This window comes from Coregonus clupeaformis, chromosome 31 (assembly GCF_020615455.1).
Source record: "Coregonus clupeaformis isolate EN_2021a chromosome 31, ASM2061545v1, whole genome shotgun sequence".
Taxonomy (NCBI): Eukaryota; Metazoa; Chordata; class Actinopteri; order Salmoniformes; family Salmonidae; genus Coregonus; species Coregonus clupeaformis.
The window spans coordinates 43245708-43317060 of record NC_059222.1 but is presented as its reverse complement, the minus strand read 5'-3'; the positions used below and the strand labels follow the sequence as shown (position 1 = coordinate 43317060).

General features: G+C 43.9%; 4 protein-coding genes across 6 annotated transcripts; 2 read left to right on the top strand and 2 right to left on the bottom strand.

Moving 5' to 3' along the window:
* Positions 1 to 2653: 2653 nt before the first annotated feature.
* LOC121547743 (dual specificity protein phosphatase 13) lies at positions 2654 to 6118 on the bottom strand. Its single transcript, XM_041859159.1, has 3 exons — positions 5142 to 6118; positions 4610 to 4827; positions 2654 to 3616 (listed from the first exon to the last, which is right to left on the bottom strand). The coding sequence occupies exons 1-3, from the start codon at positions 5276 to 5278 to the stop codon at positions 3396 to 3398; spliced, it is 576 nt and encodes a 191-aa protein (XP_041715093.1). The 5' UTR covers positions 5279 to 6118; the 3' UTR covers positions 2654 to 3395.
* Positions 6119 to 12678: 6560 nt separating this feature from the next.
* LOC121547745 (sphingomyelin synthase-related protein 1-like) lies at positions 12679 to 21009 on the top strand. Its single transcript, XM_041859160.2, has 6 exons — positions 12679 to 12917; positions 15010 to 15599; positions 17003 to 17098; positions 17468 to 17585; positions 19667 to 19817; positions 20101 to 21009. The coding sequence occupies exons 2-6, from the start codon at positions 15031 to 15033 to the stop codon at positions 20406 to 20408; spliced, it is 1242 nt and encodes a 413-aa protein (XP_041715094.1). The 5' UTR covers positions 12679 to 12917; positions 15010 to 15030; the 3' UTR covers positions 20409 to 21009.
* A 3644-nt stretch (positions 21010 to 24653) lies between these two features.
* On the top strand, positions 24654 to 28834 carry LOC121547746 (voltage-dependent anion-selective channel protein 2). The gene is made up of 9 exons (XM_041859161.2): positions 24654 to 24803; positions 25666 to 25737; positions 26138 to 26187; positions 26282 to 26434; positions 26512 to 26564; positions 26789 to 27016; positions 27247 to 27397; positions 27624 to 27681; positions 27777 to 28834. Exons 2-9 carry the CDS (start codon positions 25671 to 25673, stop codon positions 27866 to 27868), a joined length of 852 nt encoding a protein of 283 aa, XP_041715095.1. The 5' UTR covers positions 24654 to 24803; positions 25666 to 25670; the 3' UTR covers positions 27869 to 28834.
* Positions 28835 to 28906: 72 nt separating this feature from the next.
* On the bottom strand, positions 28907 to 33030 carry LOC121547747 (catechol O-methyltransferase domain-containing protein 1). 3 transcript variants are annotated; one of them, XR_005996548.2, is made up of 9 exons: positions 32929 to 33030; positions 32353 to 32420; positions 32028 to 32155; positions 31688 to 31793; positions 31353 to 31471; positions 30335 to 30389; positions 30119 to 30252; positions 29182 to 29894; positions 28907 to 29143 (listed from the first exon to the last, which is right to left on the bottom strand). XR_005996548.2 is itself a non-coding variant. In XM_041859162.2 (8 exons), the coding sequence occupies exons 1-8, from the start codon at positions 32982 to 32984 to the stop codon at positions 29742 to 29744; spliced, it is 819 nt and encodes a 272-aa protein (XP_041715096.1). In that variant the 5' UTR covers positions 32985 to 33030; the 3' UTR covers positions 28907 to 29741. The 3 variants fall into 3 exon arrangements, 2 of the variants coding, with proteins under 2 accessions (XP_041715096.1, XP_041715097.1); XM_041859162.2 differs by having other exon boundaries at positions 28907 to 29894; XM_041859163.2 differs by lacking the exon at positions 32353 to 32420 and having other exon boundaries at positions 28907 to 29894; positions 32929 to 33006.
* Positions 33031 to 71353: the final 38323 nt, after the last annotated feature.

Genomic DNA, 71353 nt, shown 5'->3' with positions numbered 1-71353 from the left:
TTAGTGTACAAAACATTATGAACACCTGCTCTTTCCATGACATACACTGATATATACTTAGTTTACAAAACATTATGAACACCTGCTCTTTCCATGACCTACACTGATATATACTTAGTTTACAAAACATTATGAACACCTGCTCTTTCCATGACCTACACTGATATATACTTAGTTTACAAAACATTATGAACACCTGCTCTTTCCATGACATACACTGATATATACTTAGTTTACAAAACATTATGAACACCTGCTCTTTCCATGACCTACACTGATATATACTTAGTTTACAAAACATTATGAACACCTGCTCTTTCCATGACATACACTGATATATACTTAGTTTACAAAACATTATGAACACCTGCTCTTTCCATGACATACACTGATATATACTTAGTTTACAAAAAATTATGAACACCTGCTCTTTCCATGACCTACACTGATATATACATAGTTTACAAAACATTATGAACACCTGCTCTTTCCATGACCTACACTGATATATACTTAATTTACAAAACATTATGAACACCTGCTCTTTCCATGACCTACACTGATATATACTTAATTTACAAAACATTATGAACACCTGCTCTTTCCATGACCTACACTGATATATACTTAGTTTACAAAACATTATGAACACCTGCTCTTTCCATGACCTACACTGATATATACTTAGTTTACAAAACATTATGAACACCTGCTCTTTCCATGACATACACTGATATATACTTAGTTTACAAAACATTATGAACACCTGCTCTTTCCATGACATACACTGATATATACTTAGTTTACAAAACATTATGAACACCTGCTCTTTCCATGACATACACTGATATATACTTAGTTTACAAAACATTATGAACACCTGCTCTTTCCATGACATACACTGATATATACTTAGTTTACAAAAATTATGAACACCTGCTCTTTCCATGACATACACTGATATATACTTAGTTTACAAAACATTATGAACACCTGCTCTTTCCATGACATACACTGATATATACTTAGTTTACAAAACATTATGAACACCTGCTCTTTCCATGACCTACACTGATATATACTTAGTTTACAAAACATTATGAACACCTGCTCTTTCCATGACCTACACTGATATATACTTAGTTTACAAAACATTATGAACACCTGCTCTTTCCATGACCTACACTGATATATACTTAGTTTACAAAACATTATGAACACCTGCTCTTTCCATGACATACACTGATATATACTTAGTTTACAAAACATTATGAACACCTGCTCTTTCCATGACCTACACTGATATATACTTAGTTTACAAAACATTATGAACACCTGCTCTTTCCATGACATACACTGATATATACTTAGTTTACAAAACATTATGAACACCTGCTCTTTCCATGACATACACTGATATATACTTAGTTTACAAAAAATTATGAACACCTGCTCTTTCCATGACCTACACTGATATATACATAGTTTACAAAACATTATGAACACCTGCTCTTTCCATGACCTACACTGATATATACTTAATTTACAAAACATTATGAACACCTGCTCTTTCCATGACCTACACTGATATATACTTAGTTTACAAAACATTATGAACACCTGCTCTTTCCATGACCTACACTGATATATACTTAGTTTACAAAACATTATGAACACCTGCTCTTTCCATGACCTACACTGATATATACTTAGTTTACAAAACATTATGAACACCTGCTCTTTCCATGACATACACTGATATATACTTAGTTTACAAAACTTTATGAACACCTGCTCTTTCCATGACATACACTGATATATATTTAGTGTACAAAACATTATGAACACCTGCTCTTTCCATGACATACACTGATATATACTTAGTTTACAAAACATTATGAACACCTGCTCTTTCCATGACATACACTGATATATACTTAGTTTACAAAACATTATGAACACCTGCTCTTTCCATGACATACACTGATATATATTTAGTGTACAAAACATTATGAACACCTGCTCTTTCCATGACATACACTGATATATATTTAGTGTACAAAACATTATGAACACCTGCTCTTTCCATGACATACACTGATATATATTTAGTGTACAAAACATTATGAACACCTGCTCTTTCCATGACATACACTGATATATATTTAGTGTACAAAACATTATGAACACCTGCTCTTTCCATGACATAGACTGACCAGGTAAAAGCTATGATCCCTTATTGATGTCACTTGTTAAATCTACTTCAATCAGTGTAGATGAAGGGGAAGAGACAGGTTAAATAATGATTTTTAAGCCTTGAGATGACTGAGACATGGATTGTGTATGTGTGCCATTCAGAGGGTGAATAGGCAAGACAAAATATTTAAATGCCTTTGAAAGGGGCATGGCAGTAGGTGCCAGGCACACCAGTTTGATTGTGTCAAGAACTGCAACGCTGCTGGGTTTTTCACGCTCAACAGTTTCCTGTGTGTATCAAGAAAGGTCCACCACCCAAAGGACATCCAGCCAAGTTGACATAACTGTGGGAAGCATTGGAGTCAACATGGGCCAGCATTCCTATGGAACGCTTTCGACACCTTGTAGAGTCCATGCCCCGGCGAATTAAGGCTGTTCTGAGGGCAAAATGGGGTGCAACTCAATATTAGGAAGGTGTTCCTAATGTTTTGTACACTCAGTGTATAGCCAAATTGATATTGTGCAGAGATGACTTATTCTTCTAACAGACTGCTCATAAAACATATTATAATCTCATTAAACAGGAGCTCTTGTACATGTTTTTTAGCAGCACAATTGGCTGTAGGTACTCGTAGTGTCATCTGCCTTATCTCTTTCGTTCTATTTTAACATCTGAACGATCTCAGCTCAAAATAATTCTGGCATCTCTTCTGCATACCCACAAGGTTATGTGAGCTACCAGTAGGTATGGAGAGTGGGAAAGGACACACTGTTTGGGTTTTGTCGGCAGCGACAAAATAACTTTAGAGATACTGCTCGTGCTTTCTACGAAGGATGTTCCTTCACTGTGTGGACACAGCCGTTGTCTGAGCTCTGTTTACCAATGACCTCATTTGATGACACCGCTGAAAACTTTTAAAACATCCATCCATACGTGTATAATGCCAATAACAATCAGCTCTTTAGCAATCAAATGAAATATAAATCAAAAACATTTTGCAACATATTTTATTCAACATACCGTATGTAGGTGAGGTATACTTGTTTGTTTTTAGGTAGTTTGGGCACAAGAAAGGGATTTTACATAAATTAATTCCCACTTGATTTGAAAATCAACTTCATCTTTTTAAGCTCCTTCATTGTGCACTGATAAAAATATGAACTTGTGGCATTTGGTCCGTTTTGCTGTGTTCTCATCTCTACAGAATCAGACAGGTTCTCCATGTTGTCCTTGTTCTCTTCAACTGAAGATCTAGGTCCAGCAGCAGTGCCAGGAAGTTCCTGTTAGGGTAAATGGCTCTCTTCTGGATTACTTTCTGGAGGGCACAATGGAGGGGGATGTGACAATACAACATGAGGTACGCCAACACCAAGGTAGACGATCTGCTCATACCCATAATGCAATGGACGAGAATCTTCCCTGAAGAGGAGAAAGGAGAATATTTTATTTATTTATTGAACCTTTATTTATCCAGGCGAGTCAATTAAGAACTAATTCTTATTTAGAATGACGGCCTGAGAGATGAGAGCCGAGAAGAGAGAAGAAAGTGATGGGATTAGTGAGAGGCCACCATCTTATTAATATCATACATGACTGCCCGCCTCATACTGTGGCCTTTCTATTCCCCTCAGAGATCTCAAAATAGTTTCCATAATTCATTGCCTTTGATCATTTAAGTTGCCTTTGTAGAGAGAGAGAGGCCTAGGCTGCTTGGCTGTCACATAAATCCCATTCTGCCTGTCCTCTGGTGGTGAGGCTCTCTGAGAGGATCCATGGTTAGACTTTATAAAGGACCATTCTGCAAGGTAAGATTTCTTATTCTTCTTTTTTTCTGTGTGGATTGGAAATAGTTACTGTATAACTAACTATTTAATGTGCGTTACAAGGACAGGCTTGGGTACTGTGGGAATGGGTTGAGGTCGGTGCTTTTGCATAGACCAGATTGTAAAAGCCTAGCAGACGAAATGTGGCAACTTGAAATTATATTTTTTAGTGTTCATAACTCTGCCTGTAAAGATATCCAATGTAAAATGAAAGGGGAAATCAGAAGTTGCTACATCCATTTTTGGACTTATAAATTAAAGATCTGTACCATTGATTCTTGAAGAATATAACTTATAAATGCTTAGTTCAACAACGGTCGTTCCCCATCAGAACCTAAAATATAAGCTTCTTTTACTCCAATGTTTGTAAACATTGTAAATGTAAACAAACACTGTATAGCCTCAAAACATGGTTAAAACTATAATTTTTGATATCATGAATGGTCAGTCCTTGCATCCATAGCTCTGTCTATATATTAGAGAGTGATTCAATTTCTCCAGCTTTTCTACCGAAACAGAGCCAGGCAAAACACTTTGTTACAGTTTCAACTGCTGATTGGCCCTACTTGACTTAGAATAGGAGTCTTACCATCTGGTTGTTTCAACGCTTTGTGAATGAAATCAGCTGCGGGCTTGAAGTAAACATCCAGATCAAAGTGAGTTGAGTCCTCTGCTGGAATACCATAATAAACAAAGCCGTTTCCATAAAACCTATGGTCCCCTGTGCTGCCTCGCTTGGAATGAGCAGCGTTTAATACATGAGTGATACCTAGCTTCTGCAAGGCACTCCTGTTTTGGGCTATTGCCCTGGTAAGACAAAGAGAGAGAAGGTGGTGAGACGGAACTGTTGTGAATGCAGTGCAGCACTAGCTACATTAATTAATTAGTCAAATAGTTTTCAGCTCGTCAGAAACTGTACAAACAATAAATAATACATATATTTCATTACATGAGATGTTTACAGTAGCCAATGATATGACCTTGGGTTACAGTTGATCTGTTTACTGTGACATTGACATAGAATTTACCATAACTGCTTGAGTATTTTTATTTACAAACTCTTGAACTATAAACTAAGCGTAATGGAGTTAATATTAATTATTGTTCAAATGAATACTTACACATTTCCTATGAATATGTTCGGCCAAACCTCATTTATCTGGGTCAACCGCAGCTTGCAAGAATCCAAAATCTTTTCCAAGTCCTTCACAGATAGGTACTCTTTCTTGAGTTCTTTTGTGGTCTTCAGGGCTGCCATTAATCCAATTCAAAATTCCCCTCCAAATACAAAATCAACGACTCCAATGTTTTCAATGTGTTAAAGCAGCAGTACACTCTATACTCCCACTACAGATGATATGTGTGAGCTGGCGTTTGTTTACCCTCACTGGGACAGTTACCCAGTGTAGCGCTCACGCCAGCGTGTAGTCTTAGTCAGGCAGAAGGCAGGATCACAAACTGGAGGCTGTGCCTTTCACACCAATCTCTGGGTGTTCGTCCCAAATGGCACCCTATTGCCTATGAATACTTTTGATCAGAACCCTATGGGCCGGGGTTCAGAAGTAATGCAGCGTATAGGGAATAGTGAATTGTGTGCCATTTGGGATGCAGACTAAGACTCTTTAATTCAATAAACCACAAACAGAGATGAAGCACCTGATAAGCACTGGTGATTTTACATTATGGACATGTTAAAGATGTTTTCTACAGTATACTGTAGAGTAGATTAAAATAATTTTATTCGTCCACTTTTAAGGTTCAACCGAAATTTGACTTCCGCTTAATCCCAACCTCCAAAAGACACACACACTGGGTGCCCGTGGAACAGTTGTTGTGGGGGGGTTAAATGCCTTGCTCAAGGGCACAACGGCAGGCAATGGCATCTAGGATTTTGATACCAGCCACCCTCCGGTTGCCAGCTTGCTTCGCACCAGATTTTTCCCGTCAGACCCTGGATTCGAAATGGCAACTCTTCGTTTGCTGGCTCACCTGCTTAACCACTAGACTACCTGCTGCCACCTACTGAGTTGGTATAGTATTTCAGGAACAGAAAGCCAAAGCTGTAACAGTGCTGCCTATTTATTGTAAATGTGTCAAATATAATACAGAAAGAAGCAAAAAATATATATTTCCAGTGAAAAGTGCATTATACGGAAGAGCATTAGGGCCAAACGAAGTGAGGAAAAGAAAACAAAACGGTGATGGGGATAGTTCTTCAAAAACTCGTAATACTTTGAGAATAAAGTTGAAATTTCACTTTGTGAATAAAGTTGCAATATTCTGAAAATATTCAACTTCAAGAGAACAAATATTTTGAGAATCAACAAAAAAAAAAATTGGGAGAATAAAGTCAAACTTTCGAGAATAAAGTAGACATCTTGAGAATAAAGTTTTTACATTTAAAGATGAAAGTAGGGGATTTGGCTCCCTGTTGAAATGCCTGGGTTAGATGACCTGCTGAAACTATACTTTAGAATTGGCTTTAGTAACAAGGAAATCCTTGCTTTTTTTTAGCATATACATTAATGACCATATTATTGTAGTGGTAAGTAGTCCCTGTCATGGTGCACTTCTAATTCGCTACAATGTTATCCTCAATCCCCTGAGTATGCCAAGACCTTAGACAGTAACAGCTACGCCAGCAGCCTATTGGGTCGAAACGAAAAGGTTAACTTACAAATATGTAATGGCATAGTGTTTTATGTACAATTTAAATTTTACATTTACATTTTAGTCATTTAGCAGACGCTCTTATCCAGAGCGACTTACAGTTAGTGAGTGCATACATTTTTCATACTGGCTCCCCATGGGAAACGAACCCACAACCCTGGCTTTGCAAGCGCCACACTAAAAACAAAAGGTTGTATACAGTGCCTTCAGAAAGTATTCACACTCCTTGACTTTTTCCATGTTTTGTTGTGTTACAGCCTGAATTTAGAATTGATTAAATTGACATATTTTGTCACTGGCCTACACACAATACCCCATAATTAATTAAAGGTGAAAAGCTTAAATATCATGAGTCAATAAGTATTCAACCCCTTTGTTATGGCAAGCCTAAATAAGTTCATGAGTAAAAATGTGCTTAACAAGTCACATAATAAGTTGCATGGACTCACTATGTGTGCAATAATTGTCTTTAACATGATTTTTTAATGACTACCTCATCTCTGTACCCCACACATACAATTACCTGTAAGGTCCCTCAGTCGAGCAGTGAATTTCAAACACAGATTCAACCACAAAGACCAGGGAGGTTTTCCAATCCTCACAAAGAAGGGCTCCTATTGGTAGATGGGTAAACAACATAAAAGCAGACATTGAATATCCCTTTGAGCATGGTGAAGTTATTAATTACACTTTGGATGGTGTATCAATACACCCAGTCACTACAGAAATACAGGCGTCCTTCCTAACTCAGTTGCCAGAGAGGAAGGAAACCGCTCAGGGTTTTCACCATGAGGCCAATCGTGACTTTAAAACAGTTACAGAGTTTAAAGGCAGTGATAGGAGAAAACTGAGGATGGATCAACAACATTGTAGTTACTTCAAAATACTAACCTAGTAGACAGAGTGAAAAGAAGGAAGCCTGGCACCGAAAAAAATAATATTCCAAAACATGCATCCTGTTTGCAATAAAGTAATACTGCAACAAATGTAGCTGTCACGGATTCAGCCGAGGCTGCTCCTCCTCCTTGCTCGGGCAGGCTTCGGCGTTCGTCGTCACCAGAGTACTAGCTGCTACCGATCTATGTTTCTGTGTTCTACTTGTCTTGTCTTTATTGTTCACACCTGGTTCCCATTATGTATTGATTACTTCCCTATTTAACCCTCTGGCTCCCACTGTATGTTGTGCGTGTTTGTTCATGTTTGGTTGTCGTCTGGTGAGCGGGTTTGTTTCCTCCCTGCGTGGAGGTTATGTTATTTACGTTACCTACGAGTAAAGTACGTTTTCGATGAGCTCTGTGTCCTGCGCCTGACATCGTCCTACCGCATCACACTGACATCCTGACAGTAGCAAGCAATTAACTTTTTGTCCTGAATACAAAGTGTTATGTTTGGGGCAAATCCAATACAACACATTACTGAGTACCACTCTACATATTTTCAAGCATAGTGGTGGCTGCAAAACCTGGTTCAGTCTGCTTTCCACCAGACACCGGGAGATGAATTCACCTTTCAGCAGGACAATAACCTATAACACAATGCCAACTCTAGACTGGAGTTGCTTACCAAGAAGACAGTGAATGTTCTTGAGTGGCCAAGTTACAGTTTTGATTTAAATCTACTTGAAAATCTATGGTTGTCTAACAATGATCAACAACCAATTTGACAGAGTTTGAAGAATTTTGAAAAGAATAATGGGCAAATGTTGCACAATCCAGGTGTGGAAAGCTCTTAGAGACTTACCCAGAAAGACTCACAGCTGTAATCGCTGCCAAAGGTGCTTCTACAAGGTATTGACTCAGTGGTGTGAATACTTATGTAAATGAGATGTTTCTGTATTTCATTTCAAATATATATATTTTTTTACTTTTTCATTATGGGGTATTGTGTGTAGATGGGTGAGAGAAAAAAATCATTTTAATCAATTTTGAATTTAGGCTGTAACACAACAAAATGTGGAATAAGTCAAGGAGTATGAATACTTTCTGAAGGCTTAAATTAGGGTTATTTGGCTTGTAACCATAGCGGAACCTTTTTTGGTGCTATATGGAATCTTTTTTTTGAAGATTCTATAAAGAACCTTGCTCCTAAGGTTCTAAATGGAACCTGTATGGTGCTACAGTATAAAGAACCCTTTCCTAAGGTTCTATAAAGAACCATTAAAAAAAGGTTCTATATACTCTAGCACCAAAAAAATGGTTCCGCTACGGTTACAACCCTTTCGGGGGCTATATATAAAACCCTTTTCTATGGCTCTTTCTAGAACCTTTATGGAAAATGGTTCTAGAAAGATGCTTTTGAAGAACCATACCGGGTTTTTTATTCTGGATAGCCATGTGATATTGTCACAATTCCTAAGGCGTTATTATTGTGTTAATTGAGAAGTTGTATCAGGTGTGCTAGCCCTGCAATGGCTGGGAGTCCCTGAAGAGAGAATTGAGAACCACTGATTTAGTCAACTGTTCTTAATTGACACAAGGCCATATGTGAGCAGAGTACGAATTATAACGTGCCATTCGGGGGTTCTCAAAATTCTTTATGAACAGTTGGTAGAGCATGGCACTTGCAACGCCAGGGTTGTGGGTTCGATTCCCACGGGGGGCCAGTATGAAAATGTATGCACTCACTAACTAAGTCGCTCTGGATAAGAGCGTCTGCTAAATGACTAAAATGTAATGAATGGAAAGAGACATCTGTTTGAAAACACAAAAAAAGTGAAATTCTGCGATTGTCATTAGGCCTACACTCTTCTAGCCCAAATTAATTGGTGCGTGTTGCTGACAAATTGACCTTTTTGTAAAAACAAAGTCAAGACACTTGAAAAGGGGATGAAATATGGGACTGTCCCGGGTGCAGCCACAAAGGATAATTTAAAAAAATAACATGACAGAGAGGTGAGGGTGTTCGTTTCATTTGGAATAAGCTTTTATTTTAATATTTGCCTTTGTAGCAGTAAATTCCATTTTAAACAAATAGGATAATGGTTAAATTAGCATTATTTAGAGACCCACCTAGACTACACTCTTAAAAATAAAGGTGCAAGTTGGAACCAACTAAGGTTATTGAGAGCGATACCATGGGGGAACCATTTTAGGGTCTCTGAAGAACCATAAATGGGATGGTTCTTTGAAGTACCATACAAACATCCCAAACCAGAAATGTTTTGGCCCTCCAGGACCGGAATTGAATAGCCCTGCTGTAGGGATTCATGCCTTATTTGCATATTTCCCAGGGTGCCTTTTGAGTGAATTTTTGCGTTACCAGTACCACCCATGACTGTGTTTGCTAGTGACAGAGACATGGTTGTTGCGTTCATTAATTTTCAATCCGGTGGCCTTCAGCAAGTGAGATCATAAGTAAATAGTTATTAAAATGTAATTATTCAAGATAATACAATACATATTTCATAAGGCCTTCTTTTGAGGGCCTAGTTTTACCCTAATACAGTGGCCTGAAAGTCATGGTTTACAGGCCACATCAGGCCTGCAAGTCACATTATGCTGGCTTGCAAAGTGATGTGTAATTCCTAATTGGAATCCAGCAAGAGTGGGTAATCCAACATTTTGAATTTATATTCACTTGAAACCTACCTCTTTAAGGAATACCTGGAATAGTATAACAGTAATCCTTCTACCCCCCCCCCCCCCCCCCCATTAAAAAAGAAAGAAAAAAGGAGTGGTTGTCCCACTGGCTATCCTAAGTTGAATGCACCAATTTGTAAGTCGCTCTGGATAAGAGCGTCTGCTAAATGACTTAAATGTAAATGTAAAAACCTGCATTCAGAATGACTGCCAGAATTGGGAAGACTAAGATATGAGATTACCTTAAACGTCTAAACCGGAACAACCATTTAATGGGTGCAAGAAATCCAAGTAACAGATTGGAATAGTTTAGAAAAATGTATGTTATTTATATTTGAGTAGCATAAGATTAATTAATCAATCAACGTACATGCAAAAACATAGATATTGAAACAAACAATTCTAAAAATCAACCTGCAATAGAGCATGCTGGGAAATATGATAATGGTTAAACTCTGGTTGTTAACAACAACACTGGGGTTATTTTACAACACAGTGTTAATTTAACTCTTTACAGTGTTAATTTACCTATTGAATGACCACTAGAAATGTTACACTGAAAAAATCAACACTAGTTAACACTGGCCAATTTGCTGTGCGCTATGAAAGGGACACATCGGCAGGCTTCCATACATTTCAAGAACCTTTCAGAATTCCGAAGAACCGTAGATGCCACGTCAAGAACCCCACACTTAACTCAAAGGTTCTTTATCAGGCAAGAGTTCTCCAAAGAACCTTAAGAGCTGAGGAAGAACCCTTTAAGAACTATTACTTTTTTTCAGTGTACTGCCAACACACAAATCAAATACAAGTGCATTTGTCATATGCACAGGATACAGTGTAGTGTAATATACAGTACAATGCAAACTCTCCTCTCAAACAGCTTTACATGATATTCAATAGAACATATTTAGAAAGACAAGAACACACATACAGTATGGTGTAAATGTCTCTTATGAGACATCAGCTATCTTTCCTTTTCATTTTCTGATGTTGTAGGAGGGTAATTAGCCTAGTTGAGGCTTAAGATATGCCTATGTATAGTGACAGGAACAGGTGTTCTTCCTTTGCCTCAGTCTAAAATGTAAAATGACCTGATTGATGTCTGTTTGTGTAACTGAACTATGTTTTACATCTTACGTGTCTTGCAACTTTACATAGAGCTAATGTCGGCTACAGTGAATCACCTAGTTTGAATCTATTCTACATTATGCAACCTGGACTCAGAGGTAGACGTAACATAGTAAATGTAAATCCCCCAAATAATATAATATGTTACATCTCCTGTGGTATGTATTAATTTGTGGATGTCCATCATCCATTTTGTATGATATGTTACGAATTACAATTAGTATGATGTGTTACAAATTGCAATTCGTACAATATGTTACGAATTGTAATTCTTACAAATAGTTACAAAATAGCAAAGCGTATGACATGTTATGAATTCCAATTTGTTGTGGCTAACGTTAGCTAGGCTAGGCGTTAAGGTTAGGGTTAAGGTTAGGAGTTGGGTTAAAGGGTTAAGGTTAGGGTTAGGGGAAGGGTTAACTAACATTCTAAGTAGTAGCAAAATAGCTAAAAAAAAGTAGTAAGTAGTTGCAAAGTTGCTAATGAGATAAAATGCTAAAGTTGTCCGTGATAATAATAATAATAATAATAATAATAATAATAATAATAATATGCCATTTAGCAGATGCTTTTATCCAAAGCGACTTACAGTCATGTGTGCATAAATTTTTACGTATGGGTGGTCCCGGGGATCGAACCCACTACCCTGGCGTTACAAGCGCCATGCTCTACCAATTGAGCTACAGATGAGATCCAAAAACACCAAACACGCAACCTTTGGGTTGCTAGACATATCTTTCTGTCTTATGTAACCATATCAAACATAACATATCACACTAAATTGAGTGTCCTGGATTTACCTTTACTATGCTACGTCTAGTTTATGAGACTGACATTATGTCATAGGTTGCTTTATGGGTTATAAACAATGCATAGTTCCACAGAGTACATACTGTACTGTCTTTGCATACCAATACTGTCATTTCATGTACATATTACCTCAACTACCTCAACTAGCCAGTGCCCCCGCACATTGACTCTGCACCGGTACCCCCCTGTGTCTAGCCTCCCTACTGTTATTTTATTTTACTTCTGATCTTTTTTTCTCAACACTTTTTTGTTGTTGTTGTTTTATTTTACTTTTTTATTAAGAAATAAATGCATTGTTGGTTAAGGGCTTGTAAGTAAGCATTTCATGGTAATGTCTACACCTGTTTGTATTCGGCGCATGTGGCAAATACAATTTGATTTGATTTGACCAGTAGAGGTCAGTGTAGTAGCTATAAATCGAGCAATGAGCAACGTTCGACACGGTACGAGAAGATTACCTGGTGCGCGGCTCGTCTAGTGTTTACGGCGCGCTTTCACTCTTATTGCGCGGCTCGTCTAGTGTTTACGGCGCGCCTTCACTATTATTGTCAACAGCAAAGCAGATGCTAACCAGCGGCGGGGCGAAATGATTTGCTTCAATCCTCTTATCGCACTAAACGTAAATATAGCTTGGTCAGACTCGTGTGAGATGCCATGTAGTCATATTACTCGCCGCGGCAGCTAACCTACAGTTGAATCTGAATTCTGGTGAGTATTTACTGCTAGATTGCTAACTAACGTATCAGGCTAACGTTTGCATGCTAGCAAGCTGGTATGCCAGAATGTGCACGTTGCTGCTAGCTAATGTATTCAAATGTGTTTTGCATAGCTAGCTATCCACACAGCAAGCTAACTGGGCTTGGTGGTATATCAGTCACCCGTGCACTTACCTAGCTAGTTAGCTATCTAGTGAAAGCAAAAAACGTGCAGATGTGTATGGCTAACTAGCTAGCTACTGTTAGCTAACTAACCCCTGCCTGGCCTGCTGGAGACAATAGGCTGTTGCCAGAGTAGCTGAGGAACGCTCAACTCCGTTCTCGTATATCGAGGCGGATAAGTTATTCGAGAACGGAGTTTAGCGTTCCTCCGCTATTGCCAGAGATGTCACCATCATTCTCTGTCTGTCTTGTGGTGTTCAGTATAATGAGTGACTGTTCTATTGGCACCCGACACTAGTTCTCTGTATTTCGTTTTAATGGTTGCAAGAGGTGAGTGGGGAAATGCCATCACATGGGGACATGACATGGGACAGTTGTCTTGCCAGGGACACTGAACACTGACCTCTGCCAAGTAGTCTGATTAAATAGGCTGTATTACACAATTACTCGGTATATACAGAGGTTTAAGTCTGACAGTGTACTGTAGGCTAGACTTAGTCCTTACAAGTTTCAGTGGAAAACTGCTTTGAGTCACCACAATTTAACAACCAGACTGGAAGAAAGGGAGAGATTGTCTTGAAGCAGTGGAAAGTCAGTGCCTCATGTTGAAGTCTTGCTTGGCTAGACAGGGAACCAGACAGTATTGCTGAAATGCTGATTCAGTGGAAATAGTGAATGCCTAGTTCTCTGTGGCTTGTGTAATGACAGTGTTTTCTCTTTTAAAATGGTACTGGCTGTTCCAATAGATATAGGGACCTTTTCTTTATTCCACACAGTGCAAATCTTTTCATGTGATATGCATGTCTCCTGTGACAGACTTAAAGAGCGACTGCCATTTAAAAAGCTACTTCTCATTTTGAAAATGGCCCCATGTGGCATCGATATGAGTCAGAAACATTTATTCTACTGTCAAAATTGACTACACAGTGCAAATAGGATAATTTTGGTAATAAAGTCAGTGTCCTCCAAAACAGAGATTTGCAAGATGATAGGGGAAAAAACGGAATGAGAAGGGTTCAGTAACAGTTTTCCTTGGGTTGCGTTTATTTCAATCCTGCCCACAGCTGGCAGCACCCAGGAAATCATCAATTCGGAGCACAGCTGCATGCGACCCGATCGTAATGCATTTACATTTTAGTCACTAAGAGCAATTAGGGTTAAGTGCTTTGCTCAAGGGCACATCGACAGATATTTTTTCACTTAGTCGGGTCGGATTCTATAGATGGGTTTGCTGAGAACGTCACAAACCATGCTCACGCTTCAATGGGGCAGAAGTTCATGTGTTGTGGTTCTGGACGTTCAGATAGCTAGAAACAATGACAATAAGCTGCCATGTGGGTAATTCTAAGTGGCTCATTTCATCTAGTTTTTTCTTGTTCTTGATACCATGTCTTGTTTTGACTATGCTAAAATTCACTAGCTAGCTAACCAACAACTGTGTAACAATATGTTTGATTGACAACAAGTGCTCATTGTGCAATTTTATGTATTCAATAAACATTGTCAACAATCTAAGCGAACCCCGTCTATTTTACCCAATAGTTGTGCACGCGTCGGTTTTGTTGCTAAACAACCAACCCGTCTATGGGGCTAGTTAGAGACCATCAGTAAATTTCACAATGTGCATGTTTTAAATGTTCAATAGCTCCAAATTTCAATGACTTAAAAACCTCAAACCAACTATAAATCGTAGACATTCATAAACAAATATTGAAAGCATTTAATGAGACAACTAAAATATTTTCTCATGTACGTTGTGTAATTTATTGACGGTCCCAAAACTAAATCAAAACTGTGTAGAAATGATAATGGACCTACATCTGTAGTCTCTTTACTCTGTCAAGTGCCATGCTCTACCAATTTGAGCACATGTGTGATTTGGTTTTTGGAGTGGAGGTTAAACATTTTGTTTTGTCTTCTAGAGTTTTCAGAGTGAAGGAGATATGTCTAATTGTAGCCAGCTGAGCGTCCGGCATTGGACCACCAAGCACGTAGCCAAGTGGCTGAAGGACGAGGGCTTCTGCCACTATGTAGACCTACTGTGCAACAAGCACCGTCTGGACGGCATGTCCTTACTCACCCTCAGCGAGTACGACCTCCGCTCTCCCCCGCTGGAGCTCAAGGTGCTGGGGGACATCAAGAGGCTGATGGTGTCCCTCCGCAAGCTGCAGAAACAAAACCTGGATATCCTGGAGGAGCTGGGGGTCCCGTTTGAAGGACACTCCCCTCAGGGTGGTGGTGGGGACTGGCACTGCAATGGGGACTCCAGCAGAGAGTGTGATAACTCTAACATAGACACTGCACCGGTTGGAGAGCAGTATCTTCAGTATAGGAATGGGAAGTACAAGCATGGAGGGAGCAGGAGGCTGGACCCTGAGTACTGGAAGACGGCGCTTAGTGCCATCTATGTGGTGTTTGTTTTCGGATTTACCTCTTTTGTCATGGTGATCGTGCACGAGAGGGTGCCGGACATGCGCACTTACCCACCCTTGCCAGACATTTTCTTAGACAGGTGGGTTGCTGTTGCTCACATCCTAAATAATGTGTGTACATTTTAGACCTATTTGATCTTGTGACTTTTCAGCAAACGCCTCTGTTCGGAATGTCAACATAACGGATGCTTTGGTGATGACATGTTACTAGGAACCAAATACAAGCAAACGGAATGAAACGGGGAGAGACTTATCTGAATTTTATTAAAAGAAACTATTGTGTTCATTGCAAAATGTTTTCCGTTTGGAGTAAATGGCTTCTGTTGCAAAATGTTTTGTTACTGTGCAAGATGTTTTGCAATGGTGTCCGACTAATGAATACAGCCATGACTCTCAGAGCAACAGTGAAAGTTTGTCTTGATAGTGAAATTAAACATGATGGTGCACCTGCATCATCTTACGATCTGTTAAAACAAGAGGTCAAGCTGTTGGGGGGGGAATCAGTCTGGATGGACATTGTGATAATTGCCCTACTTTCGGATAACAACTGTGTATTATAAGCCTGACATAGTGAAGGCTGTGTATTATAAGCCTGACATAGTGAAGGCTGTGTATTATAAGCCTGACATAGTGAAGGCTGTGTATTATAAGCCTGACATAGTGAAGGCTGTGTATTATAAGCCTGACATAGTGAAGGCTGTGTATTATAAGCCTGACATAGTGAAGGCTGTGTATTATAAGCCTGACATAGTGAAGGCTGTGTATTATAAGCCTGACATAGTGAAGGAGCATACTAGGGTATGGCTCCCATGAAGTGTACTACTACTCTATGGGCCCTGATCAAAAGTTGTGCACTATATAGGGAATAGGGTACCAGTTGATATGCAACCATAGCCTATTCTGAATCTCAATAGCATGCCCTGCCATTAACTGTTCTTTGATTGTACTACTTTCAGTAGATTGCTCGACATTTTGTTCATGATGACCTCCATTGGGCGGCACTTGAATGTCCGGCTTGTTCTCACTGAGTGCTGAGTCCGACTTACTCATGGTGTGATAATGTAGCAGATTACTGTAGGCGAAATGAGTAAGCAGCAACTAGGCTAAACGTAGCTCTCTAGACTCCCTGTGTTTATGGTCTAGCAGGACTAGAGGTTGACATCGAGACACGGTATAGTGAAATAGCGAAAGGGTTAGCCTTTTGTGAGAACCTAATGCAGGTTTGTCAGGTGTGTTATCCAATTTGCACTGGTTTATCCTTTTTATTTTGATAGAAATCTACTAGGCTGTTTTAGTTTGTTCCAGTTAAGTAAAGTTGAATATAGGGTAATACGTTTAGTCAGGTTATTGGCTATTAGGCCCCATCTGTTGCTTCAGTGACACTTTTTTTAATAAAGTTCGCTAAGCCTGGGAGAATAACCCACAGTGCTTCAGGAGCAGACAGCTTGAAGATCAGCCTGTAACCATTTCTTTCTTTTAACAGTGTACCTAGAATACCATGGGCCTTTGCCATGGCAGAGGCATGTGGACTGATCCTGTGTAATATCTGGCTGCTAGTTCTGCTGCTGCACAAGCACAGGTAGAGTACGGACTGACTGGTCCATAGGAAAACCCGTTCATCACCCAGCCTAGATGGGATTTAAGCTAGTGTCTAGAATTTCTCCCTGAATAGAATAGTAGAAGTGTAGATTAGCCTAGCCCAGAGGTTTTCAAGCTTCTCCTCAAGAAACCACAGCCGTTTCATGTATTTGAACTATTCCAGAGCTCGCAAGCCTCATTCAGCTTGTCGTCTAATCATTAAGCCTTTTGACTACTTCAATCAGGTGAGCTAGTTCAAGGCTACAACAAAATGGTGAAACTTCTGGGGGGGTCCCTGAGGAGAGGTCTGAAAACCATTGGTCTAGTTATTTAAGTTGCGTTAATGTGTGTAATGTTTGCTCTGCTGAAGGTCGATTCTGCTGCGGCGCCTGTGCAGCCTCATGGGGACAGTGTTCATGCTGCGTTGCATCACCATGTTTGTGACCTCCCTGTCAGTGCCAGGACAGCACCTGCAGTGCTCAGGAAAGGTACCACAGCTCCACACACACACACACACACACACACTATCTAACTAAATCAAAACTGTGTAGAAATGACAATGGACCTACATCTGTAGTCTCTTTACTCTGTCCAGTTTGATAACAGTAATCTATAGTCTCTTTACTCTGTCCAGTTTGATAACAGTAATCTATAGTCTCTTTACTCTGTCCAGTTTGATAACAGTAATCTATAGTCTCTTGACTCTGTCCAGTTTGATAACAGTAATCTATAGTCTCTTTACTCTGTCCAGTTTGATAACAGTAATCTATAGTCTCTTTACTCTGTCCAGTTTGATAACAGTAATCTATAGTCTCTTTACTCTGTCCAGTTTGATAACAGTAATCTATAGTCTCTTGACTCTGTCCAGTTTGATAACAGTAATCTATAGTCTCTTTACTCTGTCCAGTTTGATAACAGTAATCTATAGTCTCTTTACTCTGTCCAGCTTGATAACAGTAATCTATAGTCTCTTTACTCTGTCCAGCTTGATAACAGTAATCTATAGTCTCTTTACTCTGTCCAGTTTGATAACAGTAATCTATAGTCTCTTTACTCTGTCCAGCTTGATAACAGTAATCTATAGTCTCTTTACTCTGTCCAGTTTGATAACAGTAATCTATAGTCTCTTTACTCTGTCCAGCTTGATAACAGTAATCTATAGTCTCTTGACTCTGTCCAGTTTGATAACAGTAATCTATAGTCTCTTTACTCTGTCCAGTTTGATAACAGTAATCTATAGTCTCTTTACTCTGTCCAGTTTGATAACCATAATCTATAGTCTCTTTACTCTGTCCAGCTTGATAACAGTAATCTATAGTCTCTTTACTCTGTCCAGTTTGATAACAGTAATCTATAGTCTCTTTACTCTGTCCATTTTGATAACAGTAATCTATAGTCTCTTTACTCTGTCCATTTTGATAACAGTAATCTATAGTCTCTTTACTCTGTCCAGCTTGATAACAGTAATCTATAGTCTCTTTACTCTGTCCAGTTTGATAACAGTAATCTATAGTCTCTTTACTCTGTCCAGCTTGATAACAGTAATCTATAGTCTCTTTACTCTGTCCAGTTTGATAACAGTAATCTATAGTCTCTTTACTCTGTCCAGTTTGATAACCATAATCTATAGTCTCTTTACTCTGTCCAGCTTGATAACAGTAATCTATAGTCTCTTTACTCTGTCCATTTTGATAACAGTAATCTATAGTCTCTTTACTCTGTCCAGCTTGATAACAGTAATCTATAGTCTCTTTACTCTGTCCAGTTTGATAACAGTAATCTATAGTCTCTTTACTCTGTCCAGTTTGATAACAGTAATCTATAGTCTCTTTACTCTGTCCAGCTTGCTAACAGTAATCTATAGTCTCTTTACTCTGTCCAGTTTGATAACAGTAATCTATAGTCTCTTGACTCTGTCCAGTTTGATAACAGTAATCTATAGTCTCTTTACTCTGTCCAGTTTGATAACAGTAATCTATAGTCTCTTGACTCTGTCCAGTTTGATAACAGTAATCTATAGTCTCTTTACTCTGTCCAGTTTGATAACAGTAATCTATAGTCTCTTTACTCTGTCCATTTTGATAACAGTAATCTATAGTCTCTTTACTCTGTCCAGTTTGATAACAGTAATCTATAGTCGCTTTACTCTGTCCAGCTTGATAACAGTAATCTATAGTCTCTTTACTCTGTCCAGTTTGATAACAGTAATCTATAGTCTCTTTACTCTGTCCAGTTTGATAACAGTAATCTATAGTCTCTTTACTCTGTCCAGCTTGCTAACAGTAATCTATAGTCTCTTTACTCTGTCCAGTTTGATAACAGTAATCTAGACAGTCGGGGAGCATCGCAAAATTCAAAAGCGATGGAAATGACCATCTTTTGCAAATTGACAGCGAGGAAATGTAACCAATTTTAAGTGCGGCCCTCTGGACCTCGGTGAAGACTGAATGCGGCCCGCGGGGGGAAATTTGTTTGACACCCCTGCTGTACGCAGACTATGGGTGGCAATTTTCACGTCTCACAACAGGCTAGAATATCAATAGTGACTCTTTCCTTCTCTTTCCCCTAGATGTATGGTGATATGTGGGCCAAACTGCATCGAGCTCTGGCCATATGGAGTGGATTTGGAATGTCCCTCACAGGTGTCCATACATGTGGGGACTACATGTTCAGCGGTCACACGGTGGTAATCACCATGCTCAACTTCTTTGTGACAGAATGTAAGCGTTCCATATAATCGTATTGTTACTGTCCCCTGGTAAGATGTAATTGACTGTAGTGGGAAGAACTTATGTACATTGTGTGTCCATCAGCTATAACTGCATAAAGGTCATCAAGACCAGACCACCGACAGCTTTAAACTGTTGTATAATTCTACAGCATACACTGAGAGCAGGATCTCTGAAGTTGTCATTCACTTCCTGATTTGAACAGAACATAACTGAAATTCAAAACCATCCAAACCCATTATTCAATGTTCTGCTTGTATGTATTCACTAACAGACACCCCGAGGGGTTGGAACTTCATCCACACCTTGTCCTGGGTCCTGAACTTGTTTGGCATCTTCTTCATCCTGGCGGCCCATGAGCACTACTCCATCGACGTCTTCATAGCCTTCTACATCACCACCAGGCTGTTCCTGTACTACCACACGCTGGCTAACACCAGGGCGTACCAGCAGAGTCGCAGGGCCCGCATCTGGTTCCCCATGTTCTCCTTCTTCGAATGCAACGTCAACGGCCCCGTGCCCAATGAGTACGGCTGGCCCTTCTCCAAACCCGCCATGATCAGGAGCATGATTGGGTACTAGGTGGTAGAGGACGTTGATCTCTTCCAGTCGACACTACTGTTCAGTATGCTGCCCTCTCCAAGGAGTTGCAAACTGTGGTTGTGTGATATTGACTTTATTATTCCAATATCTGCAGAGACTGCTAACTGAGATGGCTTGTAGGATCCTATCGGTGCCATGGTGTGACAGGGTACCTGAGAGACTTGACTACTCATATTTCTGTGACATAGCGTTTGGCTGGCGTCCCACTGGCTATAAGGTGAATGCACCAATTTGTAAGTCGCTCTGGATAAGAGAGTCTGCTAAATGACGTAAATGTAAATGTTTGTCCAACAGCAGCCTGTTGAAAGGGATTAAACTAAGTATGTATCCAAAATGGCACCCTATTCCCTTTATAGTGCACTACTTTTGACCAGAATCCTATGGCCTCTCGTCAAAAGTAATGCACTACATAGGGAATAGGGTGCCATTTTGGACGCATACTAAAGAATCATCCTATCCTCTCCACTTCCTTTGAATAGCGATGAGATTTCTGAAGATATTTCCCACACATTTTACATTTTAGTCATTTAGCAGAAGCTCTTATCCAGAGCGACTTACAGGAGCAATTAGGGTTAAGTGCCTTGCTCAAGGGCACATCGACAGATTTTTCACCTAGTCGGCTCGGGGATTAGAACCAGCGACCTTTCGTTTACTGGCACTTTGCTCTTAACCACTAAGCTACCTGCCGCCCACACCTTTTGCCACGATCAATAACCTGGTTACAGGTGTGATGTTAGTGCTTTAGCCAACGCCTCATCTCTTGTCATGCCTTTACAATCTTGTTTATGGCATGACAACAAACTCAACAGAGGAGTTGGCTAAAGCACAAACAGACATGCTACTGCCAGGCTAGCATTTCAATGCTTAACTTGCTCTTAACTTGCAGTCTGAGAGAACATTGAAGGTGATAGCAAGCTAGAGGTTTGGGGAAAACATGAAAGCAGAATTCTCAGGCAGCCTATTGTAACCAAAAACACTTTATTTTTAAGTCCGTACAATTTGTTCATCTAAAATTCAACAGTATTACAGTGAAAAAAGCTCTTATGTGTTCATTAGATAGCCTGAGAAATCGGGGTATAATATTATTGACGTTGTTTTATCTGAACTCTGGCTCTAATACAGGTATAGACCACCTTTTAAAAGCAATTTTCAAAACGTCACAGATGAAACTGTTCCTGAATTTCTGTATAGCAACATCTAAGTTAAAGATGTTGCGACAGGTCTTGTTACTTGTTTGCCTTTTTACTTTAGGTAGTGTGAAAAGCTTCTGCATTCCTTAAGACACTACTGTGGTTTTGACTGTATTACTAGAATGCTGAATTAGTCATGTTGAAATGAACTACGCTACATGGCCAAAAGTATGTGGACATCTGCTCGTCGAACAGCTCATTCCAAAATCATGGGCGTTAATATGGAGTTGGTTCATTGTATGCTGTTGCGTTAAGATTTCCCTTCACTGCAACTAAGGGGCCTAGCCAGAACCAGTGTTGCAACTGAGGACATACTTTTTTTTTAACGCACTTCAGCACTCGGCGGTCCCGTTCTGTGAGCTTGTGTGGCCTACCACTTTGCGGCTGAGCCGTTGTTGCGCCTAGATGTTTCCACTTCACAATAACCTCACTTACAGTTGACCGGGGCAGCTCTAGCAGGGCGGAAATTTTAAAGTTCTGGTTTGTTGGAAAGGTGGCATCCTAGGACTGTGCCACGTTGAAAGTCACTGAGCTCATCAATAAGGCCATTCTACTGCCAATGTTTGTCTATGGAGATTGCATGGCTGTGTGCTCGATTTTATACACCTGTCAGCAACGGGTGTGGCTGAAATAGCCGAATCCACTAATTTGAAGGGGTGTCCACATATGTGTGTGTGTGTGTGTATATATAATGTATTTTGGTTTCCTTTATAATATTTGTATTGTTCAGTTATTATCCTGCCTTTTCCGAACTAGACCTAGCCGTAAACGGAGCTGTTACCAAGGAGATCGCAAAAAGCAGCCAAAACTATGGAATGGAAAATGGTGAACAATCGTTTTCAATATCATTCCATTTGCCAATAACTTTAGGTGTTATAGTAACATTGTCTTTATGGAAATGCATATCTCAAATGTTGAATATTGTTGTTTAGTAAATGACCAGGCTTCACAATAATAAGAATAACATACAAGGATATAAATCCTTACAAAATAATAGTTTTCCTTCTTCCACAGATCCCTTGGACTATCTTAATTTATTTCATTTTGTATATGTCAATAGCATATATTTTTTTATTTTACATCTATATATGATGATATACAGAAAGGTTATTGCACTTGAACAGGAATATGTTTACAGTTGTACGGAACTATATTTGTTTAAAACACAATGTGCTTTTATGTATAGGATTGATTTCAGAATCACCCTCAGCCAAATCATTAAAACAAATGCAAACCAACCCCCACCCCCCCACCCCCCCAGGCACTTAAATCAGACAGCCATTAATGGTATTGGTTACAACCCACTTTTGTAAAACAATTTTAAGTATTACTTCCCACTTGGCAAAGACGTCTGTTCAACGTCTAGTTTAAATGTATCCTACATTTGATTGAAATCACGTTAGTTGACAACTCAATGTAAATAATTAGATTTGAACCGTCATTGGATTTATTTGAAAAAATTGCAAATTCGCCAAATTCATTTTTATGTTGATGACTTTTTGCGAAACTAATCAGTTTTCCACCTTGATTCATCGTCATCACGTTTGTTTCTACGTCATTAAAAATAATAATCCAATGTTGATTCAACCAGTTCGTGTCCAGTGGGTTAAATCCCATCTCCATCCCATGTTTTATTTGGAATTTCAGCTGCGGAATAGTTATTGGTTCTACTAGACCTAGATACCTTACATGCTATGAGTGTTTTTATTACCCCCCATAATTCCAAAGAGTTCCTAATAAAGTAATGCATCAATATTTTGGCTTGACTAATGCTAGCTCGTGCTAACTGCAAATCTATAATTTGCTGCAAAATGTTTTTAGATACGTTCAGGAGAATTATGGTTTTTCTCTCATGCATTTGTTCTTGTCACTTTTAACCCCCTCTATAAATTGTTACTAATCCTTATCACTGGTATGGTTATAATGGTACGTTACATACCTTCAAGATGCAGTAATTGGCTACCATTGTAATGGAAATGTTGCAATCACACAAAGTGTGGTTGTATTGGGTTAATTGATTAATGTCCTGCAAATGACGTGTCTTTACCATCATTAAACAGTTGAAATCAATGAATGGTTCAAGTTAGTTTTGAGGAGGGGAAGCTGATCCTAGATGTGTACCTAGTGAAAAGTCGCCCTGTGTGTGTGCAAGAATGTAATTCAGTTAGCTACACGGTTAGAGGACATGGTGACACATCTGCACGAGATAGCGCCAGAGTGCAGTGGATTTAAGCGGATTCTGGGAATCGGCTCAGAGCTATCCTGAGCAGTTTACATTTTGGAAATCCCCCCCAGTTGATGGCCATGGTTCCCACTGTGTCTGAGGTCCAGTGTCTAAGCGTGGATTTAACCTATTACTGAGTTTACATGTCGGGTCTGTCTGCTATGGAAAACCAGCATGTGTGTTCGGCCTGATCTTATTAGCTTAGTTAGTACCACTTCAGGTCAAGTCCTCTGACGGTCAAAGTGCTGATTTCAGTTTTTACTGTTTAGTTAGCTAGACCACCTGTTTCTGTTTTGACCACCAAAAGATTTCTCCAACCCATTATTCAGCCACACTGCAGCCTTCGGCTAGCAGCAGTTATCAGCTCAGCAAATATTTGTATTTTATTTGTGATCACAGCTCAGTTAGTATAATTCCTTACCATGCAGAATTATTCTAGTTTAGCTATCTAGTTAAGGTTTCTTGAAGTGTTTCTGACAGCCCCGGTTATAGTAGCTAATCCAGCTGTCAACTAAATACAAACCTCCTGAAACTGTACAGAGAAAAGCTGACTGCTAGATCTATCATGTTAGGCCAAGCACCGTGGTTGCTATGGTGATAAAGACGGCTTCCAGTTGCCAGATATTATTTGTGAAGACAATTGTATTACATTAATAAATACACAAATATTCAAGTGTTTCAGTCTTGTATTAACTAGATTATTATATATGGACATAGAAATACTCAATTAAAATCAGAACTCAAAGTCATCCTACTATGATTTAGACAGGCAAAGAAACGAACACCTACATTTACAGGGTCCTGCGATCCTGAGGTCATGTGAGGTTTTGCGTTTGCGGTTTCTCCTTCATCGCCCTCCAACTGGACAGGACTGTCGCGACGCGGTGTTAGAAACAGCCTGAAAACGACGAACCAACGCAAAGCTCCAAGCAACTGAAGCGAAGTCCTGCAAAACTTCCAGTAAGTAATGTCCATAGCTTTGTTAGCTAGTTAATTAGGTAACTGTGATTGCTAGGTAGCTGGCGTACCTTGCTAGCCAGCTAACTAGCTAAACGTTAGCTAGCTAGGTAGGGGACATGGCCGGGATTCAGCGCAGGGAACTCTGTAGCCAGATAGCTAACGTTAGTCCATTGTCAAGGGTAAATACATGTCCCGATCTTTGACATTAACTATAGCTAACTACATTTTGACTTTTTATTCGAGGTGGAAAGATGATGTGCCATTGCCTAGCTACCTAGCTAACTGTGTCTTCTTACTGTCGAGTTCAAGTTGAAGAAACAGATTGCTGCTGTGAGCAAATCCCTGTCTGTGATGTAATGGCTTGTTAACTTGCTTGCCGGCTAGCTATTTTGCTAACAGCTACTAGCTAGCTAAGTTGACTTTCATTGAACCAGCCGCCAGTTACATTGATATTGCACATTGTAATGATCTACTTTAGCTAACTAGGCAAGCAAACAACTTGAGACTTGGCAGCGGCATTGACGTGCTAATATCGACGTCAAGATGGATGCTTACAGATAACCTTGTTCTTCAAAGCTTGACATGTGTAGAGGTGGTTGTGTAGGCCTGGCCATATCCCTTCAACTGTGTTCACAGTCCTATGAGGAGATGATCCATACATTCCCTATTATCTGATCATTTACTTGGTGGTGGAGGACACTGCTACTAGTCAATCAATAGCGAACAACATGCATGTTAGGACTATCTCTTTGTGGCAAAATAATCTTTGTCCTACATTTTCTGCAATAGGCTACATGCTGAACTCAGTCAGTAGTACTATGATAGCTGAATTTGTCATCTGCCATTTTCCTACTTGTCACAGGTAGAATGGCTGTCCCTCCATCATATGGTGATCTTGGTAAATCTGCAAAGGACATCTTCAACAAAGGATATGGTAAATGTCTTCAAAACTGGTTGGTTTACCCCTGTAGGAATGATGAGCATGACAAACATTGACATTTACGTAACAGGGGCCTTTTCTGACAACTTAAACGTTCAGCATCACTTTGCTTTGGCCTCTCTTACACCCGTAAGGGAATGTTTCCATCAATCCACAGAACACATTTCACACTGACAGGACATTTTACAAGTATGTTAACATAATAACAACCAGGCATTCAATTTGTTCAAGCCAAGTCACAATTGTCCGTATGGATCAGTATTCTCCATGTAGTGGTCCATTTGGAAAGTATTTAAATGTTAAGGAGATGCTAATCAAAAACAGGTTAACACCGCTCCCTTAATATGCAAAGGAACATATGGTGTTCTGAATGTTATGGTTTGTTCTTTATTAGGTTTTGGATTGGTGAAACTTGACGTCAAGACCAAGTCTTCAAGTGGAGTGGTGAGTTTGGCTTTTCAATCATGCCACAGTTACTGTACATTCTGGCCCTCCATAACAAGATATAGGCTCACTGTCTGTCATGATTGTTATTTAGGAATTCAAAACCTCTGGCTCGTCCAACACTGACACCAGCAAAGTCAATGGCAACCTGGAGACCAAGTACAAATGGGGTGAATACGGCCTGACGTTTACAGAGAAGTGGACAACAGACAACACTCTGGGGACTGAGATCACTGTTGAAGACCAGGTAGAGGGGAGACACCAGTCTATACTGTCATTTGTCAGCTTTCTATTCAGTTGTTTAATTTTTTTCTTCTTCCATAGATCACCAAAGGACTGAAACTTACGTTCGACACCCAATTCTCACCAAATTCTGGGTACGGTTTGTGGCTATAAAATTTTTTTCAAGCATCATTTTATGTTTCTCACCAGTCTTGAGACCCTGGAGTGGATAACATTTATTGTGCACGTTCGGCACTGCATAACCCACCACCAACCTTCCTTTTATTGAAAATAATCAGTGATGACTGAACTAGAACAACAGAAATATCAGAATGATGTTTATTCATCCTATTTTCCCCATCTGTTCTCTCTGTAACAGCAAGAAGAGTGGGAAGGTGAAGACTGCCTATAAGCGTGAATACGTCAACTTGGGCGTAGATGTAGACTTTGACTTTGCCGGCCCGGCCATCCACGGTGCAGCGGTGACCGGATACGAGGGATGGCTGGCTGGCTACCAGATGACCTTCGACACGGCCAAGTCCAAAATGACCCAGAGCAACTTCGCTGTTGGCTACAAGACGGATGATTTCCAGCTGCACACCAATGTGTAAGCTTCATATCTATTGTATTTTGGATGGACTTATATCTCAGCAGTAAAGTGTGAATGTTTCTATTAGAAAGATGATGGTCTTGGCAAGTTACATCGATTTTTAATAACAAGTTGTAGGTTGATTTTGAGCATTTCAGTTCATCTTTTAGTTGAGTTATTATTAAATAAAGAGCTGTTCATCGGACAAGGATAGCACAATGTATGTCTGTTTATGTCCTACATCCCAGTAATGATGGCACAGAGTTTGGAGGGTCCATCTACCAGAAGGTGAATGACCAGCTGGAGACTGCTGTGAACCTGGCCTGGACAGCAGGCAGCAACAGCACCCGCTTTGGCATCGCTGCCAAGTATCAGCTGGACTCCAGTGCCTCGATATCTGTGAGTGCTGCTTTTCTGGTTGTCTTGTTTATTAGTCTTGTGTGTTCAATATTCAGAGACTGGTTCTGCGGGATTAGTAGTTTATTAAATGGGAATGGGCTGTGTCAAAGGAGATATTTTAGGAAGTAACTGGACAATAAAGTGACGTTTTTGTAATGCAATGCCAATAACGATCATAACCCGTTGTATACCATTGTTAATTGTATGTGTTTGTTATATTTTCCAGGTTAAAGTTAACAATGCTAGTTTGGTGGGAGTTGGCTATAACCAGACACTGCGGCCAGGTAAGAACTGTCTCTCACTACTTTGCAAAAGCACTGCCAGCCATCTCCAAAGTGGGCTGTTGTAGCTAAGTTATTTATTTTTTCCTGTTCTGCAGGTATGAAACTTATCCTGTCTGCACTGGTCGATGGCAAAAGCATCAACGCCGGTGGCCACAAACTGGGCCTGGGCCTGGAGCTGGAGGCATAAGTATCTAGCTGTCCTTTCTAGTGAAGTCTTCATATTTAATATTTGAGGGAATATCAGAAGAATTTGGCCTTAGGTATTTCCAGCCCAACAACCGGTAAGGGATGTCTCAAAGGAATGAGATTAATCTAAAGCATCAATATACACAACATAACCCTCAGTTCTGTCAGTTAGATGGATCCCCAACCCATCAGCCACTGCCATTTCCTTTGTTGGTTTGTAGTCCGTCATTCTGTGTGTACTATGACAGTAGCCCAGTACTACTAAGTCTTATGTATTCCTATACTGTGCTGTACCACTAGTGAAAAACATCCTCCTTCTCAGAGAGAGCGTTCATTCTGCATGTTTTACATTTGTTTTATCGGTTTGGCTCATTGGATGGGACAATCCGAGAAGGGTTATATTAAGATGTATTCTTTGATTTAATTATATATAATAACAATGTTATTATGTTGTCATTATGTGACAATCCTGAACTGTTGTTGTTTTGCACACTAGCAAATTATATTATACCTTTTTATTTATGTCTTATCTTTCCCTGTTTCATTTGCACATATAGTAGGCTTCGGTTAGCAATGCTTTGCCTGTTGTCAGGGCGGCTCCTACTCAGAATGTTCATCATGTATTCTAGAGACCTTAAACGTCTATTCTATTTGGTGATGAGATCTATTTAGCTAATATTCTTGAGGACATGTTAATAAATTATGCTTATTGCTTTGCCACCCACCCTGCGGTCAGATCCTTACGATATTGATTAACTAACCTGTTTCCTAGTTGAACATGGTAGTATAAATTGCACGACATTGCCAAATGGGATTTTCTGGGTGTGATTAGAAAGGAGAAGGGAAACTATTATAACTGAGCGTATCCTCCACCTCCCCTTCCCCTAGCTGTGTATAAATGATATGACTGGGAAACCAGAAACCAAGTCCACGTCTACCTTTACAATAAAGTCTTTTAAACAAGTCAGTCCTTTGTTCCTGCATATATCATGGCGTCTTCACACAGTTGGACAACGTGAAACTACATGGCAACAAGTCACTTGTTTTACAATTTAATGTACAGCTCAACCATAACGAACATTTAAAAACAAACATGTATACAGTGAAAGTATGACTCACCTGAGTACAATGTGTATAACTGTAAGCATTACCCATATATTACTTTGGTTATTTCTAAAATTAAGCTGTAATTTAAGATTTTCCAGACAAAAAACATTACAAGAATATTTAAGTCTTGATTTTGTCTAAAGTAACGGTTGGCAAAAAGCATTTAAACCTCTTCAGGTCACAGATATTCAGTGGCAGCATTTAAACCTCTTCAGGTCACAGATATTCAGTGGCAGCATTTAAACCTCTTCAGGTCACAGATATTCAGTGGCAGCATTTAAACCTTCAGGTCACAGATATTCAGTGGCAGCATTTAAACCTTCAGGTCACAGATATTCAGTGGCAGCATTTAAACCTTCAGGTCACAGATATTCAGTGGCAGCATTTAAACCTCTTCAGGTCACAGATGTTCAATGGCAGCATTTAAACCTTCAGGTCACAGATATTCAGTGGCAGCATTTAAACCTTCAGGTCACAGATATTCAGTGGCAGCATTTAAACCTTCAGGTCACAGATATTCAGTGGCAGCATTACACTAATGGATTTAATGACATAAACAACAATTTGAAAAGTCAGCACTTGTACCAAAAAGATGGCAAGTACTATCTGATTATCATAACGCAAAGCTACTTCTTACTAATTACATTCTACAGTAGAGGCCAGTGTTGGTCAATCATAACCCGTCACTAATTACATTCTACAGTATAGGCCAGTGTTGGCCAATTTCCCATGTAGTCCTACAGTTAGGACCTGTCTCCTACATAGTGTTACAGTTTGAAGGCCAGCGTTAACCCATCTCCCACAGTGAGCATGCTGATGTTGATCCTGACATCCCGGTACAACTTCTTGTTCAGCTTGTCAATGGCCTGGGTGTCTATGTCATCAGATGCAGGGTTCACCACCTTCCCACTCCACAGAACCTAAAAGCACGGAGGAGCAGCAGCAGCATCATTCTAAGCTTTTAAAAAATAAATTGCTTACGGCTGTCGCATGTGATTTGAGATGAACTGCTGTGGTAGTCTCTTTTGGCAAGATGTTAATTTGGTTCTGGGTGCTGGAATTACTGTTGCGGTAACATGAACTATGCATCATGGCCAACACCCTACAAATGACTAGGCTACAGTCGTCATACTGAAACACTCACGTTATCAATGGCAATAATCCCTCCTTTTCTCACTAGCTGGAGGGATTTTTCGTAGTAGCTGTCGTAGTTTGCTTTGTCTGCGTCGATGAAGACGAAGTCGAACGTCTCGGCCTCGCCATTGGCCAGGAGGTCAACTGAGGAAGAGTGAGTGAGTGTGAATACATTTGTTCATTATCTACTGCTGATAATGGATCTGTTACTAACATGTTACTATACCGAGAGTTTCCAATGCCGGCTGGATCCGTAGATCTATTTTATTCTCCACTCCAGCCTGTTGAGAAAGATCTGATGGTTGAGTTATATAATACAGTGCATGGTTACACATGACTTTTTCCTGACACCAATTTTGTACTCTGCTTACAATGTCGACAAGAAGGGCTTTTCTTGACGGTGGAAGTACTGATAAGAACTTCTGTCATCAGGTGAGACCGTTGGTAATGGATGCTCTGACAGGCTCTCTCTATGATGGATCACATGACTTTCACATCAATCTATCACACAACCACAGCCAGTCTCTCAAAGTTTGAATTTATTTTGAGGAGGGACTGTGAAAAAAAGCAAGTCTGAGTTTATCTGTTTTTGTAAAGTCCAGAATATCAGCAATATAATTTTCATCTACAGGTTGACCGCTATGGGATAAACGATTAACTTAAAAGGTGAGTCTTGGTTTCATACCATAGAGTGTTTTGGTATCTTAGCTCAATAAAAGCAGCAGCAACCATGACAAGTGTGCAGTTCTTATCACAGTGAGATGGCTTTTCAGATGCCATGCAAATGTAGCTTGTGTGTCAGATCTGTTTGTGCCATCGTGCCAACTCCTTCACTCATTGTCGTGCCAACTCCTTCACTCATTGTCGTGCCAACTCCTTCACTCATTGTCGTGCCAACTCCTTCACTCATTGTCATGCCAACGTTCGGCTTGACAATTTTCAGCAAAGGAGCTGGCAAGAGCACAAACAGATCTGGGACCAGGCTAATGTGAATAAAGTAGTTTCAGAATGTAATTTGTTACCTGGGGTGTTTGACAAGCCCAGTAGTCAGTGGTGCTATCCCTTACAAAACATACCCATGTCTGGCCTGCACACGCCAGAATCACTACAATGGTGTGAGAGATGACATATAGACAATCAAACGATCCTGCCAGCTCTCCAAACGCCTGTCTAAAAGAGTTAAGTGCACAGTTGATCGCGTAGCACTGGCATGTCAGAAAAGCAAAACACAATCCACATTTCACCTCTTTCCAGAAGGGTTTGCCGATGTTGGGGTATTCGTCTTTGATGTCACAGGCCACCATCTTCCCGTCGTCTGGCAAAACCAGCGCTATGCTCAGAGTATTGTACCCTGTGTACACGCCTACAGGGAAGATAAATAAAACGAGCATTATGAGACTCGTATACGGTAAATGTGTTACATAAAACAACAGTATTTATTTTTGCAAGCCTATATGGAATAGCATTACACTATGCTATTGGTTGTGATAGAAACATCAAATAAAATGGTAGGCTATAGCAACTAGTGTGAGAAGAGATGATTAAATGTGATACAGAGTATAATGTGAATAATATTTACCGATTTCTATAGCTTTCTTGGCTTTGATGAGTCTTGCCAGGTTAGCCATCAGCTGTGATTGCTCAGCGGCAACCATGATGAAGTTCCAGGAATCATCCATGGTCCTCTGGAAGATGAAACAGAAGAAAAGGAGATGTTAATGTTTTGTTAACGTCATAAAACAGGTTGTTTATTAAGTGTACATTTATATTTACAAGTCTCAGACCCAGACACTTGTGCAACATAGTAAATGGTGCAAAAACACATCCAATATAGACTTTGGACAGTTTCTAGCGTTCGGCAAATCTAATTTAGGAACATATTTGATAATGAAGACTTCTGTAAATCCGGATCTTCTTACCAGTCTGAGTTTTTTCAGCGCCGGATGCTCCCTCATTGAATGATTGAGGACATACTGCATCAAGGGGTTATCTTTTGCCCCAGAGTGACTCTTGAAGATGTCCATGGAAAATGTGGATCTTCTTTTGCCTGGAGGGAGCAATCATGTCAACTGATGAGTATCTCAAGATGGCAATATGGTATAGATGCTGTGGTTTAAGTGTTTGATAATTGAACAATAATGGGGAAACCATACACGATGACTCTGTCATATCCGACTGTTCAACGTCATCTTGACATGTCATGATATTGATCAGAAGCAGGCACGCTGATTCTACCCCCCTTACCAATGTAATAACCAGCCACAAAGACAACTCCAAGTGTAGCGGATCCGATCAATGCTTCTCTGGATACACTGTGAAAAGACATTGTAACAATGTTTCTCCTCGCTTATTCATTGACCGTTTGACAGATCAAGGACTTCTAACCTTGTAACAAGCTGTTTCCTTGTTTGCTATAGTTACCGCGAAGCTGTAATATAGGGGCGCACCCTAAATATAATGCATTCACATGAACGAACAATAAATGAAATTGCGCTTATATTACCAAGTGCCAGGTCAAATGAATAATAAGCGCGTGCACGTGACCACTCATGTGCTAAAACCCCTCCAACGAATAAAACATCAGGAACTACAAGTGGTCTGCAATTTTACAACATTTTCCTTTGAGCAAGACACTCTTGAATTGTAGACTTGTCATCCAAATCCATTCAAACAATGATATTTTGTACCATTATATCCTATGGCTGCAACATTATCAGAAAGATCTGTACAAAGTCCCTCATCAACATGAACAAATAAACGGATCTTCACACGATGGAGCACTTATAGCACCAAAAGCCATGCATACTGTAACTTACTTACCGCGTATAAAGAGATGAATTCGATGAACTGTGAATCTGCGTGGTGCCTGTTCTCATGCGATTCCCTGTATAAAATGGCCTCTAAGAACAGGGAGGGAGGAGGGTCCCTGATTCGTGAATAATCAATTTAACACTTGGATCACCAAATCTAGAAAATGGCATTGCTTTATCATGTGCTTATAACCATGATAGTTTTACACAAAGACCTAGCTGTGTGGAGTGGATCTCCTGCTCATTCATACCCCGGCACAAGCCAGTTCTTCATCAGACACACTGTAATAGTTGCCTAAATGCGAGGCTTCTGTGTCTCTGCAGGTCTGTGTCTCTGCTAAGCTTGGATTCTAGTGCTACAGTTTCCCCTATTCTATTCCATTCTGGTTTGTGGAACATACAGTACTTGGCCCCTGTTGTTACAGAAGCAACAACACATTTTACATTTTATATTTTTAGTCATTTAGCGGACGCTCTTATCCAGAGCGACTTACCGTTAGTGAGTGCATACATTTTCATACACAAATCGTAATTTGTGTTTGCACAATATCCCAGGAGAACACTTAGAGAATGTGGATCATTGGTTGTCATCACACACAGAGGCCAACAGCACAGTCAGTTTGAGCAGTGTGTTTATTTTGAACTCAATGTAAAACTCGTCTGACAATAGTCCCAGTGGGAATATATATGTTAATAGTCCAGATCCAAAACATTAGCCTGTAGCATATTTGCAATGCCATGTCCAAAAATCATATAATTCTAGACTACTTTAATTTTGCAATATCATTGTGAATTGCAGTTTCTATAATCTTAATAACCACAGTCATTGCCCCCAGGTATGGAATATTTACTTTTCTATCACAGTACAGTCAGAAACCATGGACTGATGTTGTTTACCCTTTTTGATGTCATTTCAGATACCTTGCTAGGGTAATGATACAGTCACCCTCCAGTTGAATATCCAGGTCTACCCTAGTCTGCCCTTGAAATAAAGCTCTGTTCATCTGGGCTATTTGTGACTGTCCAAAATACCTCTTTAGCACATCCATCCTGTATATAAAATGTACGCACTCACTGACTGTAAGTCGCTCCGGATAAGAGCGTCCGCTAAAATGACTAAAAATGTAAAATGTAATTCCATGATGCATGTAACATGATCATGTAAAATAAAATACATGGGCCATTCATAGCTGGGGATGACCAACATGTGTGATGCATACTTTCGTACAGAGAGGGGCACTATTGTCATGTCAATCTTCAGTATACTGTACTTATGGAGATAGATCCACTGTGCCATTGGTCCACTACTTTCACCCCCAAAAAAAAAAAATGAAACGTTATGGTATCTACAATACACTCTTGCATGTCGGCTGATTTAGTATTTTCTATCATATTAAAAAGCAGTATGATTTGCACCAGGCTACACAATAAAGACCGTGTCAACAATGTAACTTAGACCAACACTCTGCCTCAGTGGCTTTCTGACCCAGTTCCATGCAGTGTGTGTTTGGTGAGGTGATCAGCAGGGCCCTTGGGAGCCCATCTCTGCTGGAGTGAATAGCATCTTCTCCTCAGGCCTTTTAGTTGCACAACCATGCCGTGTGATAATGTGGTGATAGCATGCACCCTAGAGACAAGGCGCTGCTTGGGGGGGGGGAGAGACGGGCTGGGGAATGGGGGGGTGTCATCACAGGGCCCTGTGTAGGATCCTAATGCTCCCAGCCACACACCATATATGCGTCCCAAATGGCATCCCATTCCCTATTTAGTGCACTACTTTCGACCAGGGGCCCATAGGGCTCGATCTGGTCAAAGGTAGTGCACTATGTAGGGAATAGGGTGCTATATGGATCACACACATGCCATATCAGCGGTTAATCCAGTCATGAGGGGACGACTCCCTTTCATCTGCTGCTCTGAGACGCATGAGCACAAGGTCAAGAGCAGCTGGCGTTATGTCAGAGACAAATGGTGTACATAATTAACGTCAGGGGAAAAGGGGGGATGGGAGAGGGGATGAGATAGGAAGGGAGAGAGGAGGGGAGAGAGGTGGGAGAGAGGAGGGGAGAGAGGGGGAGAGAGAGGGAGAGAGGGGGATGGGAGAGGAGGGGATAGAGTAGGTAGAGAGGAGGAGAGAGGTGGGAGAGGAGGGGAGAGAGGGGAGAGAGGGGAGAGAGGGGGAGAGAGAGAGAGAGGGGGAGAGAGGGAATGGGAGAGGAAGGGAGAGAGGGGATGAGAGAGGAGGGGAGAGAGGAGGGAGAAAGAGGGGGAGAGAGGAGGGAGAGAGGGGGAGAGGAGGAGAGTGGGGGAGAGAGAGGGAGGGAGGAGGGGAGCGAGGGGGAGAGAGGAGGGAGAGAAGAGGGGAGAGAGGGGGAGAGAGGGGGAGATAGGAGGGGAGAGAGGAGGAGAGAGGAGGGGAGAGGAGGGAGATAGGAAGGGAGAGAGAGGGGGAGAGAGGAGGAGAGAGAGGAGGGGAGAGAGGTGGGAGAGAGGGATGGGAGAGGGGATGAAAGAGGAGGGGAGAGAGGGGGAGTGAGGGGGAGAGAGGAGGAGAGAGGAGGAGAGAGGAGGGAGGGGAGAGGGGAGAGAGGATGAGTGAGAGGGGAGAGAGGAGGGAGAGAGGAGGAGAGAGGAGGGAGGGAGAGAGGGAGAGAGGATGAGTGAGAGGGGGAGAGAGGAGGGGAGAGAGGAGGAGAGAGGAGGGGAGGGGAGAGAGGGGAGAGAGGATGAGTGAGAGGGGGAGAGAGGAGGGGAGAGAGGGATGAGAGAGAGGAGGGAGAGAGAGGGAGAGAGGAGGGAGAGAGGGGAGAGAAGAGGAGAAGAGAGGAGGGGAGAGAGGTGGGAGAGAGGGATGGGGAGTGGGGATAAGAGAGGAGGAGAGAGAGGGGGGAGAGAGGAGGGAAGAGAGGAGGAGAGAGAGGAGGGGAGAGGGGGGTTAGAGAGGAGGGGGGAGAGGAGGGGAGAGAGGTGGGAGAGAAGGATGCGAGAGGGGCTGAGAGAGGAGAGGAGAGAGGGGGAAGAGAGGGTGGAGAGGAGGGAGAGAGAGAGAGGAGAGAGGGATGGGAGAGGGGATGAGAGAGGGAGAGAGGGGAGAGAGGAGGGGTTGGGAGAGAGGGGGAGAAAGGAGGGGAGATAGGGGAGAGAGAGGAGGGAGATAGGGGAGAGAGAGGAGGGGAGATAGAGGGGAGAGAGGAGGAGAGAGAGGAGGGGAGAGAGGTGGGAGAGAGAGGGGGAGAGAGGTGGGAGAGAGAGGGGGAGAGAGGAGGGAGAGAGAGGGGGAGAGAGGAGGGGAGAGAGGTGGGAGAGAGAGCGGAGAGAGGATGGGAGAGAGGGGGAGAGAGGAGGGGAGAGAGGGATGGGAAAGGGGATAAGAGAGGAGGGAGAGAGAGGGAGAGAGGAGGGGAGAGAGGGAGATAGGAGGAGAGAGAGGAGGAGAGAGAGGAGGGAGAGAGGGGGAGAGAGGAGAGAGAGAGGAGGGGAGAGGGGGTGGGAGAGAGGGATGGGAGAGGGATGAGAGAGGAGAGGAGAGAGGGGGGAGACGTTTGGGAGAGAGGGAGAGAGGAGGGGAGATAGGGGAGAGAGAGGAAGGGAGAGAGAGGGGGAGAGAGGAGGGAGAGAGGTGGGAGAGAGGGATGGGAGAGGGATGAGAGAGGAGGGAGAGAGGGGGAGAGAGGGGGAGAGAGGAGGGGAGAGAGGGGGAGAGAGGAGGGGTTGGGAGAGAGGGGAGAGAGGAGGGAGATAGGGGAGAGAGAGGAGGGGAGAGAGGGGGCGGGATAGGGGAGAGAGAGGAGGGGAGAGAAGGGAGAGAGGAGGAGAGAGAGGAGGGGAGAGAGGTGGGAGAGAGAGGGAGAGAGGTGGGAGAGAGAGGGGGAGAGAGGAGGGAGAGAGAGGGGGAGAGAGGAGGGAGAGAGAGGGGGAGAGAGGAGGGAGAGAGGTGGGAGAGAGATGGAAAGAGGATGGGGGAGAGAGGAGGGGAGAGAGGGATGGGAAAGGGATAAGAGAGGAGGGGAGAGAAAGGGGAGAGAGGAGGGAGAGGAGGGGGAGAGAGGAGGAGAGAGAGGAGGGGAGAGAGGTGGGAGAGAGGGAGGGAGAGGGGATGAGAGAGGAGGGGAGAGAGGGGGAGAGAGGTTGGGGAGAGAGGAGGGGAGTGAGGGGGGAGAGAGGAAGGGAGAGAGGGGGAGAGAGGTGGGGAGAGAGAGGGGGAGAGAGGAGGGGAGAGAGTGGGAGACAGGAGGGAGAGAGAGGGGGAGAGAGGAGGGGAGAGAGGGATGGGAAAGGGGATAAGAGAAGAGGGGAGAGAGAGGGGCGAGAGGAAGGGAGAGAGGGGGAGATAGGAGGAGAGAGAGGAGGAGAGAGAGGAGGGGAGAGAGGGGGGAGAGAGGAGGAGAGAGGAGGGGAGAGAGGTGGGAGAGAAGGATGGGAGAGGGGATGAGAGAGGATGGGAGAGAGGGCGGAGAGAGGTTTGGGAGAGAGGCAGAGAGGAGGGGAGAAAGGGGAGAGAGGGGAAGGGAGAGAGAGGGGGAGAGAGGAGGGGAGAGAGTTGGGAGAGAGGGATGGGAGAGGGGATGAGAGAGGAGGGGAGAGAGGGGGAGAGAGGGGGAGAGAGGAGGGAGAGGGATGGGAAAGGGGATAAGAGAGAGGGGAGAGAGAGGGGAGAGAGGAGGGGAGAGAGGGGGAGATAGGAGGAGAGAGAGGAGGAGAGAGAGGAGGGGAGAGAGGGCGGAGAGAGGAGGAGAGAGAGGAGGGGAGAGAGGTGGGAGAGAGGGATGGGAGAGGGGATGAGAGAGGAGGGGAGAGAGGGGGAGAGACGTTTGGGAGAGAGGGAGAGAGGAGGGGAGATAGGGGAGAGAGAGGAAGGGAGAGAGATGGGGAGAGAGGAGGGGAGAGAGGTGGGAGAGAGGGATGGGAGAGGAGATGAGAGAGGAGGGGAGAGAGGGAGAGAGAGAAAGGAGAGAGATGGGGAGAGAGGAGGGGAGAGAGGTGGGAGAGAGGGATGGGAGAGGGGATGAGAGAGGAGGGAGAGAGAGGGGAGAGAGAGGGGGAGAGAGGAGGGGAGAGAGGGGGGAGAGAGGAGGGGGTTGGGAGAGAGGAGGGAGGGGAGAGAGGGGGAGATAGGGAGAGAGAGGAAGGGAGAGAGAGGGGAGAGAGAGGAGGAGAGAGAGGAGGGAGAGAGGTGGGAGAGAGAGGTGAGAGAGGTGGGAGAGAGAGGAGGAGAGGGGTGGGAGAGAGGGATGGGAGAGGGGATGAGAGAGGAGGGAGAGAGGGGGGAGAGACGTTTGGGAGAGAGGGAGAGAGGAGGGGAGATAGGGGAGAGAGAGGAAGGGAGAGAGAGGGGGAGAGAGGAGGGGAGAGAGGTGGGAGAGAGGGATGGGAAAGGGGATAAGAGAGGAGGGGAGAGAGAGGGGAGAGGAGGGGGAGAGAGGGGGAGATAGGAGGAGAGAGAGGAGGGGAGAGAGGAGGGAGAGAGGAGGAGAGAGAGGAGGGGAGAGGGGTGGGAGAGAGGGATGGGAGAGGGGATGAGAGGAGGGGAGAGAGGGGGAGAGACGTTTGGGAGAGAGGGAGAGAGGAGGGGAGATAGGGGAGAGAAGGAAGGGAGAGAGAGGGGGAGAGAGGAGGGGAGAGAGATGGGAGAGGGGATGAGAGAGGAGGGAGAGAGGGGAGAGAGGGGGAGAGAGGAGGGGTTGGGGAGAGGGGGAGAGAGGAGGGGAGATAGGGGGAGAGAGAGGAGCGAGAGAGGGGGCGATAGGGGAGAGAGAGGAGGGAGAGAGGGGGAGAGAGGAGGAGAGAGAGGAGGGAGAGAGGTGGGAGAGAGAGGGGGAGAGAGGAGGGGAGAGAGGGGGAGAGAGGAGGGAGAGAGAGGGGGAGAGAAGAGGGGAGAGAGGTGGGAGAGAGAGTGGAAAGAGGATGGGAGAGAGGGGGAGAGAGGAGGGGAGAGAGGGATGGGAAAGGGGATAAGAGAGGAGGGGAGAGAAAGGGGAGAGAGGAGGGGAGAGAGGGGGAGAGAGGAGGAGAGAGAGGAGGGGAGAGAGGTGGGAGAGAGGGAGGGGAGAGGGGATGAGAGAGGAGGGGAGAGAGGGGGAGAGAGGTTGGGGAGAGAGGAGGGGAGTGAGGGGAGAGAGGAAGGAGAGAGGGGGAGAGAGGTGGGAGAGAGAGGGGGAGAGAGGAGGGGAGAGAGTGGGAGACAGGAGGGAGAGAGAGGGGGAGAGAGGAGGGGAGAGAGGTGGGAGAGAGAGCGGAGAGGGAATGGGAGAGAGGGGGAGAGAGGAGGGGAGAGAGGGATGGGAAAGGGGATAAGAGAAGAGGGGAGAGAGGAAGGGAGAGAGGGGGAGATAAGAGGAGAGAGAGGAGGAGAGAGAGGAGGGGAGAAAGGGGGAAAGAAGAGGAGAGAGAGGAGGGGAGAGGGGTGGGAGAGAGGGATGGGAGAGGGATGAGAGAGGAGGGGAGAGAGGGGGAGAGACGTTTGGGAGAGAGGGAGAGAGGAGGGGAGATAGGGGAGAGAGAGGAAGGAGAGAGGGGGGAGAGAGGAGGGGAGAGAGGTGGGAGAGAGGGATGGGATAGGGGATGAGAGAGGAGGGGAGAGGGGGAGAGAGGAGGGGTTGGGAGAGAGGGGGAGAGAGGAGGGGAGATAGGGGAGAGAGAGGAGGAGAGAGGGGCGGGATAGGGGAGAGAGAGGAGGGAGAGGGGGGAGAGAGGAGGAGAGAGGAGGGAGAGAGGTGGGAGAGAGAGGGATAGAGGTGGGAGAGAGAGGGAGAGAGAGGAGGGAGAGAGAGGGGGGAGAGAAGAGGGGAGAGAGGTGGGAGAGAGAGTGGAAAGAGGATGGGAGAGAGGGGAGAGAGGAGGGGAGAGAGGGATGGGAAAGGGGATAAGAGAGGAGGGAGAGAAAGGGGAGAGAGGAGGAGAGAGAGGTGGGAGAGAGGGAGGGGAGAGTAGATGAGAGAGGTTGGGGAGAGAGGAGGGGAGTGAGGGGGGAGAGAGGAAGGGAGAGAGGGGCAGAGAGGTGGGAGAGAGAGGGGGAGAGAGGAGGGGAGAGAGTGGGAGACAGGAGGGAGAGAGAGGGGGAGAGAGGAGGGGAGAGAGAGCGGAGAGGGGGAATAAGAGAAGAGGGGAGAGAGGGATGAGAGAGGATAAGAGAGGAGGGGAGAGGATGGGAAAGGGGATAAGAGAAGGGAGATGTGGGAGAGAGGCATGGGAGAGTCTAGTTGAACAGTGAATACAGAACCAGTCTGTCTGAGTGTCTACAGGTTCCATCATGTCCAGTTGAACCCATTTTACATTTTAGTCATTTAGCAGACGCTCTTATCCAGAGCGACTTACAGTTAGTGAATACATTATATATATATATATTTTTTTATACTGGCCCCCCATGGGAATCGAACCCACAACCCTGGTGTTGCAAACGCCATGCTCTATCAACTGAGCTACATCCCTGCCGGCCATTCCCTCCCCTACCCTGGACGACGCTGGGCCAATTGTGCGCCGCCCATGAGTCTCCCGGTCGCGGATTCGAACCTGGATCTCTAGTGGCACAGTTAGCATGGAATAGTTCTAGTCTGGCAGAGATAAACCCGGGCCCTTTTGCCCATGGCCCATAGGGTGCAGTAGTACACTATATGAGGAATAGGGTGCCATTTGTGACACAGACAGATTTCGGACAGCAGGGGAGGATGGAGAGAGCATTTCTCCATGGGGACCAGACATGGGAGCTCACAGCCAGAACTGGCCCACTGAGGTGAGGAGAAGTCTGGGGGAGTCTGCCAAGGGGCACCACTCACCCTGGTAAGTGAGTAAATACAATATCACACCATCACACAACAAATCCAGAGGGGATGCATTACTCTTCCATATATCTGGGAAATTGCTGTGGTGTGAAGATATGATTGTGAATGCCATTATATTTCTATGAGCTCCACAGTCTTAGGCTACTGCTTGATGCTGTTATGACGTACTGGACTTGACTTATTTGAGACACTGCCCTGTTCCTGAGGACCCATTAAATATATAACAATACCCATGTAATACCGCTCTATCACCCGGCTCTCACTGTGAAATGTTAGCTTGTCAGCATACCCTTCAAATAAATAATATGCCATTTAGCAGACGCTTTTATCCAAAGCGACTTACAGTCATGCGTGCATACATTTTTTGTGTATGGGTGGTCCCGGGGATCGAACCCACTACCTTGGCGTTACAAGCACCGTGCTCTACCAGCTGAGCTACAGAGGACCACATACCTCTCTATCACCTGGCTCTCACTGTGAAATGTTAGTTTGTCAGAATACCCTTCAAATACCTCTCTATCACCCAGCTCTCACTGTGAAATGTTAGCGTGTCAGAATACCCTTCAAATACCTCTCCATCACCCGGCTCTCACTGTGAAATGTTAGCTGTCAGAATACCCTTCAAATACCTCTCCATCACCCGGCTCTCACTGTGAAATGTTAGCGTGTCAGAATACCCTTCAAATACCTCTCCATCAAATCAAATCAAATCAAATCAAATTTTATTGGTCACATGCGCCAATACAACAGGTGCAGACATTACAGTGAAATGCTTACTTACAGCCCTTAACCAACAGTGCATTTATTTTAAACAAAAAAGTAAGAATAAAACAACAACAAAAAAGTGTTGAGAAAAAAAGAGCAGAAGTAAAAAATAAAGTGACAGTAGGGGAGGCTATATATACAATAGAATAAAGTGACAGTAGGGAGGCTATATATACAGGGGGTCACTGCTGCATAGTCAATGTGCGGGGGCACCGGCTAGTTGAGGTAATATGTACATGTGGGTAGAGTTAAAGTGACTATGCATAAATACTTAACAGAGTAGCAGCAGCGTAAAAGGGATGGGGTGGGGGGGCAGTGCAAATAGTCCGGGTAGCCATGATTAGCTGTTCAGGAGTCTTATGGCTTGGGGGTAGAAGCTGTTGAGAAGTCTTTTGGACCTAGACTTGGCACTCCGGTACCGCTTGTCGTGCGGTAGCAGAGAGAACAGTCTATGACTAGGGTGACTGGAGTCTTTGACAATTTTGAGGGCCTTCCTCTGACACCGCCCGGCGGCTCTCACTCCTCTGACATCACCCGGCTCTCACTGTGAAATGTTAGCTGTCAGAATACCCTTCAAATACCTCTCCATCACCCGGCTCTCACTGTGAAATGTTAGCGTGTCAGAATACCCTTCAAATATCTCTCCATCACCCGGCTCTCACTGTGAAATGTTAGCTTGTCAGACAACTCAGTTTCTCTCAAATCTTGAATTTGACTTTGGCAGCAGTCTTTCTCCTTGATTGACAGATGAGCGAGCAATAGGGCTTCATCAAAAAGTGCAGTCTGACGGTTCGATTTGACAGCCCTCTTCAAGCTAAATATACTCCTTCTCGGCGCTGCATCATCTTGACAGCCAGAGCTGGCCCACTGAGTGAAGTGAGAGACCTGGTGTTGAGGATGTTGACAGTCTATTACTCTGGTTCATTCTTTCTAGAAGGTCAAATCCATACATATTAAATGATCTATTCTACAACATAATATGGAATATTACTGTTTATTTGTATTTGTATTTATTAAGGATCCCCATTAGTTCCTGTCAAGGCATCAACTACTCTTCCTGGGGTTTATTATGGATCCCCATTAGTTCCTGCCAAGGCAGCAGCTACTCTTCCTGGGGTTTATTATGGATCCCCATTAGTTCCTTCCAAGGCATCAACTACTCTTCCTGGGGTTTATTATGGATCCCCATTAGTTCCTTCCAAGGCATCAACTACTCTTCCTGGGGTTTATTATGGATCCCCATTAGTTCCTGCCAAGGCAGCAGCTACTCTTCCTGGGGTTTATTAAGGATTCCCATTAGTTCCTGCCAAGGCAGCAGCTACTCTTCCCGGGGTTAATTATGGATCCCCATTAGTTCCTGCCAAGGCAGCAGCTACTCTTCCTGGGGTTTATTATGGATACCCATTAGTTCCTGCGAAGGCAGCAGCTACTCTTCCTGGGGTTTCTTATGGATCCCCATTAGTTCCTTCCAAGGCAGCAGCTACTCTTCCTGGGGTTTATTATGGATCCCCATTAGTTCCTGCGAAGGCAGCAGCTACTCTTCCTGGGGTTTATTAGGGATCCCCATTAGTTCCTTCCAAGGCATCAACTACTCTTCCTGGGGTTTATTATGGATCCCCATTAGTTCCTTCCAAGGCAGCAGCTACTCTTCCTGGGGTTTATTATGGATCCCCATTAGTTCCTGCCAAGGCAGCAGCTACTCTTCCTGGGGTTTATTAAGGATCCCCATTAGTTCCTGCCAAGGCAGCAGCTACTCTTCCTGGGGTTTATTATGGATCCCCATTAGTTCCTGCCAAGGCAGCAGCTACTCTTCCTGGGGTTTATTAGGGATCCCCATTAGTTCCTGCCAAGGCAGCAGCTACTCTTCCTGGGGTTTATTATGGATCCCCATTAGTTCATGCCAAGGCATCAGCTACTCTTCCTGGGGTTTATTATGGATCCCCATTAGTTCCTGCCAAGGCATCAACTACTCTTCCTGGGGTTTATTAAGGATCCCCATTAGTTCCTGCCAAGGCAGCAGCTACTCTTCCTGGGGTTTATTAAGGATCCCCATTAGTTCCTGCCAAGGCAGCAGCTACTCTTCCTGGGGTTTATTATGGATCCCCATTAGTTCCTGCCAAGGCAGCAGCTACACTTCCTGGGATCCAGCAACAGGTTTGAAGACCAGAGAAATATAATTTACAGTACATTTGGCCCTTTAAAAGCCATTCAAGCTTTATTTGTCAATTATTCATCTTTAATCTGAAATGTGTTTTGCCATTAGCAACGCGCCCTGTGTGCAGTTTTGATCAGTCGCTAAGTATTCTGTTACTTCTGCTGTCTACATTTGGAAGGGTTAATTCAAATCGTTGTGATATGCTTACATTCCCGTTCCCTCATTTAGCTAATAAAATGCTTAAATGAATAATGGCATATACATATATAATTAAATCACAACTCGATGGGGTGGAATTTATTAATTGTGAAAATGTGTGTGCCACCATCATCATACACTAATTAATATATTTGGTTTTCATTGGCACATTGCTTGCTGAGCTGTAGTCGGAGCTGCTAGGTCTAGTTATGGTGTTGGACACATGCATTTCAACAACAAACGATCTGTGTGTTTAGGTGGGAGGTGGGGGAGAGAGGCTCACATCACAGTGATGGCCACAATATGCATTTGCCTTAATAACTTAATGCGGAATCTCTTTTGTTGGACTTGTCACATGCTAGGGGTAATCAGTTTGAACACTGTTGAAGATTAGAGCTAATGCATTTCCATTCTCCGGCTAGACTACATACATTCCTATTGTCCGGCTAGGCTACATGCGTTCCTATTCCCCCGGCTAGGCTACATGCGTTTCCAATCTCTGGCTAGGCTACATTGGTTTCCATTCTCCGGCTAGACTACATACATTCCTATTGTCCGGCTAGGCTACATGTGTTTCTATTCTCTGGCTAGGCTACATGCGTTCCTATTCTCCGGCTAGGCTACATGCGTTCCTATTCTCCGGCTAGACTACATACATTCCTATTCTCCGGCTAGGCTACATGCGTTCCTATTCCCCCGGCTAGGCTACATGCGTTCCTATTCTCTGGCTAGGCTACATGCGTTCCTATTCTCCGGCTAGGCTACAGGTGTTCCTATTCTCCGGCTAGGCTACATGCGTTTCTATTCCCCCGGCTAGGCTACATGCGTTCCTATTCCCCCGGCTAGGCTACATTCGTTCCTATTCCCCCGGCTAGGCTACATGTGTTCCTATTCCCCCGGCTAGGCTACATGCGTTCCTATTCCCCCGGCTAGGCTACATGCGTTCCTATCCCCGGCTAGGCTACATGCGTTCCTATTCCCCCGGCTAGGCTACATGCGTTCCTATTCCCCCGGCTAGGCTACATGCGTTCCTATTCCCCCGGCTAGGCTACATGCGTTCCTATTCCCCCGGCTAGGCTACATGCGTTCCTATTCCCCCGGCTAGGCTACATGCGTTCCTATTCCCCCGGCTAGGCTACATGCGTTCCTATCCCCCGGCTAGGCTACATGCGTTCCTATTCCCCGGCTAGGCTACATGCGTTCCTATTCCCCCGGCTAGGCTACATGCGTTCCTATTCCCCCGGCTAGGCTACATGTGTTCCTATTCCCCCGGCTAGGCTACATGCGTTCCTATTCCCCCGGCTAGGCTACATGCGTTCCTATTCATTTACATTTACATTTTACATTTTAGTCATTTAGCAGACGCTCTTAACCAGAGCGACTTACAGGAGCAATTAGGGTTAAGTGCCTTGCTCAGGGGCACATTAACGTCATTTAGCAGACGCTCTTAGCCAGAGCGACTCACAAATTGGGTGCGTTCACCCTATAGCCAGTGGGATAACCACTTTACAATTTGGGGGGGTTAGAAGGAATACTTTATCCTATCCCAGGTATTCCTTAAAGAGGTGGGGTTTCAAATGTCTCCGGAAGGTGGTGAGTGACTCCGCTGTCCTGGCGTCGTGAGGGAGCTTGTTCCACCATTGGGGTGCCAGAGCAGCGAACAGTTTTGACTGGGCTGAGCGGGAGCTATGCTTCCGCAGAGGAAGGGAGCCAGCAGGCCAGAGGTGGATGAACGCAATGTCCTCGTTTGGGTGTAGGGACTGATCAGAGCCTGAAGGTACAGAGGTGCCGTTCCCCTCACTGCTCCATAGGCAAGCACCATGGTCTTGTAGCGGATGCGAGCTTCAACTGGAAGCCAGTGGAGTGTGCGGAGGAGGGGGGTGACGTGAGAGAACTTGGGAAGGTTGAACACCAGACGGGCTGCGTGCATTCTGGATGAGTTGTAGGGGTTTAATGGCACAGGCAGGGAGCCCAGCCAACAGCGAGTTGCAGTAGTCCAGACGGGAGATGACAAGTGCCTGGACCAGGACCTGCGCCGCTTCCTGTGTAAGGCAGGGTCGCACTCTCCGAATGTTGTAGAGCATGAACCTGCAGGAGCGGGTCACCGCCTTGATGTTGGCGGAGAACGACAGGGTGTTGTCCAGGGTCACGCCTAGGCTCTTCGCACTCTGGGAGGAGGACACAGCGGAGTTGTCAACCGTGATGGCGAGATCATGGAACGGGCAGTCCTTCCCCGGGAGGAAGAGCAGCTCCGTCTTGCCAGGGTTCAGCTTGAGGTGGTGATCCGTCATCCATACTGATATGTCTGCCAGACATGCAGAGATGCGATTCGCCACCTGGTTATCAGAAGGGGGAAAGGAGAAGATTAGTTGTGTATCGTCAGCGTAGCAATGATAGGAGAGACCATGTGAGGATATGACAGAGCCAAGTGACTTGGTGTATAGGGAGAAAAGGAGAGGGCCCAGAACCGATCCCTGGGGGACACCAGTGGTGAGAGCACGTGGTGCGGAGACAGCTTCCCGCCACGCCACTTGGTAGGAGCGACCGGTCAGGTAGGACGCAATCCAGGAGTGAGCCGCGCCGGAGATGCCCATCTCGGAGAGGGTGGAGAGGAGGATCTGATGGTTCACAGTATTCCCCGGCTAGGCTACATGCGTTCCTATTCCCCGGCTAGGCTACATGCGTTCCTATTCCCCCGGCTAGGCTACATGCGTTCCTATTCCCCGGCTAGGCTACAGTGCTGAGCTATAACCAGAGCTGCAGGCCTATACGGCTGCTCTGATGATGGGGTCGGAGACCTTTCCTACACTCCACTGAACACATTAAGAATCTACTTCCTGATGGAAACGTCTATGGCTGTTGGTTCACAAAGATAATCAGTGGCAGCAAAAAGTGGCTTGTATAATTGTAATTTTCAGAGTAATTCACAATGTTTTATATCGTGATTATTCAGAATTTTGCATTGACTTCACTTTCAGAAACTGGTCGACTTCTAAAGTAGAAATGTCTTTGTCCAAAGGTGTAATGAAGAAAGGTGAAGAAAGAATCTCAGGGTGCATCACTTATGCTACCCTGTTCCCTTTATAGTGCCCTTTTGACAGAAGTAGTGCACTATATAGGGAATAGGGGGCCATTTGGGACGCACCCCAAGCCTTTCACCATTAGACAAACAAAGAAGTCCTCTCCACTAATGGCTCTCAGGGTTCATGAGAAAGTTGTGACTCTCTATTGATCCGGTGTCACCCAATTTCTGTGTGACTTACTCCTCCCCAAATTCCCATTACCGTGTACGTTGTGGTCTTATCAGTGGGAACAATAAGCCTTGTGTCACTCAGGGTGAAAATATGGGTGAAGATAGTGTGTGAGGAGGGAAAACATGACTGAGGTTGGGTTGGTGCGTGCTTGTGTGTGTGTGTGTGTGTGAGCGTGTGTGTGTCTGTGTGTGTGTCTATTGTGTGTGTGTGTGTGTGTCTGGTGTGTGTGTGTCTGTGTGTGTCTGTGTGTGTGTGTGTCAGTTGTGTGTGTGTGTCTGGTGTGTGTGTGTGTCTGGTGTGTGTGTGTGAGTGTGTGTCTGTGTGTGTGTGTGTGTGTGTGTGTGTGTGTGTGTGTGTCTGTGTGTGTGTGTGTGTGTGTGTGTGTGTGTGTGTGTGTGTGTGTGTGTGTGTGTGTGTGTGTGTGTGAGTGTGTGTGTGTGTGTGTGTTTCCGTGTGTCTGGTTGGTGGTGTCTAACTCAGGAATGTTTGCAGATGAATCAGAAAATTGGATCTTGCTCATTTCATAAAGAGTAGCAGCTCCGACAATAAAAGGCTAGCTCCCTCTGCTATTAACCTGTCACCGAGATATGTCTCTACCAATGATGATCCTCAATCCCCCTCCAATCCCTCCTAGCTCCCTGAGCCGCTAGCTAGCCACTATCTCCTCCTTTCAATTATAGGTTTCTCTGCTCTTTCAGACAAGGACTAGTAAAGCTATGAATCGTGTATCCTGCAGCAGGTGTAGATGATTTGTCTCCGAGCTGCTGTTGAAATAAACCACAAAGTCAAAGACAAGTATTTACAGTTATTTAACGTCTGCCTTGTCCCCTAAATCACAGTGATAAGGTAATTAAGTGATGACTATAAGTTCTTTGTTGTCTGGATATTGATGTTTCTAACAGAGGCCCACGGGCAGCAGGGTTTCTATTGAGCTCCCTATTGGCTTCCAGTTTAAACCCGTACTCTGCTAGCTCTTTGATTCAGACGTCATTTATGTAGACAAATACACAATGTCTTTATCTAGCAATTGACCCCAGATTTTATTTCAGAATTGTTATTTCCAAAATGCTTTTTAAAACACCATCTTAGGTTTCATTTGTATAAACCTCAGAGTAGACAAAGCTCAAGTCAAGTTGTTGTTAGCATCAGCATTTGTTTTCAACTCTCATCTTTACAACCCATCGGTGGCATTCCATACAACCCATCGGTGGCATTTTATTGTGGTCCTCTGTAGCTCAGCTGGTAGAGCACGGCGCTTGTAACGCCAAGGTAGTGGGTTCGATCCCCGGGACCACCCATACACAAAAATTTATGCACGCATGACTGTAAGTCGCTTTGGATAAAAGCGTCTGCTAAATGGCATATTATTATTATTATTATTATTCCTTCCATTGTAGCCACTCTGAACAAAGCCAGGTCAAGGCGCAACCTTGTCTCAGAGCATTTTATATTATTCTGTAAGTACTATAAATCTGAGACAGTCCATTTAGTATATGTTACGTTTGTTATGGTTACATAAGACAGATGGTTACTAAAGGCAAAACTGAAAGTAGTGTGGTTTGTTGGCTGGTTGGTGTGGATGGGTGGATGTATAACTTAACTAAAGTTAGTGAGCTAGCTAACGTTAGCCACCTAGCCACCTCGCTAGAATTTTTTTACATATTGTATGTTTTGCAAATTCGTAACATATTGTGCATTTTGCAAATTCATAATATTCAGTTAAAGTCTGAAGTTTACATACACCTTAGCCAAATACATTTAAACTCAGTTTTTCACAATTCCTGACATTTAATCCTAGTAAATTATTCCCTGTTTTAGCTCAGTTAGGCTCACCACTTTATTTTAAGAATGTGAAATGTCAGAATAATAATACAGAGAATGATTTATTTCAGCTTTTATTTATTTCATCACATTCCCAGTGGGTCAGAAGTTTACATACACTCAATTAGTATTTGGTAGCATTGCCTTTAAATTATTTAACTTGGGTCAAACGTTTCGGGTAGCCTTCCACAAGCTTCCCACAATAAGTTGGGTGAATTTTGGCCCATTCCTCCTGACAGAGCTGGTGTAACGGAGTCAGGTTTGTAGGCCTCCTTGCTCGCACACGCATATCAGCAGGTTCATCACCTAGTCAGCTTGGAGATTCAAACCAGAGACCTTTCGGTCACTGGCCCAAAGCTCTTTACCGCTAGGCTAACTGCCGCCTCTGTGTGACTCTTTGTTATTAAACATTTGAAAGGTGGGCAGCGTGCATGCTTCATTCCATGTGGTTCCTGCCTTCTTCATCTCACAAGGTGGTAGTAATGTGAACTTCACACGATCCTGGCTAGATTACAGAATAGGGTTAGATCAGCTCTCTGAACCAGCTCTGTGGTCTCTCAACAGAATAACCTTGTCCGGATAAGAGACACATTATGTTCCGATGGAGGATAACAAAACAGATGATATTATTGCGAAATCCTCAGGGGCGTCTTTTCAAAGATTTTAGTTTGTCATTATTCAAGACTATTGCCGTGCGGCTCCACACTGGAGGTGGATAAACAGTTTCTTTAATAATTTCTCTGCATTTATGACCACCTGGACAGGTATAAAAGAGCACGCATTACAATCATGTCCTCTCAAGTGTGCCATCCACCACGTGCTTACCTATGCTAAATCACAGATGAACAGAACAATAGTCTAGACTGAACGGGATGGTAAAGCAATGCCGGAGGCCTAAGCATTTGAATTGCACATCACGCTAAGAACAAGTTATTGTACTCCATGTTTTATCTGTATATTATATGAATCTGTCTTCATTCTGTACATCGATGAGAAACAGTAGGTTTGAATGCAATTGCATGTGGCAATGAATCTGCCCTAATGCTTGGATTTAAAGGGGCTCCAAAAGATGCTGTTTCCCCTGTTAGCTTATGTGAAGTCGATTTCCTTTACTGTATGAATCACAGGAATAGTCATTACTAAGCTAGACTCTTTCATTATGAATCAAATGAGGAGTCATTACTAAGCTAGACTCTTTCATTATGAATCACAGGAGGAGTCATTACTAAGCTTGACCGTTTCATTAAAATGAATGCTATCTTATTCTCTACCTCAGGCCTCTGAGAGAAAACACATTGAAGGCAGCAACGTGTTACTTCATTTATCCCACTAATGTATAACATTGATTCTCGAAGGAAGACATAGGGGACAACACATTCTCAGAGGCTACATCATTAAAGCTTTTAATATTTTAAATCTAGTTGGTGTGATAATACATATACTGATGGAAGTTAAGTGGGCGTAGTAGGTGATAAATGTGATTGGAAAAACTTGTACTTATCTATAAGTGTAAAATGAACAGTGCTGGAAATTAATTCATTTAAATATAATGGCTACACCATACTGTGCTTTCACACAGATGCCAGAATACCTTCACATGATGCGTTCAAAAAACATTTTAAATTGGATTGTTGATAACGGATTACTTTACACCAGATTGCTCGCTCTCTCTCTCTCTCTCTCTCTCTCTCTCTCTCTCTCTCTCTCTCTCTCTCTCTCTCTCTCTCTCTCTCTCTCTCTCTCTCTCTCTCTCTCTCTCTCTCTCTCTCTCTCTCTCTCTCTCTCTCTCTCTCTCTCTCTCTCTCTCTCTCTCTCTCACACACACACACCAACTCAGACACTGTATTGGCTATCCAACTGAAAATCCATTAATGTAGATAAGGGCCATTTTGAATTCTCATTAGTCATTGGGTTTCGTTGCCAATCTGGAGACATTGTCGATATATTAACAGTGGGGTTCACGGCTAGTTATTAACGGAGAAATAAAATAGAAAATAAATCCAATCCTCAAGTAGTAATGCCTGCTGTTTATCTTGATGGGGTTGTCTGCTTAACGGTTGTATTTAGTCGTTTGTGTCCACTTCCTGATAATGCATTTATTCTGAATAATGCCCTAGAGATCATACGGTCAACACTGCTATATGGAAAGTCACCTTTTAAAGGGGTTGCCTCTCCCACTGTGGATCACATCCAACCATGCATTGAACATATACAGTGTCTTCAGAAAGTGTTCACACCCCGTGAGTTTTTCCACATTTTATTGTGTTACAGCCTGAATTTAATTTTTGATTAAACTGAGATTTTGTCACCGGCTTACACACAATACCCCCATAATGTCAAAGTGGAATTATGTTTTTAGAAATTAATCAATAAAAAAAATGAAAAGCTGAAATGCACTGAACATGGTCATGGTTTAACCGTCTTTATTTTCAACCATAAACTATGGACAGCTTTAAATCAATGTGCTGCCAATGACTGGAACGAACTGCAAAAATCTCTGAAGCTGGAGACTCTTATCTCCCTCACTAACTTTAAGCATCAGTTGTCAGAGCACCTTACCGATCACTGCACCTGTACACAGCCCATCTGTAATTAGCCCACCCAACTACCTCATCCCCATATTGTTATTTATTTTGCTCATTTGCACCCCAGTATCTCTATTTGCACATAATCTCTTGCACATCTATCATTCCAGTGTTAATACTAATTGTAATTATTTTGCACTATGGCCTATTTATTGCCTTACCTCCATAACTTGCTACATTTGAACACACTGTACATATATATTCTGTTGTATTTTTGACTTTGTTTTGTTTTACCCCATATGTAACTCTGTGTTGTTGTTTTTATCGCACTGCTTTGCTGTATCTTGGCCAGGTCGCAGTTGTAAATTGGCTTACCTGGTTAAATAAAGCTGAAATCAAATAAAATAAAAAATGTGCATTGGTAGAGTTTCAATTCCATTCACTTGTTTAGTAGAAGTACATACAAACAGTAGTGAGGTTGTGTCTCTCTCTGGCGGGAGGTAAGCTTGGCTTATATGGCTTATATACATAGTTTGGGCTTTGTCGAGTAAAGCTTAAACTATGTATTTAGATTGTAGTTAGGTATTGTAGGTAGTTATCGTGGGTTGTTGTATGTAATTATTGTAGGTTAGTATTGTATTCGGCTGAGCCCGGTGAAACACAAAGCTAGCTAACCCACTACCTGGACTAGCTAGCGGGTAGCTACTGGTAACTATTAGCAACTGTGGATAGTTGTTTCACGCCTGAGAGTACCTGTAATTACGCCAGCTAGCTGCCTACAATAATTACATACAATAATGCCTACCATTCAGCTGTTTTTCTAACCTCATTGTCTGAAGCGTTAACGTTAGGTAGTAAGCTAGCTTGTTGCTACCTGGATGGCTACTAAACAATAGCTGGAAAGACCTAGCGAACAGACGCGAACTGGCTGAGTCAATTCAGTGGCTAGCTTTGCACTTGGCTAGCTAACAGTAGCTGCTAGGGGTAAGTTATAACCTACATTTGTGTTTTGATTTTACATACTGGTAGCCAGAGTCGTTCAAGGGAATTCGGGACATGGGTGACTAGTTAACGTTAGCTTGGCTCTCTCTGTGTGTTCGTGCCGTGGGAGGAGGGGTTTCTTCGTTGTCTGAAAGCAATGGCTAGCTAGTATGCTAACTTTTCTAGCTAACTAACTGGCTGAATAAGTTGACGATGGACTCGCTCAAGCTGTCGGGACTAATGCACAACGTTAGACACGGACACGAATGATCTGCTTGGCGTGTTGACACACTGGTGGTTTGTTGTGGCCGAGTATTGGTGCTAAACCGTGTTGTTGGAGTCCGGCATGCTAGTTGGCTGTGGCGTCATATGACTAGGTGCCCTGGACGATTTTCATGGAAGAATACTGTACCAAGTTAGCTAGCTGAATAAACTAAGTTAGTCTATTCCTAGAAAACATTGAACCGCTGTAGTTTACAACAATTATAGTTTCTGAGGTGGAAGTTGGGAGAGTTATATTTGGGTGTTTCAGTGAAACGTAAGTGAGGGAGGCCCCGCTCTCTCTCCTTTCCCAGATGTTTAGTTCATTTCATTCCGATCTCCTTTGCATTATTGTAGCCATTTTCTGTAGCCTGTCAACTATGTCTCTGTCTATCCCTGTTCTCTCCTCTCCGCACAGGCTATGCAAACGCCTCACACCGCGTGGCTGCTGCCTCTCTAACCTGGTGGTCCCTGCACGCACCACCCACGTGGAGTTCCAGGTCTCAGGCAGCCTCTGGAACTGCCGTTCTGCGGCCAACAAGGCAGAGTTCATCTCAGCCTATGCTACCCTCCAGTCCCTCGACTTCTTGGCGCTGACGGAAACATGGATTACCACAGAAAACACTGCTACTCCTACTGCTCTCTCCTCATCTGACCATGTGTTCTCGCATACCCCGAGAGCATCTGGTCAGCGGGGTGGTGGCACAGGAATCCTCATCTCTCCCAAGTGGACTTTTTCCCCTGACGCATCTGTCTATCTCCTCATTTGAATTCCATGCTGTCACAGTCACTAGCCCATTCAAGCTTAACATCCTTGTCATTTATCGCCCTCCAGGTTCCCTTGGAGAGTTCATCAATGAGCTTGACGCCTTGATAAGTTCCTTTCCTGAGGATGGCTCACCCATCACAGTTCTGGGTGACTTCAAACTCCCTAAGTCTACCTTTGACTAATTTCTCTCTGCCTCCTTCTTTCCACTCCTCTCCTCTTTTGACCTCACCCTCTCACCGTCCCTCCCTACTCACAAGGCAGGCAATACGCTTGACCTCATCTTTACTAGATGCTGTTCTTCTACTAATCTCACTGCAACTCCCCTGTCTCCAACCACTACTTTGTATCCTTTTCTCTCTCGCTCTCCTCCAACACTACTCACTCTGCCCCTACTCAGATGGTAATGCGCCGTCGCAACCTTCACTCTCTCTCTCCCGCTACTCTCTCCTCTTCCATCCTATCATCTCTTCCCTCTGCTCAATCCTTCTCCCTCCAATCTCCTGATTCTGCCTCCTCAACCCTCCACTCCTCCCTTTCTGCATCCTTTGACTCTCTATGTCCCCTATCCTCCCGGCCGGCTCGGTCCTCCCCTCCTGCTCCATGGCTTGATGACTCACTGCGAGCTCACAGAACAGGGCTCTGGGCAGCCGAGCGGAAATGGAGGAAAACTAGACTCCCTGCGGACCTGGCATCTTTTCACTCCCTCCTCTCTACATTTTCTTCATCTGTTTCTGCTGCTAAAGCCACTTTACCACTCTAAATTCCAAGCATCTGCCTCTAACCCTAGGAAGCTCTTTGCCAACTTCTCCTCCCTGCTGAATCCCCCCCTCCTCCCTCTCTGTGGATGACTTCGTCAACCATTTTGAAAAGAAGGTTGACGATATCCGATCCTCGTTTGTTAAGTCAAATGACACTGCTGGTCCTGCTCACACTGCCCTACCCTATGCTTTGACTTCTTTCTCCCCTCTCTCTCCAGATAAAATCTTGCGACTTGTGACGGCCGGCCACCCAACAACCTGCCCGCTTGACCCTATCCCCTTCTCTCTTCTCCAGACCATCTCAGGTGACCTTCTCCCTTACCTCACCTCGCTCATCAACTCATCCTTGACCGCTGGCTATGTCCCTTCCATCTTCAAGAGAGCGAGAGTTGCACCCCTTCTCAAAATACCAACACTCGATCCCTCTGATGTCAACAACTACAGACCAGTATCCGTTCTTTCTTTTCTCTCCAAAACTATTGAGCGTGCCGTCTTTAGCCAACTCTCTTGCTATCTCTCTCAGAATTACATTCTTGATCCAAACCAGTCAGGTTTCAAGACTGGTCATTCAACTGAGACTGCTCTTCTCTGTGTCACGGAGGCTCTACGCACTGCTAAAGCTAACTCTCTCTCCTCTCCTCTTGTCCTTCTAGACCTGTTTGCTGCCTTTGATACTGTGAACCATCAGATCCTCCTCTCCACCCTCTCCGAGCTGGGCTTCTCCGGCACGGCTCACTCTTGAATTGCGTCCTACCTGACCGGTCGCTCCTACCAAGTGGCGTGGCGAGAATCTGTCTCCGCACCACGTGCTCTCACCACTGGTGTCCCCCAGGGCTCAGTTCTAGGCCCTCTCCTATTCTCGCTATACACCAAGTCACTTGGCTCTGTCATATCCTCACATGGCCTCTCCTATCATTGCTACGCAGACGACAAACAACTAATCTTCTCCTTTCCCCCTTCTGAAAACCAGGTGGCGAATCGCATCTCTGCATGTCTGGCAGACATATCAATGTGGATGACAGATCACCACCTCAAGCTGAACCTCGGCAAGACGGAGCTGCTCTTCCTCCTGGGGAAGGACTGCCCGTTCCATGATCTCGCCATCACGGTTGACAACTCCGTTGTGTCCTCCTCCCAGAGTGCGAAGAGCCTTGGCATGACCCTGGACAACACCCTGTCATTCTCCGCTAACATCAAGGCGGTGACCCGATCCTGTTGGTTCATGCTCTACAACATTCGGAGAGTACGACCCTGCCTTACACAGGAAGCGGCACAGGTCCTACTCCAGGCACTTGTCATCTCCCGTCTGGAATACTGCAACTCGCTGTTGGCTGAGCTCCCTGCCTGTGCCATTAAACCCCTACAACTCATCCAGAATGCCGCAGCCCGTCTGGTGTTCAACCTTCCCAAGTTCTCTCACGTCACCCCGCTCCTCCGCACACTCCACTGGCTTCCAGTTGAAGCTCGCATCTGCTACAAGACCATGGTGCTTGACTACGGAGCTGTGAGGGGAACGGCACCGCCGTCCCTACACCCAAACGAGGGCATTGCGTTCATCCACCTCTGGCCTGCTGGCCCCCCTACCTCTGTGGAAGCACAGTCCCGCTCAGCCCAGTCAAAACTGTTCGCTGCTCTGGCACCCCAATGGTGGAACAAGCTCCCTCACGACGCCAGGACAGCGGAGTCACTCACCACCTTCCAGAGACACTTGAAACCCCAACTCTTTAAGGAATACCTGGGATAGGATCAAGTAATCCTTCTACCCCCCCTTACCCCACCCCCCCCAAAAAAATAAAATAAATAAAATAAATACACATTGTAAAGTGGTTATCCCACTGGCTATAAGGTGAATGCACCAATTTGTAAGTCGCTCTGGATAAGAGCGTCTGCTAAATGACGTAAATGTAAATGTAAAAGTAGTTCCCGAAAATAATTGGTGGTTAATTTGACAACACCACAACCTCTACACATGAAGTCATCGCCCTGAGGTATCCAAGATGCTGTGGTAGTGGTGCATGACGTCGTGACCATGTGGGACATGAAACGATAAGTGGTGATTAAGTTTTCCATTGTAATACACACAGCTGACATCACAGCTGACATCACAGATGACATCACAGATCACATACTGTAGAGCCTCAGCCTTCTATCATTCTATCAGCTTTTTGCTGCGTCCCAAATCGCACCCTATTCCCTACATAGTGCACTACTTTTGACCTAGAGTGGGGTTTTGGTGCCTATGGGGCTCTGATCCAAAAGTAGTGCACTAAATAGGGATATAGGGTGCCATTTGGGACGCATCCCTTCTTTCCAGTCTTCCTGAAGTGGCTCTGACAGCTGAGCATCTGCACCTCTGGGACGTTGACAAGTGTCCTAAGAACCAGGCAGGAATGCCAGAGCGGCAGGCAGGGCCTTGTGGATTAGCTTCCCCTGTCTAGTCACTCTGCAGGGGCCCCTGACTTTGTCCTGAGGTTACTGATAGTGATAGGGAGTGTCAAAATGTGTTCGTTTACAGCTGGGAATGTTCTGGCAGATTTTTAAGGCGGTTCTGTCAGTAACATCCTGGCACTCCCGACTTAAGAGTGACTGCTGCGGATCACTAATGAGAAACGATGTTGACACTGAGCTCAGCTCAGTGATTAATTGTGTTGTAGAGTTTACTGGAGGACTGAGGCCAAAACATACAGAGAGGATTAGCTTGTTTGACACAGTACTCAATACTCCTAAATTCTTTACTGACATCGGCATAGTTTTGTGAAAAAATACTAACAACTGTGTTGTAATATATAAAACATAACACACGATTAGTAGATATTACAGTAATGATTACAGATGGGATGGCGCTTGTAACGCCAAGGTAGTGGGTTCGAACCCCGGGACCACCCATACACAAAAATGTATGCACGCATGACTGTAAGTCGCTTTGGATAAAAGCGTCTGCTAAATGGCATATTATTATTATTATTATTCCCAATCATGCTAGCTGAATGCATGTTGCTGTACATTTAGAAATGATGCGCTCATGTTTTCTCAGTAGAATGTATCATAGGGATACGGCCACGAAGGTCAGGACTGAAACCATGATTCCTAATACACTAATGAACACTAGTCAGACCTGGGTTCAAATAGTATTAATTTTCTTTCAAATACTTTGAGCATTTGATTGAGTCTGCCCGCCTAGAGTTCCAGATGGGTGGGGTTTGTACTTTTGGGACAATTGCATTTACTCCGTTGCCCCAGGCAAGCTCAATCAAACGCAGATAAAAGTGTTTGAAAGAAAACAAAAATATTATTTGAACCCAGGTCTGGCACTAGTCATAGCTGCCCACTCAAGAGAAAGCTTCAAACTGTAACCAGTGCCTACAACCTGGTTCAGGTCATCAGTCAACCTACCAGGGTGGTTACAAACAGTACAGGAATTAAATCATCAACATGTATTCATCATATCTTTACTAATGCTACAGAGATTTATTTGAAAGCAGTATCCAAATCCGTTGGATGTAGTGATCACAATATAGTAGCCATATCTAGGAAAAACAAAGTTCCAAAGGCTGGGCCTAATATAGTGCATAAGAGGTCAAACAATACGTTTTGTAGGGATTCCTATGTTGTTGATGTAAAGAATATAAATTAGTCCGTGGTGTGTAATCCCTGTGGATTGATGAGGAATTAAAAAATTGCATGGTTGAGAGGGATGAGGCAAAAGGAATGGCAAATAAGTCTGGCTGCACAACCGATTGACAAACGTATTGCAAATTGAGAAATCATGTGACTAAACTGAATAAAAAGAAGAAGAAACTACACTACGAAACAAAGAAAAATTACATAAAAAATGATAGTAAAACACTTTGGAGCACCTTCAATTACATTTTGGGCAAAAAGGCAAACTCAGCTCCATCATTCATTTTTTAATTTGTAAAAAATAAATATTTAACCTTTATTTAACCAGGTAAGCCAGTTGAGAACAAGTTCTCATTTACAACTGCGACCTGGCCAAGATAAAGCAAAGCAGTGCGATAAAAACAACAACACAGAGTTACATATGGGGTAAATTCATTGAATCAGATGGCTCTTTCATCACAAAACCGATTGATATTGCCAACTACTACAATATTAGCAAACTTAGGCATGACATGACAGCAACAAACGCTGATACTACACATACAAGTATATCTGACCAAATTATGAAAGACAATAATTGTCATTTTGAATTCCGTAAAGTGAGTGTGGAAGAGGTTAACAAAATATTGTTGTCTATCAACAATGACAAGCCACTGGGGTCTGGCTGCACAACCGATTGGAAAATGTACTGCAAATTGAGAAATCATGTGACTAAACTGAATAAAAAGAAGAAGAAACAACACTATGAAACAAGGATAAATGACAAAGAATGCTAGTAAAAAACTTTGGAGCACCTTAAATGACATTTTGGGAAAAAAGGCAAACTCAGCTCCATCATTCATTGAATCAGATGGCTCATTCATCACAAAACCAACTGATATTGCCAACTAATTTAATATTTTTTTTATTGGCAAGATTAGCAAATTTAGGCATGACATACCAGCAACAATTGCTGACACTACACATCCAAGTATATCTGACCAAATTATGAAAGACAAGCATTGTAATTTTGAATTCCGTAAAGTGAGTGTGGACAAGGTGAACAAATTATTGTTGTCTATTAACAATGACAAGCAACCGGAGTCTGACAACTTGAATGGAAAATTGCTGAGGATAATAGCGGACAATATTGCCACTCCTATTTGCCATATTTTCAATTTAAGCCTACTAGAATGTGTGTGCCCCCAGGCTTGGAGGGAAGCAAAAGTCATTCCGCTACCTAAGAATAGTAAAGCCCCCTTTACTGGCTCAAACAGATGACCAATTAGCCTGTTACCAACCCTTAGTAAACTATTGGAAAAAATGGTGTTTGACCAGATACAATGCTATTTGACAGTAAACAAATTGACAACAAACTTTCAGCATGCTTATAGAAAAGGACATTCAACAAGCACAGCACTTACACAAATGACTGATGATTGGCTGAGAGAAATTGATGATAAAAAGATTGTGGGGGCTGTTTTGTTAGACTTCAGTGCGGCTTTTGACATTATCGATCATAGTCTTCTGCTTGAAAAACATATGTGTTATGGCTTTACACCCCCTGCTATAATGTGGATAAAGAGTTACTTGTCTAACAGAACACAGAGGGTGTTCTTTAATGGAAGCCTCTCAAACATAATCCAGGTAGAATCAGGAATTCCCCAGGGCAGCTGTCTAGGCCCCTTGCTTTTTTCCATCATAACAAACGACATGCCACTGGCTTTGAGTAAAGCCAGTGTGTCTATGTATGCGGATGACTCAACACTATACACGTCAGCTACTACAGTAACTTAAATAACTGCAACACTTAACAAAGAGTTGCAGTTAGTTTCGGAATGGGTGGCAAGGAATAAGTTAGTTCTGAATATTTCCAAACCTAAAAGCATTGTATTTGGGTCAGATCATTCACTAAACCCTAAACCTCAACTACATCTCGTAATGAATAATGTGGAAATTGAACAAGTTGAGGTGACTAAACTGCTTGGAGTAACCCTGGATTGTAGACTGTCATGGTCAAAGCATATTGATACAACAGTAGCTAAAATGGGGAGAAGTATGTCCATAATTAAGCACTGCTCTGCCTTCATAACAACACTATCAATAAGGCAGGTCCTACAGGCCCAAGTTTTGTCGCACCTGGACTACTGTTCAGTCGTGTGGTCAGGTGCCACAAAGAGGGACTTGGGAGAATTGCAGTTGGCTCAGAACAGGGCAGCACGGCTGGCCCTTAAAAGTACACGGAGAGCTAACATTGATGACATGCATGTCAGTCTCTCCTGGCTCAGACTGGAAGAGAGATTGACTTCATCACTGCTTGTTGTTATGAGAGGTGTCGACGAGCTGAAGGTACCGACACGGACACCCATGCATACCCCACAAAACATGCCACCAGAGGTCTCTTCACAGTCCCCAAGTCCAGAACAGACTATGGGAGGCGCACAGTACTACCTAGAGCCATGACTACATGGAACTATATTCCACATCAGGTAACTGATGCAAGCAGTAGAATCAGATTTTAAAAAACAGGTAAAAATACACCTTGTGGATTTTCACGCGATCACATAACCTTTCACATGTGGATTCAAATTTTCACGAGATTTCACAGGTGATGCCCTGCAAACCCAGACTTACCTCTGCTGCAGAGGATAAGTTCATTAGAGTTACCAGCCTCAGAAATTGCAGCCCAAATAAATGCTTCACAGAGTTCAAGTCACAGACACATCTCAACATCAACTGTTCAGAGGGGACTGTGTGAATCAGGCCTTCATGTGTAAGGGTTGGTGTGAGGATAGACAGTAGGCAGTAGGCAGAGATGGTGAAACAAGGATATTTTCTGGTGGTTCCAAAACCAGGATACAAAATAACGGACTTGTCACGAGGAGCCTCCACTGGTGGAATTGCATTTCCACATGTGAAAAACTTTCAAATGTTGTCACATGTAGTTTCATGTTATCACATGTTGCTTTTACATGTTGTCACATGTTATAACATTAACTTCACATAAGATCACGTGATCACGTGAAATTCCTGTGGTTTTTCCGTAAGGGGTGCTAGTCTTCCATCCATGCATTCTGCACTATACACTGATCTGCATTCTTCAGTGTCAGTAGCCAATGGTAGTTCTCTTGATATCTTTCCAAAAATGTATTGCCCTGTGTTACGCTATGTTCAGTTCGAATACAATAAAGTTCGATTTAATTGAATGATATATTGTTTCAGAATGTTGCTTTTATCCCAGCATACACCTCAGAACTGAAGACCACTGCTGGCATATGTCAACAATTAAATACTCAACACTTTAACCAATCAAAACGGTGGATCAGAAGCTAAGCATAATCTTCAAGGCAAAGGATCAAACTTGCAATCGGGAAACAAGGGCGGGAACCTTCCCAGACTCCCGTTCTGGTCATTAAAGAAGTGGTCAGAGAACGCAGATGCTAAGCTACAGGACTGTTTTGCTAGTACAGATTGGAATATGTTCTGGGATTCTTCCGATGCCATTGAGGAGTACACCACATCAGTCACTGGCTTCATCAATAAGTGCATTGATGACGTCGTCCCCACAGTGACCGTACGTACATACCCCAACCAGAAGCCATGGATTACAGGCAACATCCACACTGAGCTAAAGGGTAGAGCTGCCGTTTTCAAGGAGCGGGACTCTAACCCGGACGCTTATAAGAAATCCCCTATGCCCTCAGATGAACCATCAAACAGGCAAAGCACCAATACAGGACTAAGATTGAATCGTACTACACCGGCTCCGACACTCGTCGGATGTGACAGGGCTTGCAAACTATTACAGACTACAAAGGGAAGCACAGCCGCGAACTGCCCAGTAACATGAGCCTAACATACGAGCTAAATTACTTCTATGCTCGCTTCGAGGCAAGCAACACTGAAGCATGCATGAGAGCATCAGCTGTTCCGGATGACTGTGTGATCACGCTCTCCGTAGCCGATGTGAGTAAGACCTTGAAACAGGTCAACATTCACAAGGCCGCAGGGCCAGACGGATTACCAGGACGTGTACTCCGAGCATGTGCTGACCAACTGGCAAGTGTCTTCACTGACATTTTCAACCTGTCCCTGACTGAGTCTGTAATACCAACATGTTTCAAGTAGACCGCCATAGTCCCTGTGCCCAAGAACACTAAGGTAACCTGCCTAAATGACTACCGACCCGTAGCACTCACGTCTATAACCATGAAGTGTTTTGAAAGGCTGGTCATGGCTCACATCAACACCATTATCCCAGAAACCCTAGACCCACTCTAATTTGCATACCGCCCCAACAGATCCACAGATGATACAATCTCTATTGCACTCCACACTGCCCTTTCCCACCTGGACAAAAGGAACACCTACGTGAGAATGCTATTCATTGTCTACAGGTCAGCGTTCAACACCATAGTGCCCTCAAAGCTCATCACTAAGCTAAGGACCCTGGGACTAAACACCTCCCTCTGCAACTGTATCCTGGACTTCCTGATGGGCTGCCCCCAGGTGGTAAGGGTAGGTAACAACACATCTGCCACACTGATCCTCAACACGGGGGCCCCTCAGGGGTGTGTGCTCAGTCCCCTCCTGTACTCCCTGTTCCCCCGTGACTGCATGGCCAGGCACGACTCCAACACCATCATTAAGTTTGCCGACGACACAACAGTGGTAGGCCTGATCACCGACAACGATGAGACAGCCTATAGGGAGGAGGTCAGAGACCTGGCCGTGTGGTGCCAGGATAACAACCTCTCCCTCAACGTGATCAAGTCAAAGGAGATGATTGTGGACTACAGGAAAAAGAAGAGGACTGAGCACACCCCCATTCACATTGACGGGGCTATAGTGGAGCAGGTTGAGAGCTTCAAGTTCCTTGGTGTCCACATCACCAACAAACTATCATGGTCCAAACACACCAAGACAGTCGTGCCTATTCCCCCTCAGGAGATGCATGGGTCCTCATATCCTCAAAAAGTTCTACAGCTGCACCATCGAGAGCATCCTGACTGGTTGCATCACCGCCTGGTATGGCAACTGCTCGGCCTCTGACCGCAAGGCACTACAGAGGGTAGTGCGTACGGCCCAGTACATCACTGGTGCCAAGCTTCCTGCCATCCAGGACCTCTATACCATGTGGTGTCAGAGGAAGGCCCTAAAAATTATCAAAGACTCCAGCCACCCCAGTCATAGACTGTTCTCTCTGCTACTGCACGGCAAGCGGTACTGGAGCGCCAAGTCTAGGTCCAAAAGGCTTCTTAACAGCTTCTACCCCCAAGCCGTAAGACTCCTGAACAGCTAATCAAATGGCTACCCAGACTATTTGCATTGCCCCCCCACCCCTTTTTTACGCTGCTGCTACTCTCTGTTTACCATCTATGCATAGTCACTTTAACTCTACCTACATGTACATATTACCTCAATTACCTTGAATAACCTGTGCCCCCGCACATTGACTCTGTACCGGTACCCCCTGTATATAGCCTCGCTACTGTTATTTTATTTTACTGCTGCTCTTTAATAATTTTTTATTAATATTTTTTGTTATCTATTTTTTACTTAACACTTATTTTTCTTAAAACTGCATTGTTGGTTAAGGGCTTGTAAGTAAGCATTTCACAGTAAGGTCTACAACTGTTGTATTAGACGCATGTGACAAAGACAATTTGATTTGATATGATTTGATTCATAAAGACGGATAATATTGACTAATTCTTTCAAATCACCTGAACATCATGTAGCCCTTTCATTTCAGCAGACGTTTTAATCTCCATCTGGAGTATTTGCTGTCATATCATGTCTGAAACACGCCTTGCTTTGACAGTACATTGTCTTTTGATGAGCCATAAAAGGCTTGGTTTGATGGATGATGACTTGGGGCATCTCTCTTTGTTGTGGCCTGGTAATGATGGAGTGCATGTGAGATGTGAGGAGAAGAATTGGAGATGTCAGAGATGTCTGGTGTATGAGTGTGTGTGTGTCATGTGACTGGCAGGCTTTAGTATTAGTCTGTGTGCGTGTGCGTGTGCGTGTGCGTGTGTGTGTGTGTGTGTGTGTGTGTGCGTCATGTGATTGGCAGGCTTTAGTATTAGTCTGTGTGCGTGTGCGTGTGTGTGTGTGTGTGCGTCATGTGACTGGCAGGCTTTAGTATTAGTCTGTGTGTGTGTGCGTGTGCGTGTGTGTGCGTGTGTGTGTGTGTGTTACGAACCCCGTGGCTTTTAAACGTCTAGGGTGACGGACATGAGACCCGTAACATAAATTCATGCAAATTATAAGTGTAGTATGGAACAGTGAGAACAAATAGGACACAACTACCATGAACTACCGTCAAACACACATGGTTTATTTCAGAACACACGGTAAGGGTTTGGGAAAAAGGGCTGAGCAGGACCCAAGAAATGAAACAATAGTGTAAAACCCCCTAAACTGATCTAGCCTGCCTAAAGAACCGCTAGGCTACTGCTAGTCATACAAAAAAATACAGTGGGTGGTCCGCTCAGGTCTAACTGGTGTTTATAGACAGATTTCTTCCTACGGGTAATGTACGCCCAAGGGCAACTAGCTTAAACCCCCCTTTTCCCAGAAACACACACAAAACTACTAAACAGGGTACTCAGCAATTAAATAAGTACACAGGATACAACAGTATCCACACTCAGGTAAAGAAATATATTCTAACAAAGTTACCAATAGGGTAACCAACAACTTAGTGAGTACACAACACACAGGACACCACCGTGTCCATACTCACATATGGCAAAAATCTCTCTCTTTCTCAACAAACACAAGACTGGTTTTTATACAATGGGCTGTGTGATTCAACAAACGAGTAACAGGTGGTGCTATTCACAGGAATGTTCACTGATTGGTCCAATCAGCAGACACCTCAACGACCACCAATCAGGAACATACAGGACACCTGTGATTAGGGCAGAAGGAGAGAAACACACAAAAACACAGGATACCTGTATCCGTAACACTCCCACCCTTAAAAGAGCAAACCAAAATGGTTTGCGACACACGTACTATCACAACACCCAAAATTCAATAATCATCCTGCCAGGATAACAAAAAAAACCTAGATCATCAAACACGAGACAAAGCATCTGCCATCACATTATCTAACCCCTTTTTGTGGCGGATCTCCAAATTATAATTTTGCACGACAAGTGCCCAACGCATAAGGCGTTGGTTCTGGTTGTACATCCGGTGGAGAAAAACTAAGGGGTTATGGTCAGTATACACTACCACTGGTAATGCACTGGAACCAACATAAACTTCAAAGTACTGCAGAGCTAACAACAAAGCTAGAGCTTCTTGTTCAATGGTGGAATAGTTTGTCTGACATTTGTTAAATTTCCGTGAAAAATAACAGACAGGATGGTCCACTCCACTCTGGTCTTGCTGCAGTAGAACAGCACCAGCACCTCTGGCACTTGCATCTACCTCCAGTTTAAACGGCCGCTCAAAATCTGGGGCAGCAAGAACAGGAGTACTACACAAGAGTGCTTTAGCAGTGTTGAAAGCAGTACAACAATCTTCAGACCATACAAATTTTCTCGCCGGACTGAGCAAATCCGTTAATGGAGCAACTACCGCAGATAAATTTTTACAGAAACTACGGTAGTAGCCAACCATCCCTAAAAAACGGCGTAGCTCTCTTCTGGTGGTAGGTGCGGGAAATGCGTTTATAGCTGAGACCTTGGCATCTACAGGGCGCACCTGACCATGGCCAACCTGTTTACCAAGATACGTAACAGTGGCCTTCCCAAACTCGCACTTTGCTAAGTTCAGGGTTAGAGAAGCGGTTGCTAGACGTTCACACACTACCCTTAGAGTGTTAACATGATCAGCCCACTCAGTTGAATAAATTACCAGATCATCAAGGTAAGCACTACAATTAGGAACTCCAGCCAATACTGTGTTAACCAGGCGTTGGAAAGTGGCTGGTGCGTTCCCGCATCCCAAATGCCATGACAGCATATTGTAGGAAGTGATCTGGGGTCACAAATGCAGAGATGTCGGAGGCACGTGGGGTTAACGGCACCTGCCAGTAACCTTTAGAAGATCTAATTTGGTTACATAGGTAGCAGCACCAACAGTATCAATACAGTCATCCAGTCTGGGTAACGGGAACGAGTCGGGCACTGTGACCGCATTGACTTTCCGATAGTCCGTACATAATCTGGATGTCCCATCAGGTTTAGGAACCAGAATGCACGGAGAACTCCAAGGACTTGAACTTGGCATAGCCAGGTTATTCTCCAGCAAATAACCGACCTCACCCCTCATTATCTTTCTCTTAGCGACGTTGACACGATAAGGATGTTGCTTGATAGGTGCAGCGTTTCCAACATTAATGTCATGTTCTAACACATTTGTACATGTAGGAACATCATTAAAAAGACATGGAAAGCTGTGTAATAGTCTCACAATATCATCTGACTGTCTGTCCGTTAAATGAATCAGGCTTGACGGGAGAGACAGCAGCATCTCTGAATTGGGCAATCTAGCACACTGCTGCTGAGTATTGCGCAACTCCAAACCATCTCCGTCCACATCATTAACATGACCTCCCACTACAGCCGTAGCAGCAACAGAGACAGCCGACTCGGCCAGTTTCTCTGGACTGTCTACCTGAGTGACGGGTCTGTTGTGGTATGTCTTCAACATGTTAACGTGGCACACACGAGATTGGCGTTTTCTATCAGGAGTCTGTATCACATAGTCAGTTTCAGTTAGTTTCTTTTCAATGACATAAGGACCAGAGAAACGTGCTGACAATGACGCTCCTGGCACAGGCAACAACACAAGAACTCGGTCACCTGGCTGCAGTGAACGAGAAACAGCCTGTGTGTCATAGTGTCGTTTCATCCGTTTCTGTGAGGAAGACAGCGCTTCCTTTGCTAGAGCACAGGCAGCATGTAGGCGCTCACGAAAGCGACTAACGTAGTCCAGCACATTTTCTTTCACACACAACTCTTGTGACAAAAACTGATCCTTAAGGACTTTCATAGGTCCTCTCATGGTGTGTCCAAACACCAGTTCAGCTGGGCTGAACCCTAGGGATTCCTGTACTGTCTCACGGACAGCAAACAACACTAGAGGAACTCCCTCATCCCAATCTTTCTCAGATTCCAAGCAATATTTACGGAGCATAGACTTCAGGGTCTGATGCCAACGTTCAAGCGCACCCTGAGACTCTGGGTGATATGCGCTTGACACACAGTGTGTAACTGACAAGGATTTTAACACTTGTTTGAAAAGTTTAGAAAGGAAATTCGTACCCTGATCAGTTTGTATCACCTTAGGTAATCCAAAAGTTGAGAAGAATTTGATCAACGCTTTACTCACCACCGGAGCAGTAATCCTTCGCAGAGGAATGGCCTCTGGGTACCTGGTGGCCACACACATAATTGTCAACATAAACTGGTTACCAGATTTTGTTTTCGGTAATGGTCCAACACAATCAACCATCACATGTTCGAATGGTTCACCTATGGCCGGTATGGGACAAAGAGGCGCGGGGAAATAACCTGGTTCGGTTTCCCAACTACTTGACAGGTGTGGCAAGTCCGACAGAACTGAGCCACATCTTGCTTTAAGCCAGGCCAAAAGAAATGTCGCAAAACTCGATCATACGTCTTGGTGACTCCCAGATGTCCGGACCACTGGTGATCATGAGCGAGGGATAAAACATTTTGTCGAAAGGCTGTAGGAATCACTATTTGGTAAACAGCATTCCAATCTCCGCCAGCGTCAACATGGGATGTCCATTTACGCATGAGGAGATTACCATCAATGAAGTATGCCATGTTTTTCTTCTTTAGCTCCTCCTCTGAGACAACACTAGAAAAACATTTAGCCAGGTTAATGTCAACCTGTTGGTTAGCGATCAGCTGCTCACGAGTAACTGGTAACTGTATTGCCTCAGCAACAAGTTCCACATCCTTCTTCCTTTCTCTGGACTGTTGGTCAGACTGCACCAGCTTACCAGAAGTAGCACCCGAACTATCCTCTGGGTCACACTCTCTGAATAGAATCGTGTCTGACAAATCTACCACTTCACCCACTTGTCGTGCTTGAGCACGTGTGACAGCACAAGCGGGGAACACATCTGGATAACCCTGTGCCAGCTCCTCGGAGAGAGACTGGTCACTTTTATCCATTACCTCCAATAGGGGTATCACCTTTCCTCCGGCAATATCGTTGCCCATTATAAATGTCACACCTTTTACTGGCAACATAGGACGTACGCCAACTCTGAACAATCCACTGACTAACTCAGAGTGTACGTTCACAAAGTGCAATGGCACTGGGACGAAACCCATTTCAATTCCTTGTACTAACACACTGGAACCACAATATGTATTATTAGACAAGGGCAACACATCAGCTAGTATGAACGACTGCGCCGCACCAGTATCTCTGAGGATTCTAACTGGACGCTGAGACGCTTCGTCATCTGATATAGAAACAAACCCCTCAAAAATGAACGGTTCATAACTGTGATCTGGGACAGGGACTTTCAAACCACATTCACTATGAGGCTTCTGTCTTGATTCTGGCCTTACAACCGTACGAATCAGCCCAACACCCGTTGGCGGCCTGGCGTGCTGAGTCATCCCCGGCTTGCGTTTAAGCAAAAAGCAATCACTAACCAAATGTCCCACCTTATGACAATAGAAACAGTGACGCACCTCTTTTGGGCGTGCTGGATGTACTGCTGGTCGACTAGGACTAAAAGTTAGCAACTCCGCAGCCCTGCTCTCCGTACGAGCCGAAAACACGCTCTTATGCGTCAACACAAACTCGTCTGCCAATACAGACGCTTCCGACAGTGAGGATACTTTCTGTTCATTCAGATAAACTACAATGCGTTCGGGTAAGCAATTTTTAAACTCTTCTAACAAGATTAACTCCCGTAGAGAGTTAAAATCAGTTACTTTACTAGCACTGTGCCATTTGTCAAACAGATTTCCTTTGTCTCTAGCAAACTCCACATAAGTCTGAGTAGGAGACTTTTTATGAGACCTAAATCTTTGTCGATATGCCTCAGGAACAAGCTCATAGGCACGAAGAACAGTAGCTTTGACCACGTCATAATTCAAACTGTCTTCAAGAGGTAGCGCTGCCAGAACCTCTTGGGCTTTACCTGTTAGTTTACACTGAAGTAATAGGCACCATACCTCGTCGGGCCATTTCAATGCTACCGCTATACGTTCAAACACACTGAAATAGGAATCAACCTCTGACTCCCTGAACACAGGTACCAAGGTGATCTGCCTACTAATATCAAACGTAGCAGATGACACAGCTGGTGAGGATGGCTCACTAGCAGGCATAGTATTAGCAGAGACTAACCTCGCTGTTTCTGCCTCTAGTTCCATTTTACGCACCTCCAGTTCCATCTTACGCATCTCCATTTCCATCTTACGCGTCTCCAGTTCTGCCTCTAGCTTACGCGTCTCCTGTTCTGCCTCTAGCTTACGCGTCTCCTGTTCTGCCTCTAGCTTACGCATCTCCAGCTTGTCTTGCCTGATTTGTGCCCGCTCTTCCGCCTCCATTTGGAGCCGTGTCGAGCGGACATCGATCCTGGCATCACTGTCAGTCAGTGGGGAGAGTGGGTCATAACGGGCAATGTGGCTGGAGCCTTAGCCTCGTCCTCAGACACTGATGGGCTTACAGGATCAGCAACCACATCCCCTACAGGAGCAGCAGGGTCAGGCGGCGGTAACTCAAGCACCCGCTGTTTTAACAATATCGCTAGCACTACTTCCCTAACTTCTGCTTTCACTAAACCCCTCGGTATGGGTACAGAAAAGTGGTCAGCCAAAGCCTGTAGATCCACTCTACGACAATTCTCAAAAATCTCCCACGTAGGGTTTTCCAAAAATGCTTCCAAATCAAAAGTAGCCATCCTACTAGCAACACGAGCCGTCGACTACTGAACACACAAAAAAAACAGGTAGTTACAGCTGCCAAGCTCAACACTGAACCAGACACTGACTAATTTACATGAGTAGCATGGGATATATCCCGGACGAACCCCCACTTTATGTTACGAACCCCGTGGCTTTTAAACGTCTAGGGTGACGGACATGAGACCCGTAACATAAATTCATGCAAATTATAAGTGTAGTATGGAACAGTGAGAACAAATAGGACACAACTACCATGAACTACCGTCAAACACACATGGTTTATTTCAGAACACACGGTAAGGGTTTGGGAAAAAGGGCTGAGCAGGACCCAAGAAATGAAACAATAGTGTAAAACCCCTAAACTGATCTAGCCTGCCTAAAGAACCGCTAGGGCTACTGCTAGTCATACAAAAAAATACAGTGGGTGGTCCGCTCAGGTCTAACTGGTGTTTATAGACAGATTTCTTCCTACGGGTAATGTACGCCCAAGGGCAACTAGCTTAAACCCCCCTTTTCCCAGAAACACACACAAAACTACTAAACAGGGTACTCAGCAATTAAATAAGTACACAGGATACAACAGTATCCACACTCAGGTAAAGAAATATATTCTAACAAAGTTACCAATAGGGTAACCAACAACTTAGTGAGTACACAACACACAGGACACCACCGTGTCCATACTCACATATGGCAAAAATCTCTCTCTTTCTCAACAAACACAAGACTGGTTTTTATACAATGGGCTGTGTGATTCAACAAACGAGTAACAGGTGGTGCTATTCACAGGAATGTTCACTGATTGGTCCAATCAGCAGACACCTCAACGACCACCAATCAGGAACATACAGGACACCTGTGATTAGGGCAGAAGGAGAGAAACACACAAAAACACAGGATACCTGTATCCGTAACAGTGTGCGTCATGTGACTGGCAGGCTTTAGTATTAGTCTGTGTGCGTGTGCGTGTGCGTGTGCGTGTGTGTGTGTGCGTCATGTGACTGGCAGGCTTTAGTATTAGTCTCGCCTTGGCCTAGGCTACTGATGATTGTGAAGATGGAGGCCTTTTTCATTGAAGCAAAACTAAACTTAGAAGGGGAGGACAGCAGTGAAAAGAAGCCGGCAAGGGGACAAGTTTAATATTGTATTAAGCTGAAGAGAACGTTGGCCAGGCCAAATGGACTGTGTGCAACTCGCCATTCAGGTTTAATGCAATTTTCAAACTTTACATTACTTTCGTATTTACACAGAAAAATATTTAAATGCAACGTGTAAAGTGTTGGTCCAATGTTTCATGAGCTGAAATACAAATCCCAGAAATGTTCCATATGCACAAAATACTTATTTCGGTAAAATGTGCTTACATCCCTGTTAGTGAGAATTTCTCCTTTGCTAAAATTATCCATCCACCTGACAGGTGTGGCATATCAAGAAGCTGATTAAATGGCATGATCATTACACAGGTGCATCTTGTGCTGGGGACAATAAAAGGCCTCTCTAAAATGTGCAGTTTTGTCACACATCACAAGGCCACAGATGTCTCAAGTTTTGAGGGAGTGTGCAATTGGCATGCTGACTGCAGGAATGTCCACCAGAGCTGTTGCCAGATAATTGAATGTTCATTTCTCTACCATACGTCGTTTTAG

Coding starts and splice junctions, on each gene's coding strand:
- LOC121547745 (XM_041859160.2), top strand. CDS start 15,031: ATGTCTAATTGTAGCCAGCTGAGCGTCCGGCATTGGACCACCAAGCAC. Junction 15,600..17,002: donor CCAGACATTTTCTTAGACAG/GTGGGTTGCTGT, acceptor TTCTTTTAACAG/TGTACCTAGAATACCATGGG. Junction 17,586..19,666: donor ACCTGCAGTGCTCAGGAAAG/GTACCACAGCTC, acceptor TCTTTCCCCTAG/ATGTATGGTGATATGTGGGC.
- LOC121547746 (XM_041859161.2), top strand. CDS start 25,671: ATGGCTGTCCCTCCATCATATGGTGATCTTGGTAAATCTGCAAAGGAC. Junction 26,565..26,788: donor CAATTCTCACCAAATTCTGG/GTACGGTTTGTG, acceptor TCTCTGTAACAG/CAAGAAGAGTGGGAAGGTGA. Junction 27,682..27,776: donor TAACCAGACACTGCGGCCAG/GTAAGAACTGTC, acceptor CCTGTTCTGCAG/GTATGAAACTTATCCTGTCT.
- LOC121547743 (XM_041859159.1), bottom strand. CDS start 5,278: ATGGCAGCCCTGAAGACCACAAAAGAACTCAAGAAAGAGTACCTATCT. Junction 4,828..5,141: donor AACATATTCATAGGAAATGT/GTAAGTATTCAT, acceptor TTGTCTTACCAG/GGCAATAGCCCAAAACAGGA. Junction 3,617..4,609: donor AGCGTTGAAACAACCAGATG/GTAAGACTCCTA, acceptor TCTCCTCTTCAG/GGAAGATTCTCGTCCATTGC.
- LOC121547747 (XM_041859162.2), bottom strand. CDS start 32,984: ATGAGAACAGGCACCACGCAGATTCACAGTTCATCGAATTCATCTCTT. Junction 32,156..32,352: donor TGTGGCTGGTTATTACATTG/GTAAGGGGGGTA, acceptor TGCTCCCTCCAG/GCAAAAGAAGATCCACATTT. Junction 31,794..32,027: donor CGCTGAAAAAACTCAGACTG/GTAAGAAGATCC, acceptor TTCATCTTCCAG/AGGACCATGGATGATTCCTG.